Source organism: Orcinus orca, chromosome 6 (assembly GCF_937001465.1).
Source record: "Orcinus orca chromosome 6, mOrcOrc1.1, whole genome shotgun sequence".
NCBI lineage: Eukaryota > Metazoa > Chordata > Mammalia > Artiodactyla > Delphinidae > Orcinus > Orcinus orca.
In genome coordinates this window covers 82,849,427-82,921,515 of record NC_064564.1, presented here as the reverse complement: position 1 = coordinate 82,921,515, position 72,089 = coordinate 82,849,427, and positions in this window count along the sequence as shown.

The following is a 72,089-nucleotide window of genomic DNA, read 5'->3' as shown; positions in this document are numbered from 1 at the left end:
ACTTCTTTTTATCTATGCCCTCATCTATTACATGGATATACTTATACTTAGTCAATCATGTCTTATGAGGATTAATGTTACGATACATAATTGCCTAAAACTAGTTATAATGATCATTATCAGTATCAAGGAAAGCTAATACTAAAAATGATATAAAATAGGATAAATTTACAGTTTATCATTGATATTTGTATTTGTTATTTTTTTAATCCATTTTCTTTTTTTCTTAATATCCAGGATTATATCTTAGTTTTGCATCTCAGTATTTTTTTTTTTTTTTTGGCCATGCCACATGGCTTGCAGGATCCCGGGCCTTTGGCAGTGAAAGTGTGGAGTCCTAACCACTGGACTGCCAGGGAATTCCCTGTTAGACTGTGAAGTACAAATTATAGCCAATGCTACTTGCTAAAATAGTTGAGGCAAAAAATGTTGTGGGGGAGGGAAAAAAGTGACATAAATGATGCTAAAAAACAACAGCAATACCTTCCATTGTTTTCCGTTCAGTCAGTTGAGAGACTAGAGTATATCACCTAAACTGGCCATCTGTTTCAGGAGTCACACCTAGCTTGAGTCTACTTGTCTTTGGAATACACGACATAACAATGGTCAATGTCACTTTGTAAACTGTTCATTAACAATTTACATATAAAGCATATAACAGTAGACATATAACGCAGTATTCTTGTTTCTGAGATCAAACGGTAGCAAATATCAGCTTGTCACTATTAGTGGGATTTCCATTGGAGCCAAATCAGTTCGTATTACAGCAACTGGGAACAATTACCTCAAGATATCAAGAAAGATATGGGATTCTTTTTTATCACTGTCATGAGATGGAAATACCAAGAAGCATCAAGTAACTGTAGGGCATGTTGCAAACCTTGTTGTTGTGTTAATAGAAGCCATTATGTGAACATAATATCAGTGATTAGAAAACTGTTAACATTCATAAAGTGCCTGAGAGTTCCCCTTAGGGATTTGCTTGTATTTTGTAAGCATATTTTCCAGAGAAGCAAATAAGACACTAGGTCTTTAACAGTTGGGCACACCTGATAGGAATCCTATTCATCTCCCCTTCCTCAGGAGCTGGATCAGAGGAGCTGTTCACTAGCTGTATTTGCACAACTATCACCTCTTTCTCTAGCACTGTGGAATTTGGCTTTATCCATAACCTAGGAACCTTCCTCCATCTTTTTTGCATATAAACTTTGATTAGAGTTTGCCCGCAAGGCTGGGAGTAAAAAGAAGGGAGTCTAGCAGAGCTACAAAGATGATGCAAATAATATGAGAGTGATGTTGGCCCAAGAAGGAATCTTATTCATCAAAATACTTTCTGATAGGAAAGAAATGTCTATCCAATTGCCTGAATTGTGTTCACTGGCATTTAAGGTGCAATATTTGTTTCGTGACCACAATCCTGCTTGCAACTTGTTATCCATACTTTGGACATGATTTCAACATGAGTTCAAAGAAAAAAAGGCAGCCGTGCAAAAAGAAGATATGAGGTAATGTGATGATTTGAAGGGAGAGTTTCTATGAAGTAGAGTGTAGTCGGCCTCTCCCTTTGGGAAGAAAAATCTTACAGAAATCCTACTCAGTAATAGAACTGGGTAGTAAGGAAAAGTGGCCTTTTTTAAAAAAAATAAAAATTATATATTTTAAGGTATACAACATGATGTTTTGATATACATATACATAGCAAAATGATTGCTACAATCACGCTAATTAACATATCCATCTCACATAGTTACCATTTTTTGTGTGTGTGGTGAGAGCACCTGAGATCTAACTTCTCAGCAAATTTCCACTATTCAATATAATATTATTAGCAATAGTCATCATGCCATACACTAGATCTCTAGACTTATTCATTCTACATGACTGAAACTTTGTGTCCTTTGACCAGCGTCGCCCCATTTTCCTCAACCCCGTAGACCCTGCTAACCACTATTATACTCTCTGGTTCTATGAGTTTAGATTCTAAATATAAGTGAGATCATGCAGCCTTTTTCTTTTTGTGTCTGGTTTATTTCACTCAGCATGATGTCCTCTAGGTTCAAACATACTGCCATATCTCCTTCGTTATTAAGGCTGAATAACATTTCATTGTGTGTATATGTGCTTGTGTGTGTGTGTGTGTGTGTGTGTGTGTGCAATTTCTTTATCTATTCATCCATCAATGGACACAAAAGAAACCCTTGCATGCTGTTAGTGGGAAGGTAAACAGGTAGAGCCTTACGGAAAATCGTATGAGGTTCCTCAAAAAATAAACAATAAAACCACTACATGATCCAGCAATCTCACATCTGGGTATATATCCAAAGTAAATGAAATAAGTACCTCAAGGAGATATATGTGCTACAATGTTCACTGCAGCATTATTCACAATAGCTAGTGGAAAAGTGGCCTTTTGACTGGTCTCTTCAAAATGCTTCTCAAATGAAAACAGCTATTTTTACTAAATTTTCATAAGAATTGGGGGGAAGTGTTATTACATGAGAGAAAAAGAAAGGAAGAAAAGAAAAAGAAAGGAGCCAGGTGCTGGTGCCTCAGCCTGCATTTCCATCCAGTGGGATCCACATATTCACAGAGGGATGCTTGCTGTCAGTTTCCTCGGGCATAGATGCTAAAACCAAAACCAAAAATCCCCACTCGCTCTCTATTTTTACCCTCTTGTCCTCTCCCTCTGGGGGCTGAAACCCTTCTTCTGCTTCCCACATGTGCAGCGGGTCATTCCGGCCAGCTCGGGCATTCTCTAGTGAGCAGAGCAGCGGGCCTGGCTCTGTCATGCCCCATCTCTCCTGGCCTCTTAGAGGCCTCCGGAGAAACCACCCAGTTGGCCAGGACAGTGCAGGCTGCTGGTGTGTCTCCTCACAGACTGACCAGAGGCTGTCATCTGCGAAGAGAGGGAGCAAGGCCAACAACTTCAGCTCAGAGTCGACTCTTCTCTGCCCAGCAAGGTCGAGAAATCAAGAAGTTTTTTCCCTCAGTAGCTCTGATTTTTGGTAGAGGCATATCCCTTGTGTTTTCAGGTCAGGAAACTCAGAGCTGAACTCTGTAAGCTACTCTATGCATACCCTGAATCGTGTAACCAACATGTAGGGAGCACGGAGCACCTCCAGGCACTGTGCTAGGAATGGGGGTACAACTTTTGGAAAATCCGGCCCTGGCTCTCAAGTTGCAGCTCACAGATCAACGTGGAAACAAATCTATTGCAGATGGCTTGGTAGCATGAGTGCACAGTGTATAAAAAGAGCATGGAAGGGCATTTAGGAAGCCCTTTGAATGCTGCTGGTAAAGGACGACAGGGGGTGAGCCTGGTCACGTGTGGGGTGAGCCCCTGGGCAGCATGTTCCCTGCAAACAAAGCTCTCTTCTTCACCCAACCTGCCCTGAGTACGAGGGCTGCGCTTGACACCGGACATGTAGACCATGTGCAGGACGCCTGCAAGAGCTCACAGAACAAGTGCGTCCCCTAGCCTGTCCCCAGGGCGCGTGTTCCCGGGTCACCACTACTCTCTCTATGCCTGTCTTCTCTGATCAGCACTGCATCCTGTTCTTCCCTGTGCTGGTTTCAATCTCAGTCAGGCACTCTCCACGGGAGGCCCCCCCCCCCCCAAACTCTAGGCTACTGTAATATTCTCTAGCTAGCAACCTCAGCAGTACAAAAGCCAGTGTTTGCCAAAGTCCCAGCAAAAGTCCCCAACTCTGATTAGACCCAGGGGTCATATAGCCATTCCTGAAACAAGCTTTGAGGCAAGGGGATACACTGATTGGTCAGGTCTGGGTCACTCCTACCTCAGTACAGAGGCTGAGATGGTTCCCTGAAAGGGAATCGGGCTTTGGTTAACAAAATGAAGAGAAATAGATTGCGGGCCAGCAAAAATCAAAACTGTACATTACTTGTATTCAGCTCTGGACTTCTGTTTCTCTACCCATTAGATTAGAGAAACGCTCTTTTGGACAGTCTAGTCAGGGGAAAAGGCAGGGGCTGGAAAGAGAGGGCAAAAGGAGGAAAGGGAATCATCACATTGATAAAGCAGTCAAGATAGCAGCAACCTTGTAACATCTGAGATGTCTCAGACTTGTTTAAAACTTTCTTATTAATCTGCCCCACAGGCCAAGATGCATTTATCTGGAGCACCTAATACGTGCTGGGCACAGTTCTAAATACTGTGGAGGAGGTAAGCTGCATGCTCTCATGGAGTTTACATTCTAATGGGGAGATAGATAATTACATGATAGAGACAGAGGTAGAGGAGGATACGATGCTAGCCATGTAAAGAGGGAAGGGAAGACAAAACAAAGTAGAGGCACTAGTCTTGACTTTTGGGAATTTATACTTATAGGGAGAAACTACACATACCTAGTGAAACAGCTGGAGACAATAGCCCAACACTATATAAAAGTATATGAAAGTACACTAGATATAACTAGAGGCTAGAAATTTTTATAATAGGAGAAGCAGATAGGTTGAGGTTATTTGAGAAAGGTTTGGTGGTATCCTTCTCCAGCCTTGCAGCTTTGTTTGGTGAAGCTGAAAAACGTCCAAGTATTGTAAGAGGAAGGGAACAAACAATGGCCAGTGTTTCCCAAACTTTCCTGAAAATAAGACTTATCTCAAGTGTTTTAAAAATCAGATTCCTGAGGCCCTATCCAGACCTTCTGATTCGTATCTTCCCCAGGATAGACTGGGCAATCTGTATTTTAACCAATACCTTTGTTGCGTCTTATCATCAGGAAAGTGTGGGAACCCATACCTAGAGGGCTGGCAGGTGCAAAGCAAGGTGGAACCCAGTGTGTGCGATGTCCTAAGGCCCTCATTCATCCTCAGCACTACTTCATTTGTCTGTTTCTGGCAAGGACTGTGGAACTATTGCAAAAGACCATATTTCTTTGGTTTATAGAATGTGAGGATGCAAGAGAATAAGAGACGGCTATTGGATTTAATAGAAGATGCAGAGAATAAATCCCAAATGCTAGCAGATCATGTGAAAGTAGACAGACTTTCTCTGACAAACAGAGAGGGGGCTGCAAAGATTGCAGACCAGAATATCCTGCGTGTGTGCTTCTAATTCAATTAAGTCCCCCTGTTTTCCATCTAGCCTGCTTCCCAAGTGCTCCACCAGCATATGTTGCTGCACTAACAATGCCTTGTGGACACACAGCCCTCACCGCAGTGGGAGAGGACAGCTGCTTAATAGTCACTGTGCACAGCAGGGCAGAAGGTGAAGAACAAGCCCGGGGTACAGCTTGGGAGGCCCTAGGTAGACCGCAGGGAAGATTCCTGACAAGACAGAAACCAGAACGGAAATTCTACTAAGGCTATTATTGTACTCCACATCCATAATCTGTCAGGAAGTGTCTTGGGTGTTTGCAGCTATATAAATAGCTAAGACCTTAGGGCTTTCTAACTAAGCTTGTGGGAATTAATAGCATCACTACTGGCTGCTGCAGGTGGAGTCTTACTTTAAAGTCTTTTTCCTGATCTCTAGGTAGTTCATGAGTTTCAAGGCAGCCAAGACAACACTGCTAATGAAGAAGCCATAACCAGTGGGGTGAACATTAGCATTGTTCACAGAAAGTTTCTGGTTCTAACTGGACACACAGCAGGACTGCAATTCTCTACTCCCTGAAAGTTGAGTGGGGTTATATGACTTACTTTGACCGGTGAAGTATAATGTTCTACTCTAGACAGATGCTTTATAAGCTGGTGTATGATGGGCTACTGTCTTTTTCCCTCTACCACAGTGAAAGGTAAGTGGTGGCAGATGGTGGCTGATCTGTCGGCTTGATCCTAGAGCCAGGCTGCTGCACAACACTGCCCTCAGCTGACCCACGATAGACCTGTATGTGAGGGAAAAATTACCTTGTGTTGTTTTTTTTTTTGCGGTACGCGGGCCTCTCACTGTTGCAGCCTCTCCCGCTGTGGAGCACAGGCTCCCGACGCGCAGGCTCAGCGGCCATGGCTCACGGGCCCAGCCGCTCCGCGGCATGTGGGATCCTCCCGGACCGGGGCACGAACCCGTGTCCCCTGCATCGGCAGGCGGACTCTCAACCACTGCGCCACCAGGGAAGCCCCTACCTTGTGGTTTTAAGCCACCGAGGTTTGGGCGTTGTTACTGCAGCACAACCTAGTCTACGGTTAACCAGTGCTTTTCAGCAACCATACGATCAGGAATCACAGGTTGCCTTGTCAGACAGATAGGAAGAAACCTGTAATTAACAGATCCATAGGACTGAAAATCCCACATTATGTCTGACTAAAAGCAAGATCAACCTTTCTTTACTCTTTGAAAATAAAATGTAGGGGGCTTCCAGGAAGATGGCGGAAGAGTAGGAGGCGGAGATCACCTTCCTCCCCACAGATACACCAGAAATACATCTACACGTGGAACAACTCCTACAGAACACCTACTGAACGCTGGCAGAAGATCTCAGACCTCCCAAAAGGCAAGAAACCCCCCACGTACCTGGTGCGCGAAGAGAGGGGATTAAGAACGCTGCTTAAAGGAGCTCCAGAGACGGGCGCGAGCCGCGGCTAAAAGCGCGGACCCCAGAGATTCGCATGAGACGCTAAGGCTGCTGCTGCCGCCACCAAGAAACCTGTGTGTAAGCACAGGTCACTATCCACACCTCCCTTCCGGGGAGCCTGTGCAGCCCGCCACTGCCAGGGTCCCGTGATCCAGGGACAACTCCCCCGGAAGAACACACGTCGTGCCTCAGGCTGGTGCAACGTCACGCCGGCCTCTGCTGCCGCAGGCTCGCCCCGCACTCCGTGCCCCTCCCTCCCCCCGGCCTGAGTGAGCCAGAGCCCCCCGAATCAGCGGCTCCTTTAACCCCGTCCTGTCTGAGCGAAGAACAGACGCCCTCCGGCGACCTACACGCAGAGGTGGGGCCAAATCCAAAGCTCGGCCCCTGGGAGCTGTGAGAACAAAGAAGAAAAAGAGAAATCTCTCCCAGCAGCCTCAGAAGCAGCGGATTAAAGCTCCACAATCAATTTGATGTACCCTGCATCTGTGGAATACCTGAATAGACAACGAGTCATCCCAAATTAAGGAGGTGGACTTTGAGAGCAAGATTTATGATATTTTCCCCTTTTCCTTTTTTTGTGAGGGTGTATGTGTATGCTTCTGTGTGAGATTTTGTCTGTATAGCTCTGCTTCCACCATTTGTCCCAGGGTTCTATCCGTCTGTTTTTTTTTGTTTTTAATTTTTTTCTTAATAATTACTTTTAATTATTTTATTTTACTTTATCTTCGTTCTTTCTTTCCTTACCTCCCTCCTTTAGACAACGAATCATCACAAATTGAGGAGGTGGACTTTGAGAGCAAGATTTATGATTTTTTTCCCCTTTTCCTCTTTTTGTGAGTGTGTATGTTTCTATGTGAGATTTTGTCTGTATAGCTTTGCTTCCACCATTTGTCCTAGGGCTCTATCCGTCCGTTTTTTTTTTGTTTTGTTTTCTCTTAATAATTATTTTTTTATTTTAATAACTTTATTATATTTTATCTTACTTTATTTTATTCTATTTTATCTTCTTTGTTTTTTTCTTCCTTCCCTCCTCCCTCCCTCCCTCCCACCCTCCTTTCTTTCTTTCTTTCTCTCTCTCTTTCTTTCTTTCTTTCGCTCTTTCTTTCTTTCCTTCCTTCTTTCTTTCTTTCCTCTACTAATTCCTTCTTTCTACTTTTTCTCCCTTTTATTCTGAGCCGAGTGGATGAAAGGCTCTTGGTGCTGCAGCCAGGAGTCAGTGCTGTGCCTCTGAGGTGGGAGAGCCAACTTCAGGATACTGGTCCACAAGAGACCTCCCAGCTCCACATAATATCAAACGGCGAAAATCTCCCAGAGATCTCCATCTTAACACCAGCACCCAGCTTCACTCAACGACCAGCAAGCTACAGTGCTGACCATCCTATGCCAAACAACTAGCAAGACAGGAACACAACCCCACCCATTAGCAGAGAGGCTGCCTAAAATCATAACAAGTCCACAGACACCCCAAAACACACCACCAGCCGTGGACCTGCCCACCAGAAAGACAAGATCCAGCCTCATCCACCAGAACACAGGCACTAGTCTCCTCCACCAGGAACTCTACATAACCCACTGAACAAACCTTAGCCACTGGGGACAGACACCAAAAACAACAGGAACTACGAACCTGCAGCCTGCAAAAAGAAGACCCCAAACACAGTAAGATAAGCAAAATGAGAAGACAGAAAAACACACAGCAGATGAAGGAGCAAGATAAAAACCCACCAGACCTAACAAATGAAGAGGAAATAGGCAGTCTACCTGAAAAAGAATTCAGAATAAGGATAGACAAAATGCAAGTAACATTTAACAAGGACCTAGAAGAACTAAAGATGAAACAAACAACGATGAACAACACAATAAATGAAATGAAAAATACTCTAGAAGGGATCAATAGCAGAATAACTGAGGCAGAAGAATGGATAAGTGACCTGGAAGATAAAATAGTGGAAATAACTACTGCAGAGCAGAATAAAGAAAAAAGAAAGAAAAGAACTGAGGACAATCTCAGACACCTCTGGGACAACATTAAACGCACCAACATTCGAATTATAGGGGTTCCAGAAGAAGAAGAGAAAAAGAAAGGGACTGAGAAAATATTTGAAGAGATTATAGTTGAAAACTTCCCTAAAATGGGAAAGGAAATAGATAATCGAGTCCGGGAAGCACAGAGAGTCCCATACAGGATAAATCCAAGGAGAAATACGCCAAGACATATGAATCAAACTGTCAAAAATTAAATACAAAGAAAACATATTAAAAGCAGCAAGGGAAAAACAACAAATAACACACAAGGGAATCCCCATAAGGTTAACAGCTGATCTTTCAGCAGAAACTCTGCAAGCCAGAAGGAACTGGCAGGACATATTTAAAGTGATAAAGGAGAAAAACCTGCAACCAAGATTACTCTAGCCAGCAAGGATCTAATTCAGATTTGATGGAGAAATTAAAACCTTTACAGACAAGCAAAAGCTGAGAGAGTTGAGCACCACCAAACCAGCTCTACAACAACTGCTAAAGGAACTTCTCTAGGCAAGAAACACATGAGAAGGAAAAGACCTACAATAATGAACCCAAAACAATTAAGAAAATGGGAATAGGAACATACATATCGATAATTACCTTAAATGTAAATGGACTAAATGCTGCCACCAAAAGACACAGTTTGGCTGAATGGATACAAAAACAAGACCCATATACATGCTATCTACAAGAGACCCACTTCAGACCTAGAGACACATACAGACTGAAAGTAAGGGGATGGAAAACGATATTTCATGCAAATGGAAACCAAAAGAAAGGTGGAGTAGCAATTCTCATATCAGACAAAATAGACTTTAAAATAAAGACTATTAGAAGAGACAAAGAAGGACACTACATAATGATCAAGGGATCGATCCAAGAAGAAGATATAACAATTGTAAGTATTTATGCACCCAACATAGGAGCACCTCAATACATAACGCAAATACTAACAGCCATAAAAGGGGAAATCGACAGTAACACATTCATAGTAGGGGACTTTACCACCCCACTTTCACCCATGGACAGATCATCCAAAATGAAAATAAATAAGGAAACACAAGCTTTAAATGATACATTAAACAAGATGGACTTAATTGATATTTATAGGACATTCCATCCAAAAATAACAGAATACACATTTTTCTCTAGTGCTCATGGAACATTCTCCAGGATAGATCATATCTTGGGTCACAAATCAAGCCTTGGTAAATTTAAGAAAATTGAAATTGTATCAAGTGTCTTTTCCGACCACAATGCTATGAGACTAGATATCAATTACAGGAAAATACCTGTAAAAAATACAAACACATGGAGGCTAAACAATATACTACTTAATAACGAAGTGATCACTGAAGAAATCACAGAGGATATCAAAAAATACCTAGAAAAAAATGACAATGGAGACACGATGACCCAAAATCTATGGGATGCAGCAAAAGCAGTTCTAAGAGGGAAGTTGATAGCAATACAATCATACCTTAAGAAACAGGAAACATCTCGAATAAACAACCTAACCTTGCACCTAAAGCAATTAGAGAAAGAAGAACAAAAACCCCCAAAGTTAGCAGAAGGAAAGAAATCATAAAAATCAGATCAGAAATAAATGAAAAAGAAATGAAGGAAATAATAGCAAAGATCAATAAAACTAAAAGCTGGTTCTTTGAGAAGATAAACAAAATAGATAAACCACTAGCCAGACTCATCAAGAAAAAAAGGGAGAAGACTCAGATCAGTAGAATTAGAAATGAAAAAGGAGAGGTAACAACTGACACTGCAGAAATACAAAAGATCATGAGAGATTACTACAAGCAACTCTATGCCAAGAAAATGGACAACCTGGAAGAAATGGACAAATTCTTAGAAAGGCACAACTTGCCAAGACTGAAACAGGAAGAAATAGAAAATATGAACAGACCAATCACAAGCACTGAAATTGAAACTGTGATTAAAAATCTTCCAACAAACAAAAGCCCGGACCAGATGGCTTCACGGGCAAATTCTATCAAACATCTTGAGAAGAGCTAACACCTATCCTTCTCAAACTCTTCCAAAATATAGCAGAGGGAGGAACACTCCCAAACACATTCTACGAGGCCACCATCACCCTGATACCAAAACCAGACAAGGATATCACAAAGAAAGAAAACTACAGGCCAATATCACTGATAAACATAGATGCAAAAATCCTCAACAAAATACTAGCAAACAGAACCCAACAGCACATTAAACAGATCATACACCATGATCAAGTGGGATTTATTCCAGGAATGCAAGGATTCTTCAGTATACGCAAATCAATCAACGTGATACACCATATTAACAAACTGAAGGAGAAAAACAATATGATCATCTCAATAGATGCAGAGAAAGCTTTCGACAAAATTCAACACCCATTTATAATAAAAACCCTGCAGAAAGTAGGCATAGAGGGAAGTTTCCTCAACATAATGAAGGCCATATATGACAAACCCACAGCCAACATCATCCTCAATGGTGAAAAACTGAAAGCATTTCCACTAAGATCAGGAACAAGACAAGGTTGCCCACTCTCACCACTCTTATTCAACATAGTTTTGGAAGTTTTAGCCACAGCAATCAGAGAAGAAAAGGAAATAAAAGGAATCCAAATTGGAAAAGAAGAAGTAAAGCTGTCACTGTTTGCAGATGACATGATACTATACGTAGAGAATCCTAAAGATGCTACCAGAAAACTACTATAGCTAATCAATGAATTTGGTAAAGTAGCAGGATACAAAATTAATGCACAGAAAGCTCTGGCATTCCTATACACTAATGATGAAAAATCTGAAAGTGAAATCAAGAAAACACTCCCATTTACCATTGCAACAAAAAGAATAAAATATCTAGGAATAAACCTACCCAAGGAGACAAAAGACCTGTATGCAGAAAATTATAAGACACTGATGAAAGAAATGAAAGATGGTACAAATAGATGGAGAGATATACCATGTTCTTGGATTGGAAGAATCAACATTGTGAAAATGACTCTACTACCCAAAGCAATCTACAGGTTCAATGCAATGTCTATCAGACTACCACTGGCATTTTTCACAGAACTAGAACAAAAAATTTCACAATTTGTATGGAAACACAAAAGGCCCCAAATAGCCAAAGAATCTTGAGAATGAAAAACGGAGCTGGAGGAATCAGGCTCCCTGACTTCAGACTATACTACAAAGCTACAGTAATCAAGACAGTATGGTACTGGCACAAAAACAGAAAGATAGATCAATGGAACAGGATAGAAAGCCCAGAGATAAACCCACGCACATATGGTCACCTTATCTTTGATAAAGGAGGCAGGAATGTACAGTGGAGAAAGGACAGCCTCTTCAATAACTGGTGCTGGGAAAACTGGACAGGTACATGTAAAAGTATGAGATTAGATCACTCCCTAACACCATACACAAAAATAAGCTCAAAATGGATTAAAGACCTAAATGTAAGGCCAGAAACTATCAAACTCTTAGAGGAAAACATAGGACACTCTATGACATAAATCACAGCAAGATCCTTTTTGACCCACCTCCTAGAGAAATGGAAATAAAAACAAAAATAAACAAATGGGACCTAATGAAACTTAAAAGCTTTTGCACAGCAAAGGAAACCATAAACAAGACCAAAAGACAACCCTCAGAATGCGAGAAAATATTTGCAAATGAAGCAACTAACAAAGGATTAATCTCCAAAATTTATAAGCAGCTCATGCAGCTTAATAACAAAAAACCAAACAACCCAATCCAAAAATGGGCAGAAGACCTAAATAGACATTTCTCCAAAGAAGATATACAGACTGCCAACAAACACATGAAAGAATGTTCAACATCACTAATCATTAGAGAAATGCAAATCAAAACTACAATGAGATATAATCTCACACCAGTCAGAATGGCCATCATCAAAAAATCGACAAACAATAAATGCTGGAGAGGATGTGGAGAAAAGGGAACCCTCTTGCACTGTTGGTGGGAATGTAAATTGATACAGCCACTGTGGAGAACAGTATGGAGGTTCCTAAAAAACTACAAATAGAACTACCATATGACCCAGCAATCCCACTACTGGGCATATACCCTGAGAAAACCATAATTCAAAAAGAATCATGTATCAAAATGTTCATTGCAGCTCTATTTACAATAGCCTGCAGATGGAAACAACCTAAATGTCCATCATCGGATGAATGGATAAAGAAGATGTGGCACATACATACAATGGAATATTACTCAGCCATAAAAAGAAATGAAATTGAGCTATTTGTAATGAGGTGGATAGACCTAGAGTCTGTCATACAGAGTGAAGTAAGTCAGAAAGAGAGAGACAAATACCGGATGCTAACACATATATATGGAATTTAAGAAAAAAAAAATGTCATGAAGAACCTAGGGGTAAGACGGGAATAAAGACACAGATCTACTAGAGAATGGACTTGAGGATATCGGGAGGGGGAAGGGTAAGCTGGGAGAAAGTGAGAGAGTGGCATGGACATATATACACTACCAAACGTAAAATAGATAGCTAGTGGGCAGCGGCCGCATAGCACAGGGAGATCAGCTCCGTGCTTTGTGATCGCCTGGAGGGGTGGGATAGGGAGGGTGGGAGGGAGGGAGACGCAAGAGGGAAGAGATATGGGAACATATGTATATATATAACTGATTCTTTTTTTTGTAAAGCAGAAACTAAGACACCATTGTAAAGCAATTATACTCCAATAAAGATGTTAAAAAAAAAAAGAAAATGCAGCTTTTCATTAAAGTTAAACAAATAGGTTTCTAATTATGCTAATATGATACTTTCATTAGTTTCTCCAACATAAGTTTTGGTTCTACTTGCCAGTTTCTTGACTCTGTTTACATTATTTTTTTGCCTAGGTTGTTACACTAACATCCTAGTTGTCTTCTCTGCCTCTGTGACTTTTCTCCTTTCACCCTGTTTCCAGGCTGCTTTATTATTAATCTCAACCTCAAGTCTCAGTTTACTTTCCTGCTTCAATCTCCACTGTAGCTCCCTATTGCTTATATGATAAAATACTTGTGATATACAAAGAATGAGCTTGATTTTTAATTTTTTCTTATAAATGATCTAATTTTCTTTAACAGCGAGTACACATGGGGAAAGCATAGGAAGAAGCTGAATTATCTATTAGCAAAATGTCTGAATAAATACCCATAACTTTCTCCTAGGTTCCCAAGAGTTACTTCTGAGCTAGATGAACCTCAATCCAGGCCCCGGCTCCAAGGGGTCTCCTACACTCTGTGCCACCGTGAAATGTGGGACAGTTAAAAATTCCAGCAATTTTAATGTCTTACATATTCTTACAACCAACCGCCATATATTGAGCCTTATAAGGCCTCCTCTTGTAATGGAAGGAGCTTCACTAACACACTCAGTCTTACTTACTGTTTGAGGTACTGAAACTTGGTGTGTTTTTTGAACTAGTAACCTTGTTCTTGGTATAGATTGAGTGTAAACTGATTAATTCAACTCTATTCAACAAATGGATTTTGTATTATACCTTAGGGTATGTATATGTCACCAAGTAACCTGAACTTTTTTAATTCCCTGATTTTATTCGAAACAAAATTTGTTATTTTTTCACTAATCAAGTAATAGATCAAATCTATTTCTTGTAAAAAAATTTGGAAATTATAATAGCAGTAGAAAAAAATGAAAACATAAACCATATGTAGCCTTGCCACCAAAAGCAAGACTTTAACATTGTTTTAGATTTGGGGAATTTCCTTCCAGTTTTTCCTTTCTTTCTATGCATAGCAATCCCACTCCATCTTAGTCCTCACCTTCCAGACTGCAGAAGAACTACACATAAAAGTCACGTCCTGAAAAGCTAGCAATCTTAAAGGGCCTCACCTGGATAAAATGCATGGTCTACTCACCCACACCTAATCCCCTTCTACTGGCCAGGGTTCAGTCAGGGAAGCGAAGCTCTCATGAGTGTTATCGGAACAGGGGATTTATTACGGAAATTAGACCTTATACAAATGTGGCCCCCTGCCCTGCTGGGGAAGTGAAGATCTGGAAGTGGAAGTTGAAGGAGCAGAGAAAGAATTATTAATACATCCTCCTGATGCCCACTAGCAATCTCCTGAAATCAGAGCTTGAAGAGAAATATGAGAAACCCAGTATGTCCTGCCACCAAATTGGGACAATGAAGGGGGAGCTTAAGGAAATGTCCTTGGGAAGCTGTTGTCTCTGTGCAGCTACTGCCTCTGCAGATGTGCAGCCGGCAATGGGAGGTGGGCCTGGAGCAGGGGCTGTAGGCTTGGCGAGTGGAAGTTCATCTTGCTGAGTCCATGCATAGCCTTCAGCTCTCCTGACCTGGCCACTATTTTTATTAGCCCAATGGGCAAGGATGGGGTCGCTCAGAAAAGAGGCTGACTAACATCCAGGGAATAGGTCATCTTGGTCACTTGATCATTAAACTTCTCTGCTGTGAGACATAAAGTCTTTCATATTTTGCTTATTCTGAGAGACCTATCCACTTATTTCTCCCCAGACCTCCTTCTACCAACTTTTAAGTGGTATTCCTTCAAGTTTCTGATCATCCAACCAAACCATTAGTCACTGCCCTTCAATCCATATAGTTCCGTACCTTGCCCTCTCTCCTTCCAGGCAAAAATGAATAACCAGGTAGACTGCTCAAAAGTTCTGCCTACCGTCAGGATGTTCCCTCACCACCGTCCTTCATGCCACTCCTAAGTGAGGCTGTGTAACAACTGCCTACTTTTAGATGCTGCCAGCTTTTCATGCAAAACCACCTATAAAGCAAGCCTGAATTTTTTCTTTCTTGGTCAGCTGGTCATATGGAACGCCTTAGGGGTAGGTTGAGAGAAAGGAGGGAATGCGGCAAAAGTAGGAACCATGAAAATCTGAGCAACGTCCTCATGGGGAGTCTCAAATACAGCATTCCTACTTGATGATGGCGTGCTACTGTGCCCGCCCAATTTTATGGCTTGGTGTATCAGACAGCTCACTGTTAATGGATTCCCTGGTCAGAAGCACCATTATGTGGAATGCCATAATGATAACAAGGTATTCTGTAGGTCTACAGCCTATCATCAGGCATTCAATCTCTATTAGGGCCAAGCAGCAAGCCAGCAGCTGTTTCTCCAAAGAACTGTTAACTGCAGAGGATAGCCTAGCTTTGCTCTTAAACCTTAAAATTCTGCACTGTGGTTTCCTAGAGGGGAGCAAAGGCTCCACATACATTCCCCATCTGCCAGTGAAGCTCGCTTTTTTCAAACTATATGAAAGAATGCACCTTTCCAGCCCTCCTCCTTTACACAATACTGTCCTGTAGAACTTTATTGCTCTCATTCTGATACTTACTTCCAACGCAGGGCTGTTTCCCCTTCCTGTGCCATCGCATAATGAGGAAACCACTTGGGAAACCTGCGTCTTAGAGTGAGACTGAAAGATCATACTTTTCTAGGATAGACATGGGAGGAGGAAACAGGGAAAAAGTTTTTCTTAAACTAGAGTCCTCGAGAATCCCAAAGGCCTCTGTCTGTATAGAGCAGCTTTGACTCCTGCTTTGGAGGAGTGCTTTTGACTCCTCCAAAGCAGGAGTGTGTGGGGAGGGTGTCTATAAATCCTTCTTTAGACCGGCAGGCAAGACTCAAAAGAAAACTGACTCAGAAGCCAAGGTTAGAAGGGACATCTAAAGATCATCAAACACTCAACAAACTGGAAAGAATATTAGCCCAGGGAGAAGAAAGCCATATTTGTCCCAGCTCTGTTGTTAGCCAGGTGATAGAGAACTGGTAGATCTGGCCAGTAAGTGAGGGAGGCTGACTCTGTGAGCATCCTTCTGGAAGAAACGCAGTAATAGGGAATCTGGGCTCAAAGCTCCAGATTCTGAGCTGTTACCTTCTCATCACCTATCTCAGTAAGGTGTGGCAATAATGTGTAATTTCTTTGCTCTGATGGAAATTTCAACCTCGATGGAACCCAGTCAAAAGGATTGGGGGGACATCTGGGATTGGAGGAGAAGGGATAAAGAGCGCTTTCTTACAAATGAAGTGATTTAATTTACTCTGTCAAAACCCTGGCCAGATCAGATGTCAGCTCTTCTGGGAAGCATCGCTGTGTGCCCCAGGTGGAATGTTTTGTTCCTTTCTGAGTCCGCCCGCCCCACCCCCCACCCCCCAGTCTGTTGCTTATATTTCTGCTAAGCCCTTTTTTCAGTATGCTTTGGATTGCAGTTAAGACCCAGGATGTCAGCATTCTCCTTTCACTAGGCCACTTGTTCTCCTCTGGGATATCAAAACCCAGGATGCAGCAATCAGCAACAAAGGGTACTGTAAGTAATTTACAACTAATGGTAGGTAAAATAACATCATACAAATGATTCAAGTTGACATCTATGATATGTTTCAAGCCTTTTAGTGCTGCTTTGACTTGCTAGCATTCAAATGCAACGTCTTAGGTATAGGAGACATGGGAGAGAAAGAGCTAATGCACCAGAAATTGTTCATAACTCCAAGTTTGCTCTTGAGAGTGTCTTGCACATATTAATGCCATCCATTAAGTAAGTCAAGATAAAAAATATTGAGAACTGCTGTGTTAGAATGAGAACTCCTTGAGAGAAATTTCCCTGATTCACCAGTCCCTGTATTAACTATGTTGTCCAGCACAGTGATATGCACTTAATGATAATAAGGGAAATAGAGTAAGGAGACTAAAGAAAATGGAAAGACCAAAGTAAATAAATATCAGGGTGAGGTGTGGGAGAGGGGAAAAAAAGAAAGTCATAATTTCCTGATGGGGTTTGAGTGAGTGAGTTATGTAACTTGTATAACAAAGTCACAAGACCTTTTAATAATAAACAATAGACATGTATTTCTCATACGTCTGGGGTCAGCTGGGTTTGGGCAAGGTGGCTCTGCTGATCTTGGCTGGGCTTTTTCATGTGCCTGGGGGTCAGCTGGCTGTCAGTCTGTCTGACCTTCATTGAGACAACTAGGGCTGAAGCTGCTCCATGTTTCTCTTCTTCCAGCAGGCACATTTCCACGGTGATAGTGAGGATGCAAGAGAGGTCACATGGCAACACACAAGGGCTTTGGAGGCATAGGTTCAAAATTGGCCTGCTATCACTTTTGCATAATTATTGGCTAAGGAGGTCATAAGACCAGCTCACATTCAAGAAATGGAGAAAGGGACTATGCCTTTTCTTTTGTTTTTAAGGCAGAGATATTTATTTATTTATAAATTTATTTATTTATGTATTTATTTTTGGCTGCGTTGGGTCTTTGTTTGCTGCGCATGGGCTTTCTCTAGTGGTGGTGAGCGGGGGCTACTCTTTGCTGCGGTGCGCAGGCTTATTGCGGTGGCTTCTCTTGTTGCGGAGCACAGGCTCTAGGCGCATGGGCTTCAGTAGTGGTGGTGTGTGGGCTCAGTAGTCGTGGCTCGCGGGCTCTAGAGCGTAGGCTCAGTAGTTGTGGCGCATGGGCTTAGTTGCTCCATGGCATATGGGATCTTCCCGGACCAGGGATCGAACCTGTTTCCCCTGCATTGGCAGGTGGGTTCTTAACCACTGCACCACCAGGGAAGCCTGGGACAATGTCTTTTTAATGAGTAACCACAAATTCACGAGAGAAGGGGTGGATACTGGGACTGTGAAGAGCTGGGGCCATCATTGCAATGGACCACAGATTCTGAGAAGACTACCTGCGCAGGAGGATTGGAGCCTAGGATTGAGGACTTTTTGTTTAGTGAAGTTTCACACTTCCAAAGCTCTTCTGTTTTAACTTCTGATGTTGGAATGTTTCTCAGTTGTGATGTTCACCAGGATACAAGTGCTCTGAACAGATTTTATCACATAGCAGCAAAAGGCAGCCATTCTTTTACATTAGACTTTATATCTGCAAGGGCTATACAAACAAACATTGTGCTGAGAAGGGGACATGGCTCCTGGAGCCTGTCCCTTTTCTAAGCACGGGCCACTGAACATGAATACTCCTGCCTCTGGCAAAGGACTTCAACCAGAGCTCTGTCGCCATTTCTGGTTCATTGTTCCTCTTAAGGGCTCCTGGGGGGAGTCAGAGAAATAAATCAGGACGTATAAGATAGTCCCTCCAGCAGCTCTTGGGTAGCAAATATGTATAACCCTGGAAATGCTCCTGATTGCTCTCCATTTATTTCTGCAGCTACCGGTTTCCTCTCTTGCCTTCTGTAAAGTTTAAAACAACATCAATTTTTAAGGACTTAAAGTGCTTTTCTATTTAAAATCAAACAAGACAAGCATCATTTTCATTCTGGGACTGTGCTTTGCTTCTTGAAGTGTAGTGAATATATAGATACCCACTGAAAAATAATAATAATAAAAAGGCTAAGTGATGGAAATGAGTAATTGCTCGGCAGCAGGTCTGCAGGGAGAGCACTGACACTGCACGGCACATATTTCATGAATAATGAGAGAAGTCTCAGAGCTGTGCAATCACTGCCTATTGGGTCAGAAATTTCACATTAGTGGATTCATCAGAGCAGATCTGTGTCATAAAGACACTCTTTCCTGAGGTAAACACACCCTTTCCTTCACTGAACTGGCATCTCTTAGTTTTATAGTAGATACAGCTGAGACGTGAGAGAGAGGAGGGACATAAGTGGATTAGGAGTAGTTTATATCCATATCATTCAACCTGCTTATTTGGATAGAAAGAATGTTTTTAACAGAGATGAGCTAGTATGTCTGTGGATAACAAAGGGCTTAAGAAAGCATTATAGAAATAGAGTCAAAAATGCATGCCTAGTTCTATGAAATGTTGCTTAGAGGTGATTGAAACTCAGAATTTTAACGCTGTGAGAGGGACTTTAGATCTTTTGTTCTAGGAGTACCTTCGTGTGGCTAAATGCTTTTCACCAAATGTTCCTGTTATTTCTGGTCCACTGTACAATTTTACTTCCTGTCCTCTTGCAGTTAGAGGTAGTCATATGACTTGAGTTGATGAAGTTGTATGCAATAAACTGTGAACAGAAGTGATGTGGTCTTTTCTGGATGAACCTTTAAGAGGCAGTGTGCAATCTGCCATGCTGCCTTTTTTCTTCTACCAATGAACTGGGTCTACAGTGCAGATGATGGCTGCTCAATCAGCTTAGGTCCTAGAGAAAGAACAGCACACAGCAATGCCCCCAGATAACCCTTGATGGATATGTAACATGACTGGGAAATAAATGTTTTGAGCCAGAAAGATTGTGGATTCTTTGTTACTACAGCACACCTTAGCCTACCCTGACTGATACACTGAGTACTTTCTTTGCTGCTTTTGCTCAAAGCATCCTAGATATGGCATGGTGGTTAAGAACACTGTATTTTAAAGTCAGATACAATTATATTTGAAAGACAGTTTGAAGTAACTATCAGTCCGTATAAGATAGAAACCATAATAGTTTTGTGGGACTCGAGGGACATTGTTCCAGCTAATGATTAAGAACTCTCCAGACAATAGGGGCTTCTTAGACAATGGGTGAATTTCCAGGATGTCCGGCCCCCTTCCGAGAAGGAGGGAGATAACAAAATGTAAAAAAGGTGTCTGTCAAAGACCAATCAGGCAGCTGGGGACAAGTTCCCTCTCTGGTCCGAGCCTAAGCCGGGACCAATCAGCAGGAGAACACAACCAAATCTATAATTTACATACGGGGAAGTGGGAACCTATAAAACTGACATATTCGCGCCCAAAAGGGTTCCTTCTTCGACCTCCTGCGTGAGGATCAAGGAACCCCGGTGCACCGGCCTTCAATAAACCTCTTGCGTTTTGCATCGACTTCCGACTCTTGTTGTTTCCTGGGCGAGTCGAAACTCCTAGGAGACCGCGCAGGTCTAACATTTGGGGGCTCGTCCGGGATTCCACTCGCCCCGGACCACAAGAACATCGGGAGTTGGAGGTACCAGGTAAGCTCGAGCTTGATTGTCTGTTTGTCCCTTGTTCTTTGTGGGCCATTATCGGAGGAAAGCCGTAAGAATCGGCTTATTATGGAATCTGTATCGGACCTCTGGCTAGGCAGACGTGCTAATAGCCGGCGTCCATGAGCCCTAGGGGACGCCCTGGTGGCTCATCTGGAAGGAGAGGCAAACTCTGTCTCCCCTTCACTCGGTTTCGGCAGTTCCCTTGGTGATAACTGCCATCTGAAGAGGTTTCGGTTTTGAAGCGAGCTCGCGGTGGCCCATGCGTATATGTGTTTCGTGGAGTTTTAACTGTTTCTGTATTATGGTCTATTCTTCTTCTCTGACGGACGACAATGGGACAAACTATGACGACTCCTCTTTCCCTTACCCTAAGCCATTGGACCGAAGTTCGGGCCAGAGCCCATAATTTTTCGGTAGAGGTAAAGAAAGGAAAGTGGCAGACTTTGTGTGCCTCTGAATGGCCAACATTTCAGATAGGATGGCCCCCCGAAGGATCCTTTTTATTAGACAAGATTAAGCTGCTGAAGTCTAAGATATTTAATATAGATCCCCACGGACACCCAGACCAAGTACCATATGTCTTGGTCTGGGAAGATTTAATTCTCTCCCCACCTCCGTGGGTCCGGCCCTTTGTTTCCTCAACAGGTACGTCCGCGCATACATCAGCAGCGTCGGAGATATTAGCCTTAAAGAAAAACCCCAACACGGAGAAGCTACCCGACGCCCCGGATCCACCGAAGGCGATTTATCCTGACCCGCAGTCCGATTTGCTTCTTTTGGATTCCCCACCCCCTTATCCTCCGGCCCCAAATCCCCTACCACCTAGAGGACCCCCAGCTCCACTGCCCTCGGCACCAAGGGAACCATCCATGATGGAAGAAGAAAGGGGTCCCTCAGCGGGCACTAGGAGCCGGAGGGCTATCTCCCCGGACTCCACTGCCCTACCTCTTAGAGAATATGGCCCCCCCGACGGCCAAGGGAATAGACCTCTCCAATATTGGCCCTTTTCCTCTGCAGATCTTTATAATTGGAAAATGCATAACCCAACTTTTTCCGAAAATCCACAGGCCCTTACCGCTTTAATAGAATCTCTTGTTTTCTCCCACCAGCCCACATGGGATGATTGTCAGCAGCTGCTCCAGACTCTCCTAACGACTGAGGAGAGGCAACGGGTTCTTTTAGAAGCCAGAAAAAAATGTATTAGGCGCCAATGGGCAACCTACCCAGCTGCCTAACGAGATTGATGCTGGTTTCCCACTCGTCAGGCCAAACTGGGATTTCAATGCCCCGGAAGGTAGGGAGCGCCTGAAAATGTATCGCCAGGCTCTGGTGGCGGGTCTCCATGGAGCGGCCAGACGGCCCACTAATTTGGCTAAGGTAAGGGAAGTCACTCAGGGGCCCCAGGAATCTCCAACTGTGTTCCTAGAACGTTTAATGGAAGCCTTTAGACGCTTTACCCCTTATGATCCAACTTCGGAGGAACATAGGGCTACTATAGCAATGGCTTTCATAGATCAAGCGGCCCCTGATATTAAGAAGAAATTACAGAGGCTAGATGGCTTGCAGGGATTTTCGCTTCAGGAGTTAGTAAAAGAGGCAGATAAAGTATATAACAAAAGAGAAACAGAGGAAGAGAAGGAAAAAGAAAGCAGAAAGAGCAGGAAGCCCGTGAAATAAGACGGGATAAGAGACAGGAGAGGAATTTAAGTAAGATACTGGCCACTGTGGTTGGAGGAAGAAATATAGGGGATAGGAATAGGCAGAAAGGGCGAACGGCAGACAGAAGGCGGCCATTAGACAAGGACCAATGTGCCTACTGTAAAGAAAAAGGACATTGGGCGAGAGAATGCCCTAAAAAAAGAATGGAGGAAGGCCAACCAGAAACAAAATCTTAACATTGGAAGAAGAAGACTAGGGAAGTCAGGGCTCGAACTCTCTCCCCGAGCCCCGGGTAACTCTTAAAGTGGAGGGGGAACCTGTTCAATTTTTGGTGGATACCGGAGCCCAGCACTGCGTCCTTCTCCACTCAAAAGGTCCTATCTCAGCTAAAAGGTCATGGGTACAAGGAGCCACTGGGAATAAACAATATTCATGGACCACACGAAGGACAGTAGATCTTGGGATTGGATGAGTAACCCATTCATTTTTGATTATTCCAGAATGCCCCTATCCTTTGCTGGGAAGAGATTTACTCTCCAAAGTAGGGGCTCAAATCCACTTTCAGCCAGAAGGTCCCACCATAACTGATAATAAAGGAAGGTTACTTCAAATATTGACTATGAAATTAGAAGATGAATATAAATTATACGAGCAGCCTTCATCCTCACGAGTTAATGTTACAGATTGGGTAACTCGGTTCCCTCAAGCCTGGGCAGAAACTGCCGGTATGGGGATGGCCAAAAATCGGCCCCCGGTGCTAGTGGAACTCAAGGCAACTGCCACCCCAATAACGGTCCGTCAATACCCCATGAGTAGAGAAGCCAAAGACGGTATCCGTCCCCATATGCAGAGGCTACTAGACTTGGGCATCTTAATAAGATGTCAATCAGCATGGAACACCCCTCTCCTGCCGGTAAAGAAACCAGGAACAAATGATTATCGGCCGGTGCAGGATCTACGAGAGGTAAACAAACGGGTGGCAGACCTCCACCCCACAGTTCCAAACCCTTACAACCTCCTGAGCACTCTTCCACCTCAACATACGTGGTATACTGTTTTGGACCTTAAAGATGCTTTTTTCTGTTTAAGACTCTCTCCCCTGAGCCAACCCTACTTTGCCTTCGAATGGAAAGATCCAACATCGGGAATGTCTGGTCAGCTGACATGGACACGGCTACCTCAGGGATTTAAGAACTCCCCGACCATCTTTGATGAAGCCCTCCATCAGGATTTGGCATTATATAGAGAATCAAATCCCCAGGTAACATTACTCCAATACGTTGATGATATTTCATTAGGTGCTGAGACCCAAGAAGATTGTATCAAGGGTACTGAAAAACTGTTAACGGAACTTGGAACCCTGGGATATAGAGCCTCAGCCAAGAAAGCACAAATATGCCAACAACAGGTCAGTTACCTGGGGTATCTATTAAAAGGGGGGCAAAGATGGCTCACGGAGAGCAGAAAGGATACAGTGGCCCAAATTCCGGCTCCCAAAAACGCCAGGCAGGTTAGAGAATTTTTGGGGACGGCCGGATTCTGTAGACTATGGATTCCAGGGTTTGCTGAGCTGGCAGCCCCATTGTACCCCCTAACCAAAAACAGCACTCCTTTCGTTTGGGGCGATAAGGAACAACGGGCTTTTGACCAAATCAAACGAGCTTTACTTTCAGCTCCAGCCCTAGGACTGCCAGATGTAACCAAACCTTTTCATTTATATGTGGCCAAAAATAAGGGCATTGCAAAAGGAGTATTGACTCAGAAATTGGGTCCCTGGAATCGCCCAGTTGCTTATTTGTCAAAAAAAATTGGACCCTGTGGCATCAGAATGGCCCACCTGTTTAAAGATAATCGCTGCAGTGGCCGTTCTAGTCAAAGATGCTGACAAACTAACTTTAGGACAAAATCTAACGATAACAGCTCCTCATGCCCTGGAAAATGTAGTCCATCAACCACCGGATAGGTGGCTAACTAATGCCAGGATGACCCATTACCAAACCCTGTTGCTAAACTCAGATCGCATCAAGTTTGCTCCAGCCACAGGACTCAATCCAGCCACCTTGCTACCTGATCCTGACTTGGAAGGCTCCACCATCATACATGATTGTCAGGAAATACTGGCCGCAGCACACGGCAGTAGGCCAGATCTGATGGACCTGCCCCTCCCTGATGCTGATTTCACCTGGTTCACGGATGGGAGCAGTTTCCTGGAGGAAGGTAAGCGTCGAACTGGGGCAGCCGTGGTAGACGGAAAACAAGTCATATGGGCAGCGGCGCTACCACAAGGGACCTCAGCCCAACGAGCTGAATTAATTGCCCTGACGAGGGCATTAGAGATGGCAGAGAATAAAAAAAGTAAACATCTACACAGACAGTAGATATGCGTTTGCTACCGCTCATATCCACGGTGCCATTTACCAACAGAGAGGGCTACTAACTTCAGGTGGCAAAGAAATTAAAAACAAAGACGAAATCGTGGCTTTGTTGACTGCACTCATGCTTCCTACTAAAGTCAGTATCATCCACTGCCCTGGACATCAAAAAGGAAATACCCCAATAATTAGGGGAAATAATATGGCTGACCAAGTGGCCTGAGAAATAGCATCGGGAGAAGTCATTTTAGGACTGTCAGATAAAGTTCCTGAAAAACCAGGCTGCGATGAAGAAATCATCCCGGCCACAACAAAAGGAACTTTGTCCCCTCAGCAAGCAGAATCCATGTTACAACAGATGCACAGATGGACACATTTGGGGACTAAAAAGATGGTAGCCTTGTTACAAAAAGCCGGGTACGAAACCCCTGAAATGACAAAATTAGCTGAACAAATTGTGCAGGAATGCGTCCCATGTCAACAGGTAAATGCTCACAAAGGGAAACTTGAAACTGGAAAGAGACTCAGGGGGGACCGCCCAGGAACTTACTGGGAGGTGGACTTTACCGAAGTGCGTCCTGGAAGGTACGGTAATAAATACCTTTTAGTTTTTGTAGACACTTTTTCAGGATGGATAGAGGCTTTCCCAACAAAGAAAGAAACAGCTGCTGTAGTAGCCAAGAAGATTTTAGAAGAAGTTTTTCCTCGATTTGGAGCACCAAAGGTAATAGGGTCTGATAATGGTCCAGCCTTCGTCGCCCAGGTAAGTCAGGATGTGGCCAGATATTTGGGGACTGATTGGAAATTACATTGTGCCTATAGACCCCAAAGTTCAGGTCAGGTAAAAAGAATGAATAGGACTCTAAAAGAGACCCTAACCAAATTGTCCTTGGAGACTGGCGGTACCGATTGGACGGTGCTCCTTCCTTTGGCCCTATTCCGGGTTAGAAATACACCTTCCCGATACCATCTTACTCCTTTTGAAATATTATATGGTGCCCCGCCTCCCCTCCTCACTTTAGGAAAAGAAATAAAACCTGATTGTCAAAATAACACTGACTTATATGCTAGGCTACTAGGACTCCAATTGGTCCAGAAAAAAATATGGTCCCAACTCGCCGAGGCCTACCAACCGGGAACACCGGGAGAAACTCATCCTTTCCAAGTCGGAGACTCCGTATACGTCCGTCGGCATCGAACCCAGACGTTGGAACCTCGATGGAAAGGACCATACACCGTCCTCCTCACCACCCCAACGGCCATAAAAGTGGACGGCATCGCTGCCTGGATCCATGCTTCACATGTGAAGGCTGCACCAGCGACGGCATCATCAGGATGGCGGGCCCAAAGAACCGACAACCCGCTCAAACTCAAGCTTCTACGAACCTAAGACTTATAATTTTGGTTTTACTGCCTTTACTGACTAAATGGTGTTGCAGAATAGAAGAGGCCTAGATTTGCTGTTTCTTAAAGAAGGGGGATTATGCGCCGCTCTAAAAGAAGAATGTTGCTTTTATATTGATCATTCAGGAACCATTACCAAAACCATGGATAAACTCGGGGAACGCTTAGATAAAAGGCAAAGGGAGAGAGAAAACGAAAAAGGATGGTTTCAATCATGGTTTGATAAATCCCCCTGGTTTACCACCTTAATCTCTACTCTGTTGGGACCTCTTATTGTTTTATTGTTGATTTTAACTTTTGGACCATGTGTTCTAAATCGCTTGATAGCATTTATTAGAGAACGTATCAGTACTGTACAAGTTCTAATGTTAAGACAACAGTACCAAAGTTTACGAACAGAAGGTTGAGATTCCATGATTGGAATCAATAGTCACAAGAAAAAGGGGGGAATGTGGGACTCGAGGGACATTGTTCCAGCTAATGATTAAGATCTCTCCAGACAATAGGGGCTTCTTAGACAATGGGTGAATTTCCAGGATGTCCGGCCCCCTTCCGAGAAGGAGGGAGATAACAAAATGTAAAAAAGGTGTCTGTCAAAGACCAATCAGGCAGCTGGGGACAAGTTCCCTCTCTGGTCCGAGCCTAAGCCGGGACCAATCAGCAGGAGAACACAACCAAATCTATAATTTACATACGGGGAAGTGGGAACCTATAAAACTGACATATTCGCGCCCAAAAGGGTTCCTTCTTCGACCTCCTGCGTGAGGATCAAGGAACCCCGGTGCACCGGCCTTCAATAAACCTCTTGCGTTTTGCATCGACTTCCGACTCTTGTTGTTTCCTGGGCGAGTCGAAACTCCTAGGAGACCGCGCAGGTCTAACAGTTTTGTTAGGATTAAATAAGATAATGCATTTAAGATCTTAAGAGTAGCGCCAATCATCCTTCCAATCATCATTAACAAATGCCTGTTAGAGAAGACAGAGGCAGTTGTACTAAACCAGGAGTCAAACTTTCCCCTCAGAAATAAGTGATATTCTTTCATTAAAAGCATGCACATTCCATAATCTACAAAACTCTATGTTGTCTTCTTTTATTCTTAATGGAACAATAGAATATTGGGATAAAGAGCACCGTAGTTACAATCTCATCCAAACACTTGAGAAACCAAATCCAGAGAAGTATGGAATTTATCCAGAGACACATGCCTGCTTAGTGGAAGAGGCAGAATTAGGGCTAGGGCCACCATGTAATTTACCATCCAAATAGGACAGTTTTGAAAGTGAAGGGAGAAAATTATTAGCAACTGTGCCAGAAGAACAGGTGGAAACTTGGACTTTCCCAGGCAAACCAGAACATATGGTCACCCTGATTAGGATTTACTTTCCCAGACTCTATGCCTGGTGTCACTTCCCTTCCCAGCAGATGTCTTAATCCTATTGGTGTAAGAAACTCTTCATCATTCGAGGTGGCACAGCGCCTAAGAATCCACCTGCCAATGCAGGGGACACAGGTTCAATCCCTGGTCCGGGAAGAACCCAGGCCGTGGAGCAACTAAGCCCGCGTGCCACAGCTACTGAAGCCTGCATGCCTAGAGCCCGTGCTCCGCAACAAGAGAAGCCAGCGCAATGAGAAGCCCGCGCACCACAACGAAGAGTGGCCCCCACTCACCGCAACTAGAGAAAGCCCGGCGCAGCAACGAAGACCCAACACAGCCAAAAATAAATAAAGAAAAAAAAAAGAGAAACTCTGCTACATCTAAAGATATAGGGAAGGAAGGAGGAAACAAGAAAAAAGTTTTCCATTTTGACATTCTTTGTAAATCATCTTTACTCCTCCCCCACCCCCCACCCCAATTCTTGCTTTCTTTGGCTTACTTTCTTTGTCACTTACAAGTTTAACTATTTACTTCAGTAACTGACTTGCTTTAAGCAGTAATGGCTACTGATTACATTAATGGACCTGCATTTGAAAAAAGTTTCCGCTGCATGGCAGAGCCCAGAGGCGATTTACCGGGAAAGCAGTAACAGCAGCAGCAACAAAAACAAAGAGATATCTTCAGAAAATGAGCAATATAGAGGAGAATATAGCCAAAATGGGAACTGAAATGATCCGTGGAACTTCTCCAGAAATAACACACCCACTTATTCGTACTCAGACAAGTTTCTAAAGGAGACTGGCTCTCCCTCTGTGTACAGATGAGAAACCATATTTTTGAAGATACGTGAAATTAACTCACAAGAAAAACCAAAGGTCCAGAAAACATATTCTGGTGTTCTCTTCAAGTTCCAATCCAAAAGTGAAAATAAGCCTTGTAGAAGAGAAAGGCCATGTGAGTGGCTTACGTGCTGGGGACCCTTCTCCATTCCTGAGCGAGGGGACTCCTCCCCCTCCTCATGTGTGGATGGGCCATGTGCTTCTGGCTAGTTAGTCTGCTGTGTCCCTTTCTAAAATAAGAGCTGCCTGTCCTATGAGGAAGCCTCAGGAGAATGTGTTGGCAAAGCATGGCCTTTTAGACCTTTCCCTATCAAAACTGTAAGAAGAAGTGCAAATATAATGGGTAACAAAAAGAGGATGGCAGAGGAGATATACCCTGGGCAGCTCTGCTGTGGCTTAACTGTATCCCTGAGGCCCTTTAATATCACATCGGCTGTGCTTGCCCTGTTGTTTCCACCTGCTGCATTATGATGCAAGGTCAGCATGTGAAGACTGAACCCAACAAGGTGCTGAACTTCCCACTGCAGTCTGCTTTTTCTCATTATTTGGAGTCTGGAAATGGGTAGTGAGTACTCCCATAACACCCTGTAGCGTGCTCCCTTCCTTCCTCTCCAGTCTCAGGCTTTGCTATCTGGACTCACCATCCTCCAGCCACACCGCCCTTCATGCTCCTCATACAGGCCGAGCTTGGTTAGGCTTCCAGGGCCTCTGTATCCCTTCTTTACGTGGGATGCTCTCTCTGCTGATCCTCGCAAGGCTGGCTATTCTTTATCATTTAAAATTCAGGGACTTCCTCTGACTACGGCATCAATGTAAGTTAGAAATATATTTCCAGAAGACTTCCTGGAATCTAATAGGTCCTCAATAAATATTTCTTGAAAATATTAGTTAATGAATGAATGAGTGAATTACATATTGGTTCTGGAATCAAATGACCAAAGAGCTTATTCTTTAAGGCCATCTGAGACCTGATGGGAGACTTCCTCCTCTAGCATGCTATTTCTAAGGGTTATATACAGGATGCAATAGAACCAAAGGTATTCAGAATGCTTAAGAAAGACAATGATCCAGATGGATGGAAATTCAGATGATCCAGCCTTTCTATTGTAGCCAATGTAGGGTCATTCCTGCTGTGTTTGCTCTGTCTCCTTCCCAGCTCTGCTCACTTCTCTACCTTATCTAGTCTCATTCTCTGCCTCCGCTCAGCCCTAGAATTACCAAATGTATCCTAACTTTCACTCTACTTTGTGAAACCAATGTTTTAGAAAATGCACTTTATCTCTAAGCCACTTAACAAGATTCTTTAAAACGATGTTTCATTACAGTTGATTGACTCAGAAAGATCTATACACTCGTTCTAATTTTCTGACCAGAGGCTTTTCTGTGCTTATCTTTTAGGAACAAAACATCACATTTTCTCCTACCTCTTGACTAAAGTCAAAAAGCTCCAGCCCAGTGAAACTCAGATTGGGTTGAATTGGAAGGATTAGGCTCTGAATGATGCATACATTTCATCAAACGGGTTTTAGCACCATGAGCTCTAAATCAAGTTCAAGTTCAGGAGGAGATGTTGTGTGGCTCTGAGTTCCAAAGAATGGCAATCTTTGTCTTCCATGCCATTACTTATTTGAGAATGGGGAGGGGAAAGCATTGATGGAGCTACTCTATTATAATGCTTTAGGTCATTCATTCCATCTTAAGAAAGCTCTGTGACATCAAGTAGTGCAAAGTTTTTATTTTATGGGTGTCAGAACCAGAAAGAGTAACTTAGTAAAGGATATGGAATGATTTACATGATGGCCTAAATTTTCTTGGCTCCATTATATTATTATTAAATTTTCTTGATTGCATTATATTATTATATTATTATTACTTGACTCCATTACTCTGTAGTCTCCCTCTTTTTCTCTTTCTCTTCCTTTCCCCCACCCCCACCTGGTCTAGTCTTTAAGGTCCTAAAATGCATAGATATGCCCTTTATTTTGCTTTCCTTTTAACTGACACACATCGAAAGACACCATAGATAGAGAAGTGCGGACGATCTGATCAGTCAGGTGAATATGCTGGATCTCTTCTGTTTGTCCCTACAGATTCAATTCCCACCTTTCTCCACCTTGATCTGTGCCCCAGGCAGCTGACCTTTAAAGACCCATCAACTGGCCTCTTGCCTGGCATCCAGTTGGGCTCAGTGAAAGGGAGCTCCTGGCAGGGATCGGAGGGCAGGAGCAGAGTGCAGTGGGGATGTTTGTCCTGTGCTCCCAACATGCCAGATCATCATGGTTGGCTAGGAGCTTCCACAGAAAGCTCTGTCAGGCAGCAAATCTCTTGTCGTAAATGGCTGGCTTCTTCCTCCTGCCCCTTAAGGCCTAGAGGGACTAAGGGATCCCTGCTGTTATTGGTCTGGGGCACGTCACTATCCCTAGTTGGTTTGCTAAACCTTGCCAGCATCTATGGAAATGGTCCCTTTATTTAACTCTCTTTGAATTATTAAATTTGCCTGTACAATATGTTTCCTGCCTTGTCTCTGATCAAAAAACAGATGGAGAGATGAAGGCAACCAATATATGTCTCCAGTAGAAAGTGGGCACTTGCTTGGTCCCAGCCCTCGGCTAGGACTTCTCCAGGCGTACTTGTTTTTCAACCTCACAATAACTGTCTGAATCAGACATTGTTGAACCCATTTTACAGACGGGGAACTGAATCCCAGCATGGCCAGGATCACACAGCTGGTAGTTAGAGACTGTCATGAGATCCCCATAGAAGCCTATCTGACCCCAAAGCTGTTACAGTGATTACATTTGCAGAGCAAATATTTCCTCACCGATAGGAAGAAAGTAGGAATGGAGGCAAGATTAAGTACACAAGGGAATGAGGGCCAAGTCGGAGAGACTGACCTATCTGTTCCTCTGGAATCCACCAGTAAGGTAAGGAAGCAAAGGCCAAGGCCTCTTTCACCAACAATGGTGATAGACAAATAAGCGCCGGGGGCCTTCCCTGGCCACTAAACTTTTCATGACAGTCGGGTATCTTTGAGAAGTTTCCTACTGGCTCTTTGGTCCTAAACCCTACTGGTCACCTTCTGAGGAGGCAAACCTTTCCATGCCTTTCCACACAGCCCCCTACCCCTGCCCGATGCCTGCACAGTCTGGGACAGAAATACAGCTCCTAGGCCCCCATTTCATGCTGGGAATCAGTGTCTTCAGGCTTCCCTCCTCCCTGTGGATGTAGATCTCCGCACAGCCTGAAATTCTCAGCTCTGATGGAGAGCTCTGAATTATTCATCAACCCAATAATGGCAGGTGATGAGATCTTTTCCTGATATGTCCCTGTCAGTAGGTGTTTATTAATCTGTTTCACCAGCCGCCCCGCTCTGACTGCAGGGCCAGAAGAACCCCACGCGCCGCCTGACATATATTGGCAGAGACAGCACTTTAAAGACTCCCTTTTGCCTGGGAGGTCATCTGAAGGTTATTAGGAACAAATTATTTCTTCATTTCCGCTGACTGAGTAGATAGCCTTAATGATCTGTCACCTAGCAATAGCCTGCCTGTTCAAACATAAAGAATGGCAGGCTGATGGGCTTATAACTAGAATCAGTTCATTTTAGCTATTCTCTTGTCAAGCATGTTTCCAAGATACATATAGTATTTACATATTCATGAGCCTCTGCCGACACTGATGCCGTGAGGGGGCCTGTCTGATAATGTGATACGAGTTTGTACTGTGTCCTCAGGCACTTAAAGTCTATTAAGTGAATAAAGTCTACCCAGGGCCCCCTTCTTGGAGGTGTTCTCCATTTTAAACATAGGGCTGCCATCCCAATTTCAGGCACTCATCTCCCTCTCCTCTCCCCTTCCCTGCCCACCAACGTCCACCAGAATCTGCCCTCCCTACCTCTTATCGACAGGAAGCTCTGCTTTAAAGAAAGTGAGCAGGCAACTGGGAGTTCTCCCTCCTCCCAGCAGGGCAAACCCGTCCATGAGATCTCTGTTTTACATTCCTTTAGGTTTTGTGTAGGTAACTCAAATGACATTGTATAAAGCAAAGTGAAACTGCAGCTGGCTTTGCAAATTTTGGACTCTGACGGCATTTTCGAGTCTCCTTGGGCTACTTGTATCTAATTAGCATTTCATGCCTTTGACTTCGATGGCCTATGGTCTTGTCTCAATCTATCTAGTTGAGGATGGTGCCCCAGGCATAAATCTTGCTATGAAACTAAATCACCTGGGGAGGACCTGAAATTTGTCATTTGGAGAGAGAGACTTATTATCCCATCTCCAGTCTCCCAACTTCTATGCTACCCAAAACAATCTTCCTACCCCTACTGTGATTCTTAAAAGAAAAGATGTAAAAATGTAAAAAAAAAATGTAATTAGTAAGTACGTTGTTAGTATGTATTAGTATGTATATTGTTATGCCTATGTGGACATCTCTCTGCTAAATAAATAAATATTCTATTTATTTTTCATTCATTCATTCATTCGGCAGCCTGTGGGTTATGCCATGAAACCCTGGAAGCCCTAGGATGTCTGAGTCCAGTTTGGGTCTGTCTCATTTTACTCAGGGCCCAAGTTCCATCTTCATGAATAGTTAAGTGCCAAAGAAAGTAAATTGCTTTTTTTTTTTTTTTTTTTTTTGCAGTACGCGGGCCACTCACTGCTGTGGCCTCCCCCGTTGCGGAGCACAGGCTCCGGACGCGCAGGCCCAGCGGCCATGGCTCACGGGCCCAGCTGCTCCGCGGCATGTGGGATCTTCCCGGACCGGGGCACGAACCTATGTCCCCTGCATCGGGAGGCGGACTCCCAACCACTGCGCCACCAGGGAAGCCCAGTAAATTGCTTTTTAAAGCACTACTGAGGTGTCCGTGAGTATAGGAACCTTAATTACTTACAGAGAATGACAAATACAAAAAATAATTATAACTTCCCATAAGGGAGTTGCTGGGGAGATTTCAGAAGTCGCTCTCTTCCTTTAAGAGTCAGTTTTTCTGTGTGTGAAATGGGATAATAACTTGAGTCCTTTCTCCTGCTCACAAAGTGGTTATAAGGATTAATGAGATAATAAGTTGGTGAGCATATTGGGAATCCCTTGAGAAGCTGCATTAAATTGACTCAAAGCATAATTGTTTGGCAGATAAATAATTATTCCATTAACCTATGTGCCATTCATTTGAAAATTTGTCAGAGCACTTTGATTTATCTTTCACAGGAGCTTTAGGGCTGTCCCTACAGGGTCATGGACTCCAGTTGGTTGAGGGACCATAATATAAAATGAAAGCCCAAGGTAACCAAGGGGGGTTTGCTCTAGCAGAAAAGCGTAGGATCCTAGGAACATCTGGGTCTCCCCTTCTGCCATGACTGAAGGAAACTCTACTTTTAAGAAGGTAAGTTTGAAAATCTAGGCCTTCATATTCTAATATGGTAACCGCTAGCCCCGAGTGGCAATTTACATGTACATTTAAATTAATTAAAATAAAGTAAAATAAAAATTTAGTTTCTCAGTCAGAGTAGCCACATTTCAAGTGCTCCGTAGCTGCTTGTGGCTAATGGCCACTGTGCTGGACAGAGCAGATATGGAACATTTCCATCATCTCAGAGGGTTCTATTGGACAGCACTAGTCTAGGCCATTCTCAAACTTGAGTGTACATAAGAATGACTCAAAGAGCTTCTTAAAAATTCATATTTCTGAGACTAACTCTCAGAAATCCTGATTTAGTAGGTGTCAGGAGAGTCATAGAAATCTGAATATTTAAAAAGTTCTCCAAATAATTCTGATGGGGGATGGTTGGTGACAAAATCTGGCTTTCCCAATGCTACTCAAAGTGTGTTCCATAGACTGGCAGCATTAGCATCACCTGAGAGCTTGCTTGAAAGACAAATCTAAGAATTTGGTGTGGGGCTTAGAATTTGGTATCTATTTACAAGCGTTCTGGGTGATTCTTATGGAGGCTAAACTTTGAGAACCACTAACCTAGACAGTAGAGAAATGCAACTGTAGCCTGAAAATTATTGAAAGTTAGATATAAATATTCACAGTCTAAGCTGACTATATTGGGATTTACTTACAGATACATGGAATCCACTTATATAAAATTCATTCATCCATCCATCCTTCCATCCTTTCATTCATTCACAGTTTTAGGGTATCTATTATGTACCAGGCATTTGTGATGAAAAATTAGGAATATAGCAATGAACAAAACTGTCATAATCCCTACTTTTAGTTTAATTGTTGCTAACTCAATTTTTATTTTTCCTCCAGTTTTTGGTGGGATGGAGTGCAAATAAAACTTACTTATTAAACTAGAGGCTGGTTTATTGTGTTGGTGAGCCCTCCACTTGTTTGCATAGCACAGATCAACAGGTGGTTTGTTTAGGTTCACACAGATATTCAATGGGAGATAAGACTAGAAGTCAGTTTTCCAGATCCAGGCCAGTACCAGCAGTGTTTGAGGGAAAAAATGAGTAATGGAATTTTCTTTCTAACTAATTTGTAGTCAAATGTTCTAGTGCTTACTTTAGTGGTTTTAGCTACTGAATATTTTCAATAGCAATTCGTAGAAAACAAAGGTTTATCACAGCATTGATAAATACCCTGATATATATGGATTTCACATTCAACATTTTCCCCAAAATACATTTTAAATAATTTTGTTTTTAATTATTTTATCATGGAAAACTTCAAACACATAGAGAAATAGAAAAAATATAATAAACTCCTATGTACCACCACTTGGATTTAATAATTCTTTCAATGTATGGCTAATCCTTTTACTTATCTCTACCTCCATCTAATTTCCTCCTCCATATTATTTTGAAGCAAATGGCAGGTACCATTTCATCTTTCAACCATTCCATATGTATATCTAAAACATAAAGACTATTGCACACACACAACCATAATATCATTATGATCACGGTAAATAATGAAAAAAATTTTTGTAATGTTATCAAATATTCAATCAGTGTTCCAATTTCCACATGCTTCAATAGTATATTTTTTAAGTTGCTCTGAATTAATATAAAGTCAACATGTTGCTATTGAGTGATATTTCTTAGTCTCCTTCAAAAAACTAATAATCCTTCCATCCCTTTTTGTCCTCTTATAATTAATTTATCAAATAAATTGGTTTGGCTGTCCTGTAGTTTTCTACATTCTGAATTTTGCTGACTGCATATTGCTGGTGTCATTTAGCATGTTCCTCTATCCTCTATATTTCCTGTAAATTGGTAGTTGGATCTAGAGGCATAATCATATTCAGGTTTGATTTTTTTTGGCAAGACCACTTCACAGGTGATATTGAATTCTTTCATCAAAAAGTACATGATGTCATTTCATGATGTTAGCAGCTATTGGTGACTCATGTCCAGATCCACTAATTAATTTGGGTTTTCAATATGGTGATACCCTAATTCTATTATCCCTTCTTTATGTATTAGCTGGAATACTTCTATAAAGAGAAGCTTTCCCTCATCTACTATTTAACTGGTAGAAGTTCATTTAGGAAAGATAAGAAATATGCTTCATTTTCCTCCTTTATTCACCAGCTGGCAAATAATAAGTTGGTTTACTAGCAATTAGTTATTTTCCCTTTTCTTCCTTCCTTCCTCCCTCCCTCCTTCCCTTCCTTTCTTCCCTCCTTCCTCTCTCTCTTGCTCTTCTTTCTTTCTTTGAACTCACCAATTGCAACATATTTGATATGTTTCATTTCACTGCAGCTATTGTGTTTACTGACACTTAAATTGCCCCATCTTTGCTCAGTAGGAGCTTCCTCAGGTTGGTTCCCAAGTCCTTTTGACACAGTGGTCCTTGATCACTTCCTTGCTACCCAACTGGGCTTATTTTGTATATTTCCAGGCTTATTTTGTATATTTCCTGCTCTGAACATGGAGTTAGACATTTCTCTGATGTGACTTGTTTTCTTTTGTGAAAAGTGTTATTTGGAGTAAAAAATTTGAGGAGGTTCATTGCTATAGGGTTGCTCAGTATTTCTAGGTCTTTTCAGGAAGCAGATCTAGAAAGCATATTATCTAAAGATAAAATACATCTTGAGTTTATGCTGATTTTTCCAATTCCAATTCAATACTATAGGGTTTTTTGTTGTTGCTGTTGCTAGCTTCTTTAATGTTACATATACTGTGAATTGTACCCAAAAAATCCCTAACTGCTGGTATTCAATTAGCTAGCTGAAACTTCCAGGGGATATCTGCTAGTGATGTTGGGGTTCTTGCATTCTTATGTCTGTCAGCACCCTGTATACTTCCTTGGGTTTCCTCCCATACAGATGCTGATATTATGCTGACTTTATAGATGCTGTGATGCTCCTTTTTTTCCTACCTGCTCATATTTAGGGGTTCATGGGGATACTTTATCACCTAGTTTTGTTTTAGTTGTAGTCAGTGAGTTTTTGTTTGACATCCTACTTCCTCTGTCTCTTGTAATGGGAACATTTGATGAAATTCACAAACTGCACTCTCAATCTTCCTCTTGAAGTGTATTTTATGTTTGATTCTATGTTGTAAAAGATGAATTGTTTTTGCAACATATTTTAATAGAATTTCTGTTTGTAGCTCCAGGTTCCAAAGATTTAAAGGAAGAGGAGGGACTTCCCTGGTGGCACAGTGGTTAAGAATCCACCTGCCAGTGCAGGGGACACGAGTTTGAGCCCTAGTCCAGGAAGATCCCACATGCCACGGAGCAGCTAAGCCAGTGCACCACAACTACTGAGCCCACGTGCCACAACTGCTGAAGCCCGGGCGCCTAGAGCCCATGCTCCGCAACAACACTGCAATGGGAAGCCCGCACACCGCAATGAAGAGTAGCTCCCGCTCACTGCAACTAGAAAAAGCCCATGTGCAGCAACAAAGACCCAGCACAGCCAAAAATAAATAAATAAATAAATTTATTTTAAAAAATAAAGGAAAAGAAGAACTAAGTTTCCTCAGGTGATAGTAGGGACGTTTAATAAACGGGTCACAGAGGCCTTTCATCTTTGTGAGTGACTGGAGATTTCATAGAGTCTTGAAACTCACCTTAAATGATTGTGCTTAACATTGTGTAGCAAAAATCCATTTTTAAAAACTTAATATTCCAAAGAGAAGAGAAAATAAAGGGAGATACCACAAAATACTTTTCTTTTCAAAAAAGCAGTTCTCAGTGGTTGAAAGGCAGGATAGGAGAAAAAGTTTAGGATAAAGGAAAACCAACTAACATCCATCTTCGAAAAATAACCAATTATAATAAAATATTATGTGCACATTTCCTCCAAGTATCCATTTTTGAAGACCAGATATAATTAAAAAATCCAGGCCTGAAAAGAGATGATAATATTATAGCAAATAATCCAGAGCTTGCTAAAACTAGTTTAACTATTAGAGTGGTTGCCAGAGACATTTTAGTCTCTAGTATTAACTTGGGTATTTTCATTTTTACAACATAAAAACTATAAAATATTTTAGAATAACATTAGAAACTTGTATTGTTTATTTACTCCCTATTATCTTGTGCTTCAATAACGTTTTTGTGTTGAGGTATATTCACATACCATAAAATTCACCATTTTAAGTGTATAATTGACTGGTATTTATATTCACAAGGTAGCACAGCCATCAGAACCATCTAATTGCAGAACATTTTCATTATCCTCCCCCTCAAAAACCCCATACCTGTTAGCAGTCACTCCCCATTCCCTTCTCCCGTGCCCCGACAACTGGGAACCTACTTTCTGTCTCTGTGGATTTGCCAGTTGTGGACCTTTTACATAAATCCCCAAACATTGTGCCTGTACATACAAAGCTTTTAAATTCAGAAATATCTTTTCCACCATAAGATGGGAAGTATTTCTTCCCAGGTGAACATCTCCACATGCATATTTATTCTGCCTTGCACAGCACAATGCCCCATGTTGTTATTGTTTTGGCTTTCGTCTTTTGAATCAATGCTACTTAATAGCTAATATCTATCACTCTACTCTCATTGCTTGGCTTATAGAGGTATGAACCCCCTTTACTCACCCTGACTGATCAGCAAAGATACCTCTCTTTAGCCTGATCAAGTAAATCTTCAATTGGTCAGATTTGGGGTGTTTCAGTGTCCTCATCTTTGAAATACAAAAGCTTTCCTGGAAGCTTTAATGTCTCTACTATTCATTCACCCTGGAATGTGTTATTGATTCATTTATACTTCTATTAGAGAATGACTGTGTCCCTACTATGTGCTATGTTCTACGTACTATATACTAAGTGCTGGGAAAACAGGAATGCTTCCAAGTCACTAGTTTCCACTCTAGAGATGTCATATGGGCAAATAGGCTATTGCCATAGGGTGTGATAAGGGCTACAAGAGGAAACAGCCCAGGGCACTCTGGAAGCACATCTCAGTTTTGGCAGTTTGCAGAAAACTTCCTTGACAAATTTGGTTTAGGGTTTCCTAAACCAAAACCCTAAGGATGAGTAGGAGATAAATCATAAGTGGAAATAAGGATGGGGGCAAAGAAAACAAAAATATTTCCTTGGATTCTAAGTACATTCATTTAATAAAGTTAATTTTCACCTACTCTAAGTACTATAGGGTACAGAAAGATAAATGTAGAGTATATAAAAATGCATATAAAGTTAATATTTTTGAACAAATAAATGAATAAATACATCCCAGCCCATGCCATGAAATTTCTGATCTAATAGAAGAAATATAACTTGTTGCCCCTTTTTACCCTCAGCACTTACAAAAAAGACCAACACAAACCACGAATACAATACTGGTTTGTTAATGATCATGATGATGATCAAAATGGGAACTGGCTTTTGGGAAAAAACGTTTTGTAAAAGAATAAACATACTTAGGGAACCAGGATATGAAAGCTGATGCATTAGTCAAGCTCATCTCAAATAACGCTCCTGAAACAAATGAATTCTGAACTGTCAGGTGCTTAATGCAACAGTTTATTACTTGCTCATATCACAATCTGATGTAGAGTGGGAAGATTTCCTTCACATTCTCCCAACTAGCAGAGAATTGAGAATCCAGGCTGCTTCCATCCTTTTTTCAGCTTTACTGAAGTATAGTTGACAAATAATATTGTAATATATTTAAAGCATACAACGTGATGATTTGATGTACATACACATTGTGAAAGGATTCCCGTCATTGAGTTAATTAACACATCCATCAACTCACATGTTTGCCTTTTGTGTGAGAATACTAAAGTTCTACTTTCTTAGCAAATTCCAATTATACAATAGTCTTATCAGCTATCGTCACCATGTTATACATTAGATCCTCAGACCTTATTCTTTTTACAACTGAAACTTTGTATCCTTTTACCAGCCTCTCCCTATTTGCCACACACCCTAGCCCTTGGCAACCACCACTCTACTGTCTGTTTCTATGAGTTCAATTTTTTTTTTTAAGATTCTACATCTAAATCATACCATGTGTTATTTGCATTTTTCTCTCTGGCTTTTATTCATTTAGCACAATCCCTTCTGGGTTCATCCATGTTGTCACACTGGCAGGATTTCCTTCTTTTTTCAGGCTAAATAATATTCCATTGCATATATAGCTATATGGCAATGTAGCTATATATGGCATATTTTCTTTATCCCTTCATTCATCAACCAATACTTAGGGTATTTCCATACCTTGGGTATTGTGAATAATGCTGCAATGAACACAGGAGTACAGATATCTTTTAAGATGGTGATTTCATTTCTTTTGGATATATACTCAAAAGTGGGATTGTTGGATCATATGATAGTTCTATTTTTAATTTCCTGAGGAGTCTCCACACCATTTTTCATGGTGTCTGTACCAATACACATTCCACCAACAGTGCACAAGGACTCTCTTTTCTCCACATTCTTCCCAGCATTTATTATCTCTTGCCTTTTTGATAAAAGACATCCTAACAGGTATGAGGTTTTGATTTGTGGTTTTGATTTGCATTTCCCTGATGGTTAGGGGTTTTGAGCACACATTTTCATGTAGCTGTTGGCCATTTGTATGTCATCTTTGGAAAAATGTCTATTCGGGACCTTTGCCCATTTTTAATTGGATTGTTTGCTTTTTTTTTTGCTATTGAGTTGTACAAATTCCTTACACATTCAGGATCTTTTGTGGTTTCATGTGAAATTTAGGATTCCTCTTTTTTTGAAAAAATGCCATTGGAATTTTTTTTTTTTTTTTTTGCGGTACGTGGGCCTCTCACTGCTGTGGCCTCTCCCGCTGCAGAGCACAGGCTCCGGATGCGCAGGCTCAGTGGCCATGGCTCACGGGGCTAGCCGCTCCGCGGCATGTGGGATCCTCCCGGACCGGGGCACGAACCCATGTCCCCTGCATCGGCAGGCGAACTCTCAACCACTGCGCCACCAGGGAAGCCTGCCATTGGAATTTTAACAGGGATTGCACTGAGTTTGCAAATTTCTTTGGGTGGTATGGACATTTTAATTCTCCAATCCATAAGCAGAGACTATCCATTTATTTATGTCTTCTTCAATCTCTTGCATCAATGCTTTATAGTTTTCAGTGTAAATATCTTTCACCTCCTTGCTGAATTTATTTCCAAGTACTTTTTAATTTTGATTCTATTGTGAATGGGATTCACTTTTCCCTCTTAATTCTTTAAATAAAGGTGTTGAATAGGAATAATTTTCACTTTTATGTATAAGAAACCTTGCACAAAAGAAATTTCATTCTTTGGATTTGATTCAGATGATGAAAGTAAGTCTTCTATCTTCTCAGTAGGTATATCTGCACCTGCACAGCCTTCCCAGTTGCTCTTTGGAGGAGGGACTCCTGAGGAGTTCAGGGATTCTCTTTCTGCAACCAGCTCCCTTATGGAAGGCTGATGTTCCTGGTGTAAAAGTGGTGCTCCTTCAGGCTTCCATCACGTAGTTACACCATCTGAAGTACATGGCCTTGAGGATCACCACGTGTGGTAAACAACCTCTAGAATGGATCCCAATGATTCCCATCTTGAGATATTCACACCCTTGTGTAATCCCCTTCCTTTGAGTGTGAGCTGAATCTAAGTACTCAATTCTAATAAACTGCATAGGATGTCACTTCTGAGAACAGGTTATAAAAAGACTGTAACTTCTGTCTTGCTCGTACTGTTCTCTCTACCCACTCTCTTGGAGTCCTCACTCTGGAAGAAACAAGCTGCCATCATGTGGGTAGCGCTATGGAGAGGCCTACATAACAAAGAACTGGTTCTCCAGCCAAGGTTCAGTGATGCTCAGAGTCCTGCCATCAAACACGTGAGTGAACTTGGAAGGAGATCCTCCCCGAGTTGTGCCTTGAGGTAACTGCACCCCCTGCTGAAATCTTGAACATAATCTTCTGAGATACTCTGATCCAGAGGCACGCAGCTAAGTTACACCTAAATTCCTGATCCATAGAAACGAAGACTGCTTAAGCCACGAAGTTCCGTAGTAATTTTTTGCACAAGATCCATAAACAATACACTCTGGCAAGAGAAGAGGGGCTCAGGAAATCATATGGATTTTTTCTTTACCTCCAAGCCTGGAAGTAGCTTTCATTACTTTCACCCACATTTATTGGCTTCAGCACAATCATCCGGCCCCAATCTAACTGCAAGAGAGGCTGAGAATTGTAGAGCAGCACATGGATATTTGATACTACATTTGATGTTAAAGATTTAGCGGTGATTGACCAGTCTCATTGTAACCTTGAAAGAGGATTCAATCATATGTGAACTCATCAAACATTTAAGTGGGAATTTACTGAAGAGCATAAGTATTCTTTTCTTGTTGCAACTGAATTACTAATGGGAGTCAAACAATCAGCTGCTGCTGATTCAAACCACCCTAGCATCACCAGTCAACTGACCAATAAAATAAAACATTTCGAAAACATAAACACATGCTGTAAATTGCACAAACATCTAAAAATCTTCACTTGTAGGCAGTGTTCAAGCCACTGACTCTTCCAGCATGATAAAATCAGAGGAATCACCTCCACCATCCTCTAGAGTACAAAGAAATTACTCCAACCTCCCTGCACCCTACCCTAGCACACACACCTCTAAACTCGTGGAAACACTTGAAGAAGAAAGATATGTGAAACAGTCAAAATGCTCTGTGTATAAAACCGGTGTGAAATGATAACTTTTAGAATTAGAGATGCAGTTTTGAAGTTTCAGCCCAACTAATATGTAATCCATAAGACTGGATTTTAAGAATTTTAGTGTATTGTTTTAACTTTAGAAAAACTGTACAAGAACTTCTGGCTCCTACCTTTCTTGGTATACTGCAGATGGAACCTTAGTTACCTCATTACTGGAGGAAGTGTAGATTAACTTATCAAAAATTGCTCTCTTTATCAGTTTTTAGAAAGGTTATACTTTGGATTCCTGACACCGTGTAAAGCAATGATTCTCCCTTGCAAATGTGTTTGGGGAGTAATTCTAAGTGGTGTGGGATTACCATATACCGTTTATGTCACGTTGCAGATTAAAGGGTAAAGGGGCTAGAGATGGTTGACTATTTGGAAAACAGAAGTGAGTAATTACTTACAACATTCAGGATAAGGAATGTTTGAACTTTTTTTGGGGGGGGGGGATTCAAATTGCCCCTGAGAGACTACAAGCCTAAGTCAGCTTCTGAGGACAGTAAGCCATGTCCCTCCTTCTTTTTTTTTTCCTCAGAAGAGCCAGTGAATAATGGGCTATGCTTATAAATACAGCAGCAATGAATTCCAAAGAAAAGACTTTGATGTTATTAACTTCTGAGCTTTATGAAGGACTTTGAGGTTATATCAGCAGATACCAAATGAAAAAGGAGAGTGAGGCAATTATCAGGTAATGCAAGCAATAAGCCCATACTTTTGTCATGATAAACTATATGTTTTCAAGAAAAGAAGCTAATACGCCTAGAATAACTAGATAATTGCTGAAATCCTCCACTTATCTTGAGAATATACATTTGGTCTTAATTAAAATTCACACCATAAGACAGATCAGTTGATTTAAGTCCACTTTGCAATAAGATGGTTGCCCTTTGTTAGATTCCTTTAATGAAGTTACATTAGAGCCTGAAATTTTCCTTTTTCCATTGGATTCTGTTATTTTGAGTGCTCTGGGGATAGGAATAATATTTTAAAATAATATTATATTTTAAATAATCTTATATTTGACCCCAAACATATTCTTCTCCTCCATTTTGTTGGTACACGCATCACAGAAATAGGACATTAATACAGAATTTTGCATGTCTATGAACGTAGTAACAGAAAATCACTCCAATCCCCCTCCCCAACATGATGTCCCTCACCTTGTTTTAGAAGACCTCTGATTTCATACAATTCACTCATAATTAACCTAAGAATCTTTGGTAGCCATTAGCAAGAGGGATAGAAATCATGCTTTTGTAAACTGCTCTCTCCCTCTCTCTCTCTGGTATCCCTAGCCCAGTCTTGCCCCTCTATAGTGCATCCTCTGTATGAAATGATCTTTCTAAATCACGAATTTGACTTGTCTTATCTCATGCTTACAATCCTTCCACGGCTCTCCATTGTCCTACATAGGATGATAAAATACAAACTTCTTGGCAAAGCCCAGAAGGTAATGGTGATCTGTCCCAGTTCTCTCCCCAGGCTGTCTCTCACTTCTTCGCTTGCTGCACGCAGTGGTTGACACTTACTGAACTGTGCTCTCTCTTTCCCAGCTCCAGGTCTTTGAACATTCAGATCCTTCTCCCAGAGAGCCTCCATTCCTACTTTCCCCACCTGTTTCTTCCCCTGAAAACAACTTTTAATGTTTCTACTTAAATTCTACTTCTTCAGGAAGGTCTTCTCTAACCTCTCCAAACTGGTTTAAATATAATTTTTATGTGTTTTCTTAGAATTTTCTACCTAATCTTATCATAATGTTTCTGAGCTATATTATAATTTTAACCACCAAACTGTCATCTTTTGGCAAGGCAGTTATTATATCTTATCCATGTGTTTTAAAAAGTGTTACTGGGGCTTCCCTGGTAGCGCAGTGGTTGAGAATCTGCCTGCCGATGCAGGGGACACGGGTTCGTGCCCCGGTCCGGGAAGATCCCACGTGCCGCAGAGCGGCTGGGCCCGTGAGCCATGGCCGCTGAGCCTGCGCGTCCGGAGCCTGTGCTCCACAACGGGAGGGGCCACAACAGTGAGAGGCCCGCATACCGCAAAAAAAAAAAAAAAAAAAAAAAAAAGTGTTACTAAGTGAATGTGTATTAAATAGGAATAACCCAAGTGATTACTTTATAAACAACTCCTTAGAAGTATTTTTTATATATATATATATATATATATAAAAAATAGACCTCTGGCTACCAATAAGTTAACGTGTCAGAGACTGCCAATTAGCTCTTGTTATCCTCTAATACTTTTCTTACTTTTAGTCATTGATCCCACACCTGACCAAGATTTGGCTGGATTCGTGGCTACCAAGCTAGACAATATATTTCCCAGCCTTCTTTGCAGCTAGGTATGGCCATGTAAGTTCAGACTAAGAAGATGTGAGCAACTTCTAAGTAACAATCTTTCTTATAAAGAAAGTCTCGTCACTTATAACAATATAAATACAAATTAAAACTACACTGAGATACCACTTAACCCCTATAAGTGCATCTGTGGGAGAACTGGAACTCTCATGCATTGCTGGTGGGAATGTAATATGAAGGAATATTTATAAATTACAAAAGAAACTATATATATGTTTACTTTTTAACCCAGTAGTCCATTCCTATAAATTTCCCCTGAAGACACTTCTCCAACAACACAAAAACACATATGAACAAAATTATTATTTGCAGCATTATTTACAATTGCAAACTAGTGGGAATGTCTTAAATACCTAACATTAGTTGAATAAGCTATGGTTTATCCCCCAAATAGAATAATATTCAGCCATAAAAGAGAATGAAAAAGATCTATCTGAACTGATATAAAGTAACTTCCACGATATATTGGTAAGCGAAAAGATTAAAGAGCAAAAGAGATATATACTGTTTCCTTTTGTGTTAGAAATAAATAAATATACATCTACCTATCTACTTATTTTTGCAAAAAGAAACAGACTGGAGCAGAAACTACCACCAAACCTTGAAAAACATGGATTTGAACTGCATGCGCCCACTTATAGGTGGATTTTATTTTCTATAGTAAGTACTACTGTATTACGAAATTGGCAGTTGGTTCAGTCAGCGGTGTGGAGAAACCACGGATAAGGAGGGCTGACTATAAGTTATATTTGGATTTTCGACTGCACGGTGGGTCTGCACCCCTAGCCCCCAACCCCGGTGTTGTTCAATGGTCAACTCTAATGTGATTGTTAGAAGGAATAAGTAGAAATGGGGTGAAAGGGATATGGGGTAACATTTCCCTGAATATAATTTTAGGTGGTGAATTAATGGAATCATGTTAATGTTAAAAAATTAACTAAATTACTGCAAATGAACAAGGATGAGAGAAAACATAAAATGGAACAGGTTTTGTTTTTTTTTTTTTAAAAACTAACTGTATTTTCTATGAATGACATAACCACACCAAAGGAGAAAAAAGTGATTATTTTTTTCTTCTCTATTTTTTAATTTTTTATATATTTTAACATCTTTATTAGAGTATAATTGCTTTACAATGTTGTGTTAGTTTCTGCTGTATAACAAAGTGAATCAGCTATACATATACATATATCCCCATATCCCCTCCCTCTTGCGTCTCCCTCCCACCCTCCCTATCCCACCCCTTTAGGTGGTCACAAAGCCCCGGAGTTGATCTCCTTGTGCTATGTGGCTGCTTCCCACTCGCTATCTACTTTACATTTGGTGAAAGCAAGTGATTTTTAAGCACAATGTTTTGACTTTCCATTCCCAGCCCCCAAACAAAGAACTATAAGAATGCAGGTTTGTTTTTTCACAGTGGTATAGGCTAGCAATTCTGAAACTACTTTCTGGGCATTGTAGACTTTGGCTCAGTGCTGAGAGTAAAGTAGTTGTTCAGTATGCATACACTGTTTAATCATTACTTTATTCTAAATATTGATCATATAATTATTCTTACTCTGTTTACATTTCATTGATGAATCTGAGACGATGAAAACATTTGAGAGCACATGTCCAATGTAGCCAGACTGTTAAAATAGCTGCAAAGAATCTGCTATATACAAAAAAGATTCCACTTTTGTCTTTCTTTTCAGCATTATCGTAGCTAAAATGAATTTAAATTTGTAATTTAATCACAGTATATCTATGGCTTGGTTAACCTCTAGTATTTTCCTAAATGTCTGTGCTACTTTATGTAGAGATATTTAAAACAGATTTAAAAGATGGGAATAACCCAAACTAATCTAAAAATACTAATCAAATTCAAATCCTAACAGTATCGTTTTGTCAAAGTTGAAAAACCAATGCCTAAATTCATGTAGAAGTGTGTAGGCCCAAGAATATCTAAGACAAAAAAAAAAAAAGAATAGGAGAGAACTGCCCTGTCTGATTTCAAGATTTATATATAATAAGGCAGTAATATTAAGGTAATGTGAAAATGACAGTGTCATTAAGTGTTGATTTATATCAACAAGAAAAATACAAGAGCCAAGAAAGATATATGGAAATTCTTAGATGATGGAGGTGGTATTCCAAATGAGTGAGAAAGAAAACACTGTTCCATAACAGGAATTAGGACATGTTGCTTACTATATGGAAGAAAAAACCAAATTACTATGTCATCTCACACATGAAAATCAGTTCATGGTGCAATAAAAATCTAAATTGGAAAAAGTAAAATTGTTGCAAATTAAATTTTGGAGAATATCTTCATGACCAAAAGATAGATTAAGAAATAACTTCTTAAGTAATACTTGTAAGCCATTACCCTTAAAGGTAAAACTGTTAGATATGACTGTGTAAAAATAAACTTCCGTAGGATGAAAAGAACCAGAGTCAAGCCTAAAAGATTACAGTAAGACATTTGTACTACAGATGATAGTCAAATAGATTAGTACCCAGAAAATCTAGAAAAGGTTTACAAATCAACTAGAAAAGGACAAGCGTGAAATGGCAATTCACAGAGGAAGAAATACATGGGAAATAAACCTGTGAAAGTATACTCAACTTCACTAGAAATCAGGAAACCATAAATTAAAACAGCCATAGGATTGTATTTCACACCAGTTAGCTTGGCAAAAACTTAAGGAGCTTTACAATCTCAAAGGTTGGAGAGAATGTGGTAACTCTGGAATTCTCATATTCTGATGGAGGACATGTTCATTAGCACAACAACTTTGTGGGGCAACCTGGCAGTTTCTAGCTAAACTGAAAATGTGCATAGTGTGGCTCAGTCATTTCTCACCTAGGTAAATACCCCAGAGAAATTCTACCTGTGGACAATGCAATATGCACAAAGTCATTGACAAGAACAGTAGAAGAATGAGTAAATAAAACATGATGCAATTATATGATGTACTAGACTTTAGCAGTTAGAATAACTGAAAAGTATATAAGGATCAACATCAATGGTACTCAAAATGACGCATAAAGAAAGCTGCAGAAAGATATGTACAGTCCGTATATTTTTTAGAAAGAAAGCGTTCATATGTATTATTTACTTTCAAATACAAATGCACAAAAGCTAAAAAAATAAACTAAAACAGCACACTTAACCTGAACAAGAAAGGTAGACATCAAATTCATAATCTTTGTGGAGAATGGAAGTTGAATAGGAATGGGAAGGGAATACCAGTGAACTTTATTTTGCCTGTAATAGTTTATTTCCTTTATTTAAAAATAATTTAAGAAAAGAGGATACAACATCAATGTATACAAAATTTGGGAAGTGATGATAGTGATGATAGGGGTAATTTTTATATATATTTCACTTTTAAGTGCCTTAAAATGTCTCTGAAATATTAAAAAAATAAGTGTGTATATATATATATATATAAGTATATAAGTAAAACTGAAAAAAATGGGGTTTGGAAAATATTGTTTTTTTCTTTTAAGATTTACCAACTTGTCTTCATTACAGTATTTCTTCAGAGAAATATTCCATGGATCAATCCATATCTCATTACATACATTGAGTTTTATAATGAAAGTTCATAGAATTATGGATAAGCTACAGAGGGTTAGACTATCAAATGCAGTGGGTGGTACTCTGGTCTTGACTACCCTATTATGTCACTGTATTTAAATAACATGGAATTAAAGATCATAAACACCTGGTTACAAAACATTTTGCTATGTTACTTGGAAGTATCTCACATTGCTTTAAAAATTGTATTTAAAAACTTAAAATATAAAACAGGTGTGTGTTCAAGATCACTCCTTGTGTTTATTTGCCAATGTACTTTTAAAAACTGTTATTGTTGTTTTGCTCCTTCCATTTCAGACAATTGATTCTTCATCTTACATCAGCCTCAAGTTTTTACCCTACATGTACATGTATGTACTTAAGCCTTGAAGAATCTAGCCACCCAGTTTGGTAGGTTCCCTCCCTCTTGCATTCAAAGGACACTTCAGTTCTCTTTGAGGAAACCTCTGCTTCTTCTTAGGGAAATGGTAATTATTTTTGACAAGCAGCTCCTTCTGCCCTACTAAATGAGCTCATCAAATGACAGTAACTTTACTATTGATAGTATTTAATTAACAATTTATTGACTTATGTTTGCATGCTATATCATCAGTTCATAGAAGGCAAGAATCCTTCTGGGGGCTTCCCTGGTGGCGCAGTGGTTGAGAGTCCGCCTGCCGATGCAGGGGACACGGGTTCGTGCCTCGGTCCGGGAGTATCCCACGTGCCGCGGAGCGGCTGGCCCGTGCGCCATGGCCGCCGAGCCTTCGCATCCGGAGCCTGTACTCCGCAATGGGAGGGGCCACAGCAGTGAGAGGCCCACGTACCACAAAAAAAAAAAAAAAAAAAAAAGAATCCTTCTGTTTAATTTGCTTTGTACAATACCCAACAACTTCATTTGCATTGGAGTTCTGATGTATATAGAAGGTACTGGACTTAGAACAATAGGCAGGTACATGACCTGTTCCAGGATCCTACTGATGATGTTACAGGTCATTGATTAATCTTAGGCAGGACAGAGAAGACATAATGGCAGGTGTAGCTTAAGAATTTCTACATATGAGGACCTTAGACTTGGCTGTCAGTTTAGAAGTTGAAAATAGGATAGTGGTGTTTTGGGGGGACTTGCTTAGGTCGAGCCAATGTCAAATCTTTGTTTCAAAGGTGAATGCTGAGGTAGATTATCAAAGAGGTTAACATCATCCTCCCACTCCCCCTGAAACCATCTCATTGTACTTTTGCTATCAGCCTGATTGCACAAAGAGGAGGGCTGCAGTTGGATGCTTGGGAAAATCTTCATTACATAAGTCTAATTAAATAATAGGAGTCAAAATGAGAGCTGGAAAGGTGCCCAAGAAAACTTTTGGTCCTTGAACATGTCACAGGATCCAGGCTTTCACCCAGAAAAGGAAGAAGACACCTTTCCTCATCTTTCTCTCCATCCTTGTTCTCTCTGGGAAATGTGCTGGAATCTTGCTTTTAAAAGATGTTTAGTCACCAATTATATCAGGCATGATCCAGAAAGGAAAGAGAATTCACCCAGATAGCCCAAATGAAGAGATTCTAATGAAGTTCTAGTTATGGCGGCGGAAGTGGGAGGGGGAGGTTAAGGGAAAAAGCAAGCAATTAGGAACTAGTGATTTCTCCAGTAAAGCTGGGATTAGATCTCTTGTCTCCTGAACTCCCAGTTAAATGTTGTTTGTTTTTCCCTCACATCATCTTTTGCAGGCATCAGTGTCTTCTCCTAACCTTTTTTTTTTTTTGAGAATGTTTATACTTGTTGCAAAAGCTTATGAGCAGACCAAGTTAGCAGACTGAATAAATGCATTTATCCCTTCTACCTCACAAAATCCCAGTACAATAAAACTAAAAACAAAAAGCAAAAAAAAAAAAACCAGAAAAAAACTGGTATAAACCCAAAACAATAAGGAAGGGAATGGGCATAATATAGAATAAGAAATTCCATCAAATTTCCAGACAATGGAAAAAGGAAGGAATTTTCAACTGATGAAGCTAAGAAGTAGAAACCAGAGCCTAAAATATACAGACAAAAGTCTCCAAGAGTAAGGCAGCTGACTTTCCCTAGCAGAACGTTGATGAATCTCCTAACACAAATTTGCAAGTACAATAGGGCACGAATGAAAGATGGACCTAAAACCACAGGGAATAATTAATCAGAAGTCTATACAGAACAGTAAACCACCCCATATTGAGTTACAGAGGGATGACAGCCAGGACTTTATATCTTAGACCAAATGAACCTCAGACAGTTTTCATTCCAAATGAGTTGAACAAATGGTCTTGGATGATTTTTGAAGCAGCTACTGTGAATAATTGTGCTGCAGAATAAAATCCTTTATTTTCTACTACTTGCAAAACCCATCCTACCTTACTTATCTTGAAACTAATGCTGGAAGTTATAAAACTTGTCTCAATAATACGGGACTCTCAGCCAATCTTCCTATTGCCTTATTCTTATGTTTGACTAAGTAATCAACTTTAATCAAACATTTGAGAACAGCCTAAAACAGAAAAATTACAGATCATAAACCAATAGAAAACCGATCCTTGACTTAAACACAAAAATGAACAAATGAGGAAACAAACAGCTAAGAATAACTAAAAATAAATGCCCCTCTTGTTACTGTACTCAAGAAAATTGAGAAGATACGAACCTCCAAATCAAAGAAATGCTATAAAATTGGAATAGTTACATAATAAGACATTTTAAAAACTAAAAATATGCTGCTAAAATAAAATGCCATTAGAGATAAAGTAAATTACCCTAAAATACAGAACAAAAAGACAAATAACCATAAAATGTGGAAGAAAGGAAAATATATTTAAGGTCAACCCAAGAGATACAACATCTGTCTGTAGTTTGGGAAAGAAAGGCCTCAGGGCCAAGTAAGGTACTTGCAATAGAACTTATACCTAGACACATCAATGTGAAATTTCAGTACAGGAAAAAATAAAGATCATATAAGCTTCCAGAGAGCAAAAACTGATCACCTCAAAGAATCAAAAATCAGAGTATAAAAACTCTCAATGACAAAACTGGAGCAATGCCTTTTAATTTGTAATGGAAACGTTATTTCTAAGTTTATCTCTACTTATTCAAATCATTAGTTTTTTTGTTTGTTTGTGTATTTTTAGATCAGAGTAAAGACAATTTTCAGAAATGTAAAAGATACAAAGTTGACCCTTACTCCTTCCAAAGCACACTTTCCTATGAGGGTACTTAAAGATGTGTTCTAGCAAAAAGGTAACCCTAGAAGGAGGAAGTTATAGGATCCAAGAAACAGGTATTACATACTAGGAGAGCAGTAAGGGATTCCTCAATAGGCCGAGGAAGAAATCAATCCAAATTTGAGCAGGAAAACAGAGGACTCTTTAATAATGAATCAGTGAAATCAATTTAAAATATGAAAAAGGCAGAGAGCAAAGGGAAAAAAGATAGATACTTAAGAAAGAATAGCATACTATGCAAAAAAGTCATGCAACAGGAAATGAGTGGGCTTCAAGGAAAATAGCTGAATGGATTCTACCAGTAGAAAAAGGATGTAAACATTGGAAAGATAAAGAATATGGTAAATATTGCTTATGTGTCACCTTCATGCAAAGAAAGGAAAAACACCATAAAAAACATTGTAAGCAATGAATAAAATGGCTTGAGAAAGGCATGGTTCAAATATAAAGCAAAATGCAGCATGCTTTTGAAGAGTTATTGGCAGGTAAGAACGGGAAATCTTTTGTCCATTTTTCTTTGAGTAGCGTAGGGGATTATGTATTTAGATTGAAAAGAAGGAAATGTAATCATAGCACAATTTATGATTCTCCAGTGAATAATATTACACAGCCATTGTGTTGTAAATATAAAATTTAGGCCCAACCTATGGGCAAAGTATAAGAGACTGTTTCAGAATTATGATTTTTAAACACAATGTTGTTGGCATTGTGAATGTAAAAATAAATGTACAGCTAGATTTAGAAAGGGTAGAAACAGATATAAGTAATAAATCAGGAGATAAAATGAAATCATAAAGATCCTCACTTAATGCAAGAGAAACAAGAAAAAGGAAAAAAGGAGTAGAGATGTTAAAGCAATAGTGCTTTAATGAGATGATCTAAACAAACCATTTATAAGACAGAAGTTGTGAGAATGGATTAAAAAAATCAAGACTATAACAACCATAACATAGTTAATATGTTATCTACAAAAATTCATTTAAAATATGAAAACATAAATAGTTTAAAGGATAGAGAAAAGTATACTACACAAATGCTAACTAAAAGAGAGTTGGAGTAGCTAATTTCAAGCAAAGAAGACTTTAGAACAAGAAATATTACCAGGGATATAAAGAGACATCACATAATGATAAAAAGGGCAGTATTTCAAGAAGCACTACAAATACTAAATCCATTTGCACCTAACAACAGAGCTTCAAAACACATGAGGCAAAAACTGATGGATCTTAAAGAAGAAATAGACAATCCATAACTGTAGTTGGACACTTCAACACTCTCGTCTCAATAATTAATAGAAGTTGGCAGGAAATAATTAAGCCTATAGATGACTAGAACAACACTATCAACCAATGTAACTTATTTAACATTTATGGAATCCTTCACCCAACAACAGCTGAATACACATTCTTCTCAAGTGCACATAAAACATTCACTACGAAAAACTACATCCTTAGCCATAAAGGAAATCTTAACAAATTTAAAATAATTTAAATAATACAAAATATCTTGGTCCATAACAAAATTAAGCATGAAATCAATATCAAGAACATATAGAAGAAGTTCAAAAGTATTTTAAAATTAAGCAGGGCTTCCCTGGTGGCACAGTGGTTGAGAGTCTGCCTGCCGAAGCAGGGGACACGGGTTTGTGCCCCGGTCCGGGAAGATCCCACATGCCGTGGAGTGGCTGGGCCCGTGAGCCCCTGCGCGTCCGGAGCCCGTGTTCAGCAATGGGAGAGGCCACAACAGTGAGAGGCCCGTGTACCACAAAAATAAATAAATAAAAATAAAATAAAATTAAGCAATGTAATTCTAAATTATCCATGGGTCAAATAAGAAGTCAAAAGGGAAACCTTTGAGATATATTTTGCACTAAATTAAAATGGAAATAAAATATATAAAAATTGGTATGATACAAATAAAACAGTGCTCAGAGGGCAACTTACAGAATTAAATGCTATATTAGAAAATTTTAAAAAATCTAAAAATCAGTAATTTAAGTTACCAGCTTAAGAAACTAGAGAAAAAAGAGAAATTAAACCAAAAACAGCAGAAGGAAGTAAATCATATAAAGATTAGCAGAGAAATAAATGAAACTGAAAACAGAAAAAACAACAGAGAAAATGAATGAAACCCAAAGCTGCTTCTTGAGAAAATTATTAAAATGAACAAATCTCTAGCCAGACTGACCAAGAAATAAAAGAGAGGAGACACAAAAGAGCAGTAGGAGAAAAGAAAGAGGGGATATCACTACTGACACAGATTAAAAGGATAACAAGAGACTACAAAGAATATATCCTTTGCCCATAAATTCTACAGTAAAATGGACCAATTCATTGAAAAAACCAAACTATGAAAACTCAGTTAAGAGGAAAGCGATAACCTGAATAGTCCTCTATTTATTAAATAAGTTGAATAAGTAATCAATAATCTTCCATAAAAGAATACTCTATGCCCAGACAGCTTTACTGGTTATTTTTTTTTTAGCGAAATACAAATTAAAACTACAATAAAATACAAGTACATAACTCTTAGAATAGTTAAAATTAAAACCACCCCTCCCCCCAAAAAATAAACCTGAAAATATAAAGTGCTAGAGACAATGAGGAACAACAGGAACTCTCATTCATTGCTAATGGAAATGCAAAATGGTACAGCCATTTTGGAAAACTTTGGCAATTTCTTATAAACACACACTTAGCATATTACTAAGAAGTCACACTCTCAACTGAATTATAATTTTATGTTCATACAAAAACCTGTATTCATAACTGTCAAAACTGGAAACAACCCAGATGTCCTTCGGTAAACATACAAACAAACTGTTTACATGGGTGCACCCATACAATGGACTATAATTCAGCAATAAAAAGAAATAAGCTATTAATTCACTCAACAATATGGATGAACTATAAATGTATTTTGCTAAGTGAAAGAAGCCAGATCCAAAAGTCTACATATTGTACGACTTAAATTATATAACATTCTGGAAAAGGCAAAACTATAGGGATGGAAAACAGGTCAGTAGTTGCCAGAAATTGGGAATGGGCAAGAGGCAGACTGCAAATGGGTAGCACAAGGCAATTTTTAGGGCAGTGTAACTCTTCTATATGGTACTGTGATGGTGGATACATGACTTTGCCACAGCCCATAGCACTGTACATTAATTTGTACGGCATAAAATTGAATGGCATTGAAGGGGATGGGGAAGAAAGAAGCTAAATAATTCTGAAAAACAGTAAGGTTAGATTTACTAAGCCTGAAGGAAAAAAAGAACTGTACACAAAACTATATTATACTTTATAAATTTGTTTCTTACAGGAATATAATTTACCAATTCTGAAACCACTATATTGGTATACTAGAGTGAATAAATAAGTAAGTACATTGTTGATGAGACCCCAGTCACCTTCACTGTCAGGAAAAGAATTTACAAACAAGCAAGTTGGAAATGCTATAGGAAGAAACCTATAGTGACGGATTAGAGTTTGAGATATTAGCATGAACTCGTGTTTATAAGTGCACACACACGTGCACACACACACACACACACACACACACACACATATACAGATAGGTAAAAAAAATTTAGATATGTGTATACACATGGATTAGTATATATACTTTATTTCCTAGCTTTGTCCACTGAAAGAGGCTACAAGCCATGATACTTCATTCACAATGAGTACACCTAGTGCCCAGATATTTGTTTCTAAATACCATCCTTTAATAAAAGGAGCCAGAGAAACCTCGGGCTGGAATAGGAAAAGTGAGTTTGGACCATCTTGTAGTGCCAGAAAGTAAAAACGTCCTAAAAAAAAACCATGGGACATGTCCAAAGGACATAAGAGTTAACCTGAAAAAGCTGCCAATGGTTAAAACGGGAACAGTTTAAGTGAGAAAATAAATTATATTATTGGATTATAACTCAAAGAAAGAAAGAAATATCCATGAACCAATACTGACATAAATAATGTTTGAATAGATACATACATAGATATATACATACATAGATGACTAAACAGAAGAGAGGGGACGAGTCTCCCTTACAAAAGAATTCTAATTTATAAATGTGGAGGGAATAAGGGAAGTGAAGTAAGTCAGAAACAGAAAAACAAATAATTAACACATAGATGTGGAATCTAGAAAAATGGTATGGATGATCCTATTTTGCAAAGCAGAAATAGAGACACAGAGGTAGAGAACAAATGTATGGATAACAAGGGGGGTGTGGGAGGAATTGAGAGATTGGGATTGACACATACACACTATTGATACTATGTATAAAATAGATAACTAATGAGAACATACAGTACAGCACAGGGAACTCTACTTAATGCACCGTGGTGACCTGAATGGGAAGGAAGTCCAAAAGGGATGGGAGATACACACACACACACACACACACACACACACACACACACACACACACACATATGAATGGTTGATTCATTTTGCTATGCAGTAGAAACTAACACAACGTTGTAAAGCAACTATACTCCAATAAAAATTAAATTAAAAAAAAAAGAATACTACAGTGGATCTGCAGGCAAGATCCACTGACAAAGTCTAAATTAGTGGGAGAATCTTTAAGGCAATATTTGCATAGTCTTAAAGTATCTTCCTCCAAAAAATTTATTATTTTTCGCAGTGACTTTAGCATACATCCACAACTTTTTGAAACCCCTGACAGCGGAAATTGGAGCTTAAGTCATCTACCTTTGCATATGGCTGCATTCAGTGACTCAGTTCTATTGAACAGCACATGGAAAGGGAAAAATGGTAATTTACAGTGGAGAAACCTTGCTGATGGCCCCTTATCCAAGTGATCCAGGTTAACATCACCAGTAATAAGTCATGTTGATACCACGTACCCCTGATACGATGAGAAAGGTAGCTCTGTGGTATTCTTCCCCCAAATCTATAATTTCAGTACAACTGTGAGAAAACATCAGAGAAAAACCTGACCACTACTCTTTGAAAGTTTTGAGATTATGAAAGAGAAGGAAGACTAAGAAACACTCACAGATTGGAGGAGAGTCAGGAGAAAAGTCGACTAAATACAAATATGGTATCTATGATTAGATCATGGAATAGAAAAAGAATACACCAGGAGAAAAATAAAATCTCTCATTTAATCAATTGTATTGTATTAGTGTTAGTTTCTTTATTTTGATAAGTGCACCAGGGTCATATAAGATGTTAACATTGTGGGGGGCTGGGTAAAAGGTTATGTGAAATCTCTCTGTGCTATCCTTGTAATGCTTCTGTAAATCTAAAATTACCAATAATCACCAGAAAATCTTAAAAGAGACTTGGTTAAAGGAAGTTTCCTATTGGAGAAGGAATATATATTGACCAGAAATGGGGGTCAGAGACTGTGACTGTCATGACCATTTCATTTGCAATATCCGATTTTGTAATCATATGTACATGTTATTTCAGCAAAAACTAAAAAGTGTTAACCTATCTGGGAAAAGAATTTGAAAAAGAATGGATATATATGTATAACTGATTCACTCTGTCGTACACCTGAAACTAACACAACATTGTAGATCAACTATACTCCAATAAAAATGAAAACAAAACAAAACAAAAACAGTGTTATTCCATAAAGAGATTCCTTGATCAATAGGTTTAAAACATATCTAATACTTTTCCTCTCTTTTGGAGAGTCACAACATACATTTTCACATTAAATACTCAGAGAAACTGTAAATTAACAGCAAAACAAGAAAATAAACTTTCTGTAAACCAGCATTCCTCGACCTTATTTGACCACAGAAACAGGCATTAGCCTTACTAGCAACTATCGTGAAGTAGAATGCAGTTTGGGAAACGTGGCACTCTGAATCCTTGAAGAGTAAAAGAAAACCAGAACTGAGAAATTGATGTGAGGCCCTCTAACTGGTGGCATAGATGAGATCCTACCACTCTCTGGAGCCCTTAAATTACTAAACTAATCACCGTGGTTCCTGTCTGTCTCCAGTATCTGTCCCAAATGTCCTGATATGTGGCACAATTTTGCCTTCTTAGGTTCCGTGTCCTTACGGCAACTTGATCATTTAAGCAGGTCTTTACCAACCTCATTCTGATTCTCGACATATGTAAATGACCCTTGACGCATAATTCTTGTGCTATTCCCCACAGTAACAGAGTGAGACAGAGCTCTGGGATTCCTCTGTTGGATGTCATCTCTCCTATGTGGGAGGAAGATCACACTCTGCCTTGAAACTCGGTAATCAAAAAGGTAGGTTTCCGTCCGCTGGGTCCTTCAAAGCCTCTAGTGCTTCGGGGAAATGGGAGGCTCCCTGCCTCACCTGGATTCTGGTCCTAAAGGGATGATTTCTGGGAGCCAGACAAAATCTATGACTGCAGCTCTTGTAACTTGCATGGTCCTGAATCAAGGCAGGTGGATTATGTATTCTCTTTGTTTTCACTCTGGATTTATGGGAAGGAAGGGTTATTTTTCCCCTTGTCCAAATATCTTAAATCATTCAAAGGCAGCATTAGATTTTAAGCAGAAAAATGCAAATGTAACTGGGACACTGACAATGACCTAAATGCATGCTGATTACCTTTTCTGTTACTTTTTGGCCTTAAATAAAGAAAATAAAATAAATGTCAGCAGTAAGAAAAATGAAAGTAGGTCAGACTACAGAACCATTAGATCAAAAGCAGTTAGAGCCAAACACACCTTTCCCAAGTGGGAAGCGAGAAATCAACATGTAAAATGAAAAGCATTTGAAGAGTTGTAGCAGTTCCTCTATTTGCCTTGGCAATTAGCAGGAGGGCATTACATTATTCTGGGGACTGCATCTTGTAACTGGAACAAAGTGGAAATGCTGGTAATGTTACTGAAAGAGATGAGTCACTCCAAAACAGAACTTCCATTGGGTGGGACTCACATTCTTTAGAAAATGAGAAGAAGGAGCAATGAAGGATGTTCCCTGCTGAGATAGGTCATGGGGCGAAGACAATCAGTTTTACACTGTGTGTGTGTGTGTGTGTGTGTGTGTGTGTGTGTGTGTGTGTGTGTGTGTGTGTGTAAAGGTCTGTTGATACTTTTCAATCAACTAGAATTGAAAACCCAACACAGTACCATGTAATGATCAAATGCCTACAGCAAGACCATGGACTACCACTGAAGACATACTGATTGTACTCATCCCTATTAATGATTGTTATGCTATGCTATTCCTTGTTGAAATTTTGCTTTTAATGTCCCATTATATAGGATCAAGTTAACACACACATACTTGTCCTACAAAATTTAACAGAGTCAATACTGTTTGCACAGGCACAAAGGAAAGAGAAGCAGCTAAATAAATATGGAACATGCCTGTTTAAAAAAAGCTGCTTACAAAATGTTTTTAGAACAAGATTAGATTTGGGGAGATATCCTCTGGAAGAAGGAAAGGGAGCAGTTCTGTGAATTTAGGCAGGTAATGCAATAATAAAGAAGGCTCTAAGAACTGATAGAATATTTTAGAGAATAAATGATTTAATTGACTATAGTTATTAACTTTCAAAAATTTGAATCAATTTTTGTTCCTATTACAGAGAGTCCACACGACTTTTGTTCTCTGATATTGCCCAAGTTACTATGACGCTTCAGAGAATCTTGAGTTTTTACCTAAAATGTCAAAGGTATCATATGAAGAAGACCCAAAAGACTTTGAACTTTAGAGAAAGATGTATCTCAAATTCCCTTGTGCCTAATCTGTAGGAGAACTAAAGTCCTATCTTTACTACTAGATGTTAGCCTTTGGAACGTACCATTTTCCATATCATTCAAGAAAAATGTAGGAAACATAACAGGGCCCACCACTTTATACATTCTATAGTATGTGTTGGAAATTCCTTTTATCTTCTTTGCCCTCTCTGACAAATGGGACTTTCAAGTAGCAAGAAAGAGAAGCTTACCATTCCCTAGCAAAATTGCTCATAAGACAGCGGCTCTTAAAAAAAAACTCATTTGAGTTTGTGGCAAACAAATCATTTTTATTTATTTATTTATTTTTGCGGTACGCAGGCCTCTCACTATTGTAGCCTCTCCCGTTGCGGAGCACAGGCTCTGGACGCACAGGCTCAGCAGCCATGGCTCACGGGCCCAGACGCTCTGCGGCACGTGGGATCTTCCCAGACCAGGGCACGAACCCGTGTCCCCTGCATCGGCAGGTGGACCCTCAACTACTGTGCCAGCAGGGAAGCCCTCATTTTTACTTTTAAATGATCACCATGATGTTTACTCTTTTAAATGGAAAAGTAGAAGTACATTCTTTCATTTTGATTAGTAATCTTTAGACTCTTTATGTTGTATACTGAATTTACATAAAAAACCTCACCAACAAGCTTATATGGAAAGGGAAAAAAACCAGAATTGCCGATTTCCCCTTCATCTAATATTGAAGATGAATAAAGTTGGAGAGCTGACACTATTTTACTTCAAGACTTAGTATAAAGCTACAGTAATCAAGACGGCGTGGTACTGGCACAAGAATAGACAAAGAGATCAATGGAACAGAGAGCCCAGAAATAGACCGCACAAGTATAGTCAACTAATCTGACAAATGAGCCAATGCAATCCAATAAAGAAACAATAGACTTTTCAACAAATGGTGCGGAAACAGCTGGACATCCACAGGCAAAACAAAATGAAACAAAGCAAAAAACAAACAAAAAAGAACAAATGTTAAAAATGAATTTATATATAGACATTACGTCTTAAAAATTTCTCAAAGTAGATCACAGACCTAAATGGAAAACGTGAAACTATAAAACCTTTAGGAGATTACACAGGAGAAAATCTAGATAACCTTGGCAATGAGTTTTTAGATAAAACACCCCCCAAAAAAAATCCATGAGAGAAAAATTGATAAGCTGAACTTCATTAAAATCAAATTAAAAACTTCTGCTCTACAAAGGAAATTGTTAAGAAAATGAAAACAAACAAGTTACACTGGAGAAAATATTTGCAAAACACATATCTGATAAAAGACTTGTATCCAAAGTATATAAAGAACTCTTAAAACTCAACAATAAGAAAAAAGCTAATGAAAAAATGGATGAACAATCTGAACATACACCTCACTAAGGAGGATATACAAATGGCAAATAAGCATATGAACAGACGCTCAACATCATACGCACAGATGCTCCACATCATATGTCATTAAAGACATGCAAACTAAGATGACAATGAGATACCACTATGCACCTATTAGAATGGCTAAAATCTGAAACCTTGAAAACATCAAATGCTGACAAGGATATGGAGCAACCGGTACTTTTATTCACTGGTGGGAATGCAAAAAGGAACAGTCATAAATAGTAAACAGTTACTTTACAATCCAGCTATCATGTTCCTTGATAGTGACCTAAATGAGTTAAAAACATATAATTTGAAAATACACACAGAACTCTGCATACAAATGCTATCAAAACTTGGAAGCAGGCTCTCCTCACCCTCCAGCACCACACCGCCCATTGTAGCCATATTTTCCAGCTTCTGGGACAGACCCGTCTGATACAAGGGAAAAAACTGTAGTTGCCTGGCCCTTACCCCACCTGCCGGCTCTCCACCCTTAACCCTGTGCCCAGCTCTTGTCTCTTGCTGTCTGTTTGGAAGCCCGGTGCCCGTGGACTCCCTACTCCAGCACCCGGAAGGCCTTCCTGGCCGTGTAGAGGACAGGCCCTTGGTGCTCCAACCAGGCATCAGGGCTGTGCCACTGAGGTGAGAGAGCCAAGTTCAGGACACTGGTCCACAAGAGACCTCCCAGCTCCATGTAATATCAAACAGCAAAAATCTCCCAGAGATCTCCATCTCAATGCCAAAACCCAGCTCCACTCAATGTCCAGCAAGCTACAGGGCAGGACACCCTATGCCAAACAACTAGCAAGACAGGAACACAACCCCACCCATTAGCACAGAGGCTGCCTAAAATCATAAGAAGACCACAGACACCACAAAACACACCACCAGACGTGGACCTGCCCACCAGAAAGACAAGATCCAGCCTCATCCACCAGAACACAGGCACTAGTCTCCTCCACCAGGAACTCTACATAACCCACTGAACAAACCTTAGCCACTGGGGACAGACACCAAAAACAGTGGGAACTACAAACATGCAGCCTGCGAAAAGGAGACCCCAAACACAGTAAGTTAAGAAAAATGAGAAGACAGAGAAACACACAGCAGATGAAGGAGCAAGGCAAAACCCCACAAGACCTAACAAATGAAGAGGAAATAGGCAGTCTACCTGAAAAAGAATTCAAATAATGATAGTAAAGATGACCCAAAATCTTGGAAATAGAATGGAGAAAATAAAAGGAATGTTTAACAAGGACCTAGAAGAACTAAAGAGCAAACACAACACAATAAAAGAAATTAAAATTCTCTAGAAGGGATCAATAGGAGAATAACTGAGGCAGAAGAACGGATAAGTGACCTGGAAGATAAAATAGTGGAAATAACTACTGCAGAGCAGAATACAGAAAAAAGAATGAAGAGAATTGAGGACAGTCTCAGAGACCCTGGGACAACATTAAATGCACCAACATTCGAATTATAGGGGTTCCAGAAGAAGAAGAGAAAAAGAAAGGGGCTGAGAAAATACTTGAAGAGATTATAGTTAAAAACTTCCCTAATATGGGAAAGGAAATAGTTAATCAAGTCCAGGAAGCACAGAGAGTCCCATACAGGATAAATCCAAGGAGAAACACGCCAAGACACATATTAATAAAACAATCAAAAATTACATACACAAAAAAAATTAAAAGCAGCATGGGAAAAACAACAAATAACATACAAGGGAATCCCCATAAGGTTAGCAGCTGGTTAACTGTTAAACTCTGCAAGCCAGAAGGGTGTGACAGGACATATTTAAAGTGATGGAGGAGAAAAACCTACAACCAAGATTACTCTACCCAGCAAGGATCTCATTCAGATTTGACAGAGAAATTAAAAGCTTTACAGACAAGCAAAAGCTAAGAGAATTCAGCACCACCAAACCAGCTTTACAACAAATGCTAAAGGAACTTTTCTAGGCAGAAACACAAGAGAAGGAAAAGACTTACAATAATAAACCCAAAACAATTAAGAAAATGGTAATAGGAACATACATATCGATAATTACCTTAAATGTAAATGGATTAAATGCTCCCACCAAAAGACACAGACTGGCTGAATGGATACAAAAAACAAGACCCATATATATGCTGTCTACAAGAGACCCACTTCAGACCTAGGGACACATACAGACTGAAAGTGAGGGGATGGAAAAAGATATTCCATGAAAATGGAAACCAAAGAAAGCTGGAGTAGCAATTCTCCTATCAGACAAAATAAACTTTAAAACAAAGACTATTACAAGAGACAAAGAAGGACACTACATAATGATCAAGGGATCAATCCAAGAAGAAGATATAACAATTGTAAATATTTATGCACCCAACATTGGAGCACCTCAATACATAAGGCAAACACTAACAGCCATAAAAGGGGAAATCAACAGTAACACAATCATAGTAGGGGACTTTAACAGCCCACTTTCACCAATGGACAGATCATCCAAAAGGAAAATTAATAAGGAAACACAAGCTTTAAATGATTCATTTAACAAGATGGACTTAATTGATATTTATAGGACATTCCATCCAAAAACAACAGAATACACATTCTTCTCAAGTGCTCATGGAAGACTTGCCAGGATAGATCATATCTTGGGTCACAAATCAAGTGTTGGTAAATGAAGAAAACTGAAATCGTATCAAGTATCTTTTCTGACCACAACGCTACGAAACTTGATATCAATTACAGGAAAAAATCTGTAACAAATACAAACACATGGAGGCAAAGAGTACACTACTTAATAACCAAGAGATCACTGAAGAAATCAAAAAGGAAAACAAAAAAATACCTAGAAGCAAATGACAATGAAAACACAATGACCCAAAACCTATGGGATGCAGCAAAAGCAGTTCTAACAGGGAAGTTGATAGCAATACAATCCTACCTTAAGAAACAAGAAACATCTCAAACAAACAACCTAAAGCAATTAGAGAAAAAAGAACAAAAAAAACCCAAAGTTAGCAGAAGGCAAGAAATCATAAAGATCAGATCAGAAATAAATGAAAAAGAAATGAAGGAAATGATAGCAAAGATCAGTAAAACTAAAAGCTGGTTCATTGAGAAGATAAACAAAACTGATAAACCATTAGCCAGACTTATTAAGAAAAAAAGGGAGAAGACTCAAATCAATAGAATTAGAAATGAAAAAGGAGAAGTAACAACTGACATTGCAGAAATACAAAGGATCATGAGAGATTACTACAAGTAACTCTATGCCAATAAAATGGACAACCTGGAAGAAATGGACAAATTCTTAGAAAGGCACAACCTTCCAAGACTGAAACAGGAAAATACAGAAAATATGAACAGACCAATCACAAGCACTAAAATTGAAACTGTGATTAAAAATCTTCCAACAAACAAAAGCCCAGGACCAAATGGCTTCACAGGCAAATTCTATCAAACTTTTAGAGAAGAGCTAACACCTATCCTTCTCAAACTCTTCCAAAATACAGCAGAGGGAAGAACACTCCCAAACTCATTCTACTAGGCCACTATCACTCTGATACCAAAATCAGACAAAGATGTCACAAAGAACACTACAGTCCAATATCACTGATAAACACAGATGCAAAAATCCTCAACAAAATGCTAGCAAACAGAATCCAACAGCACATTAAAAGGATCACACACTATGATCAAGTGGGTTTATCCCAGGAATGCAAGGATTCTTCAGTATATGCAAATCAATCAACGTGATACACCATATTAAGAAATTGAAGGAGAAAAACCACATGATCATCTCAATAGATGCAGGGAAAGCTTTTGACAAAATTCAACTCCCATTTATGATAAAAACCCTCCAGAAGGTAGGCATAGAGGGAACTTTCCTCAACATAATAAAGGCCATATATGACAAACCCACAGCCAACATCGTCCTCAATGGTGAAAAGTGGAAACCATTCCCACTAAGATCAGGAAAAAGACAAGGTTGCCCACTCTCACCACTATCACTCAACATAATTTTGTAAGTTTTAGCCACAGCAATCAGAGAAGAAAAAGAAATAAAAGGAATCCAAATTGGAAAAGAAGAAGTAAAGCTGTCACTGTTTGCAGATGACATGATACTATACATAGAGAATTCTAAAGATGCTACCAGAAAACCACTAGAGCTTATCAATGAATTTGGTAAAGTAGCAGGATACAAAATTAATGCACAGAAAGCTCTGGCATTCCTATACATTACTGATGAAAAATCTAAAAATGAAATTAAGAAAACACTCCCATTTACCACTGCAACAAAAATAAAATATCTAGCAATAAACCAACCTAAGGAGTCAAAAACCTGTATGCAGAAAATTATAAGACACTGATGACAGAAATTAAAGATGATACAAATAGATGGAGAGATATACCATGTTCTTGGATTGGAAGAATCAACATTGTAAAAATGACTCTACTACCCAAAGCAATCTACAGGTTCAATGCAATGTCTATCAGACTACCACTGGCATTTTTCACAGAACTAGAACAAAAAATTTCACAATTTGTATGGAAACACAAAAGACCCCGAATAGTCAAAGCAATCTTGAGAAAGAAAAATGGAGCTGGAGGAATCAGGCTCCCTGACTTCAGACTATACTACAAAGCTACAGTAATCAAGACAGTATGGTACTGGCACAAAAACAGAAATATAGATCAACGGAACAGGATAGAAAGCCCAGACATAAACCACGCACATATGGTCACCTTATTTTTGATAAAGGAGACAAGAATACACAGTGAAGAAAAGACAGCCTCTTCAATAAGTGGTGCTGGAAAACTGGACAGCTACATGTAAAAGAATGAAATTAGAACACTCCCTAACACCATACACAAAAATAAACTCCAAATGGATTAAAGCCCTAAATGTAAGGTCAGACACCATCAAACTCTTAGAGGAAAACATAGTCAGAACACTGTATGACATAAATCACAGCAAGATCCTTTTTGATCCACCTCCTAGAGAAATGGAAATAAAAACAAAAATAAACAAATGGGACCTAATGAAACTTCAAAGCTTTTGCACAGCTAAGGAAACCATAAACAAGACGAAAAGATAACCCTCAGAATGGGAGAAAATATTTGCAAATGAAGCAACTGACAAAGGATTAATCTCCAAAACATAAAAGCAACTCATGCAGCTCAATATCAAAAAAACAAACAACCCAAATCCAAAAATGGGCAGAAGACCTAAACAGACATTTCTCCAAAGAAGATATACAGATTGCCAACAAACACATGATAGAATGCTCAACATCATTAATCATCATAGAAATGCAAATCAAAACTACAATGAGATATCTCACACCAGGCAGAATCGCCATCATCAAAAAATCGACAAACAATAAATGCTGGAGAGGGTGTGGAGAAAAGGGAACCCTCTTGCCCTGTTGGTGGGAATATAAATTGATACAGCCACTATGGAAAACAGTATGGCAGTTCCTTAAAAAACTAAAAATAGAACTACCATATGACCCAGCAATCCCACTACTGGGCATATACCCTGAGAAAACCATAATTCAAAAAGAGTCATGTACCACAATGTTCACTGCAGCACTATTTACAATAGCCAGGACATGGAAGCAACCTAAGTGTCCATCGACAGATGAATGGATAAAGAAGATGTGGCACATATATACAATGAAATATTACTCAGCCATAAAAAGAAATGAAATTCAGTTATTTGTAGTGAGGTGGATGGACCTAGAGACTGTCATACAGAGTGAAGTAAGTCAGAAAGAGAAAAACAAATACCACATGCTAACACATATACATGGAATCTAAAAAAAAGAAAAAAAAATGGTCAGAAGAACCTAGGGGCAAGATGGGAATAAAGATGCAGACCTACTAGAGAATGGACTTGAGGATATGGGGAGGGGGAAGGGTAAGCTGGGACAAAGTGAGAGAGTGGCATGGACATATATACACTACCAAATGTAAAATAGATAGCTAGTGGGAAGCAGCTACATAGCACAGGGAGATCAGCTCGGTGCTTTGTGTCCACCTAGAGGGGTGGAGAAGGGAGGGTGGGAGGGAGACGCAAGAGGGAGGGACATGGGGATACATGTATATGTATAGCTGATTCACTTTGTTATACATCAGAAACTAACATACCATTGTAAAGCAATTATACTCCAATAAAGATGTTAAAAAAAAAAGATAACCAACACTGGAAAAAACAAAAATAAACCAAAACAAAACAAAAAAAGAAATGCATTAGTGATGTGGTAAGTAGGTGTTAACTCTTTTCGTGAAGGTCAGCTTTAAGCTGACTGGAATCAGAAGTGTCATTTTTGTCATGCTACTATCATGCCCTCACTATAAGAATAAACTTAAAGAATTTTTCCAGTGTTTAGATTGCTTTGCGGGGACAACTTATCCATTAAGCACAGTAGGCACATTGCCAAGAACCCCTGAGACATTTTGGGGGCCACAAAAATATTTTAATTTCTTTTAAAATCAGGAGAAAAAATAAACTTTTAGAGTAGAAGAAAAAGTTTAAGTTTCTTCAAATGAAAATTAAAAAAAATGAGAATTTTAGGGCACTTGAAAATCTATTACATTTTTTTAAATAGGAAAAAAGTTGAAATATTTGAAGTTATATCAAAAGTAATGTTTAATATTGATATTATTATGGAAGAAGGGGGCCCTGAAGGCCAGAGTGCCCAGGGTCCACAAAAGACATAATGTGGCCCCTCCTGCTTTTTTTCACCCCAACAAAAGATCTCTTCTTTCCCTGAGAAAACTTCTGATCTCACTAAAATATTACAATGGGGAAGTTACAGAACTTAAAATAAATGACTGAAATTTGAATATACTTTGCCATTTACTCTTTCTGTGACCTTGAGCAAATTGTTAGCTTATCCAAATTTCTGTTTGCTCATCAGTAAATGGATATCACAACTATTATGTCTTCCTACCTTTGATCTTTCCATATTCAATCAGCTCACCCTTTATATTCACTGCATTACAAAAGGAACAAGATGGCTGAAAAAAGTAGAATCAAATTTTTTGTTTGCATTCCCAAGTCCTAGGCTCCCAGAAGAATAGAAACATGTACATTTCATGTACATTGAAAATAAATAAAATAAATAAGAAATAATCCTATCCTCAAATTAGATGAAGAAATTTATGATCCTACCCTTCCCCTACCACTCTCCTGAAAAACACTGATCTGTTCTCTACTATAAATTTGCCTCTTCCATAATGTCATATAAATTGAATCATACAGTTTGTAACCTTCAGAGATTGGCTTCTGTCACTCAGCATAATGTATTTGCACTAAGACATGTGCACATAAATAGTTTCTTTTATATTGCTGGATAGTATTGCATCGCCTGGATATGCCACAGCTTGTTAAAGGACACAAGTTATTTCTAGCTTTTGATTAAGAATAGAGCTGTTATAAACATTCATTTATAGGTTTTTGTGTGAGTATACATTTCATATCTCTATCGTGAATACCCAGGAGTGAGATCTCTAGGTCATATAATAAATGCACATTTAATTTTATAAGAAAATGCCAGACTGTTCTCCACAGTGGTTGTACTATTTTGTATCACCAAGATCAATGTTCAAAAGTTCCAGTTGCTCCCCATCCTCAGTAGCATTTGGTATTATTAGAATTACTTCTTTTAATCATTCTAATAGATGTGTAGGGACACATCACTATGATTTTAATCTCAATTTCCCTAGTGGCTAATGATACTAAACATCTTTCCATGTGTTTATTTTCCATCTATATTATCTTATTACTATCTGTTAAAATATTTTTCAGTTGGGTTGTTGAGTTTGGGGAGTTTAAGGAGTTCTTTATATATTCTAGATACATGTATTTTTAGGTATGTAAATTGCAAATATTTTACCCCTGTCTGTAGCTTATATTTTAATTCTTGTAACTGTTTTCCACAGATGAAAAGATTTAAATTTTAATAAGTCCCATTTATCATATTTTTCTTTTGTAGATCACATTTTTGGTGCTGCATATAAGAACTCTTTGCCTACCTCCAGATCATGAAAATTTCCGCTATTTTTTTCTAAAAGCATTTTAATTTAAATCTATGATATTTTTGGAGTTAACTTTTAACAAAATCTTAAAGATCAAGATTCTTTTTTCTTTCTTTGTGCATGTGCATGTCCAATTGTTCTAATACCATTTGTTGAATACTGAATTGCTTTTGAATCTCTGTTGAAAATCAAATGGCTATATTTGTGTGGGTGTATTTTTGAATTCTTTATTCTGTTCCAATGATCTATGTGTTTATCTCTTGAGTAATATTACACTGATTTCCACAGTTTCTCAGAAATTTTCAATATAGGATAGTGTGATTCCTCCAACTTTTCTTTTTCAAAATTGATTTAGCTATTTTACTTCCTTTGCCCTTGTATATAAATTTTAGAATCAGTTTGTCTATGTCTACCAAGAATCCTGCTGAGATTTTGATTTCATTATAGATCTAATTGGGTAGAATGGAGATCTTTACTATGTTGAGCTTTCCAATCCATGAACATAGTATGTCTCCATTTATTTAGATCTTTGAATTCTTTCATTAGTACCATGTGGTTTTCAGCATATAGAGCCTAAACATGTTTTGTTTGCTTTATATCTACGTATTTCATTTTTTAGAGATATTATAAATGTCTATTTTGAAGATTTCAGTTTCTAATTGTACATTGTTAGTATACAGAAATTTGTGTCTGTATTGACTGTGTATCCCATGATCTTGCTAATCTCACTTTTAGTTTTAGAGGGTTTTTTTTTTTTTTTTGGTAGACTCTGTAAGATTTTCTATATAGACAATCATATCACCTATGAATAGAGGTAGATTTAATTTTTCCTTTCTGATATGTGTACCTTTTATTTACTTTTATTGCCTCATTGCAATGGAAAGGCCTTTCAGTATGATGTTAAGTAGGGGTAGTGAGAATGAACACCCTTACTTTATTTCTTACCTTGGGAGAAAGCAATCTCTTACCAGTAAGTGTGATCTTGGCTGTAGGTTTTTGTAGATGCCTTTTATCAGGGTGCAAAAGTTCCTTTCTATTCCTAGTTGCTGAGAGTTTTTATCCTGCATGAATGTTAAATTAGGTCAAATGTTTGTTACATCTATTAATAGGATCATGTGGATTTTCTCCTTTGGAATGTGATTTTAGTGGATTACCTTAAGTGATTTTCAAATATTGAACCAGTCTTGCATTCCTGGGATAAATTCTATTTTTAAAAATAGATTATCATTATTTTTACATGTATTCCTGAATTCAACTTAGTAATACTTTGTTGAGGATTTTTTGAATCTATGATTTTGAGGGATGTTGGTCTGCATAATTCTTTTCTTAAAGAATTTTGTCTGATTTTGGGGTCAGGATAATGCTGGCTTGGGAAAGATTGCTTGCAAAGTGTTTCTGACTCTTCTATTTTATGAATGATCTTGCTTAGAATTTTAAATGTTTTAGTAGGATTCACTAGCAAAATAATCTGGGCCTGTAGATTTCTTTTTGAGATATTTTAATTAAAAATTCAAATTCTTTAGTAGTTAAGGACTATTGTCTACTTCATCCTCAGAGAATTTTGCTCCTTTATCATTTTTGAGGGATTGGTCCATTTTATCTAAGTTGTTGAATTAGAGTTGTTTGTAGTCTTCTCATTATCCTTTTGAAGACATCATGATCTATAGAAATATATTCTATATCATTCCTGTTACTGGTAATTTGTGCCTTCTCTCTCTTTTCTTTGACTCTGTTGCTAGAAGTTTATCAATTTTATTATTTTTTAAAAAAGACAATGTTTTAGTTTCATTGAGATTCTCTAATATTTTATTGTTATTTTAAACTGTATTGAACTCTGTCGCTAACTTTATTCCTTCCTTGTACTTACTTTGGGTTTAATTTGCTTTTTTGTGTCTAGTTTCTTAATGTAGAAGCTTAGATTGTTGATGTGAGATTTTTGGGTTTTTTGTAATATAAGTATTTAATGCTATGGAAAATATCTTCTCAGCACTGATTTATCTGTATTCTACAAATTTTGATACATTGTATTTTTATTTCCATTTAGTTAAAAATATTTTTCAATTTCCCTTGATACTTCTTCTTTGACCCATGGATTTTTAGAAGCATATTGTTTAATTGCCAGTTTGGAGACTTTCCTGTTATCTTTCTGCTATTAATTTCTAGTTTAATTCTATTATGATCAGAAAACATACTTTTTGTGATTTCAGTTCTTTGAAGTATATAAATGTTTGTTTTGTGACCTATAATATGGTCTATGGTGGTGAATATTTCATGTGCACTTAACAAGAATATGTATTCTGCTACTGTTCTGTGGCATTTTATATGTCAATTTACAATTACAATGACAAATTACAGTATAAATGTCAATTACACCTAGCTGGTTGATAATGTTGTACAGTTCTTCTATATCCTTACTGATTTCTGTCAACCAATTCTATCTATTACTAAAAGAGTAGTGTGGAAGTCTGCAACTATAATTGTGGATTTGCCTGTTTCTCTTTTCAGTTCTGTCAGTTTTACTTCATATATTTTGTATTAGTTTCCTAGCACTACCATAATAAAGTACCACAGACTGACTTAAACAAAGAAATGTATTTCCTCACAGCTCTGGCAACTAAACATCTAAGATGACGGTATTGGCAGCATTAGTTCTTTTGAGGTTTCTCTCCTTGGATAGCTGCCTTCTCCCTCTGTCTTTGTATGTACTTCTCTGTGTGTGTGTCTGTGTCTTGATCTCCTCTTCTTATAAAGACATCAAGTCATATTGGAGTAGAGCACATCCCAATGACCTCATTTAACTTTAAGTAACTCTTTAAAGACCCTATTTTTAAATATAGCCACATTCTGAGGTACTGGGTATTAGGACTTCAACATATAAATTTGGGGGGAACACAATCCAACCTATAATACTCTTCCCTCTGGTTCCCTAAAATTCATGTACTTCTCACATGCCAAATGCTTTCACGCCATTCCAATAGCCCCAAAAGTCTTAACACATTCCAACATCAACTCTTAGTCCAAAATCTCAACTAAATCTCACCTAAATCATGAATGGGTGAGATTCAAGGTATGATTCTTCATGAGGCAAAATTACGCTCTGAGCCCACTAGGGTAGCAGCTCGGCCTTCCAGGTTTTAGGGTGCATACACATTTTCAATTGCTATGTTTTCATAATGAATTGGCCCTTTATTATCATAAAAGTCCATTTGCTGCTCTGATTTCTTTAATTCCTATGAGTGATATTTACTGTGTATTTTATCAACTAGGTTCTCTTATTAATTCTACAGAAATAAATTCAAGCCATAGTAAACCAGTTTTTCTCAAAAAGCTGGGCTGGATTAAGACCTTTTTGGAAGCCCTGAGTATTGGGAAGATTATGGTGTCTCTAATATTTATTTTACATTTATTATATAATAAAACTACGTAATAAAGTGATATTAGACTTTGAAATACAAATACCAAACACGTGTCAGCTAAAATTAAAACTAGCTTTTTTTCTAGAAAAGAACACAC